This window comes from Electrona antarctica (genome assembly GCF_951216825.1).
Source record: "Electrona antarctica genome assembly, chromosome: 11".
NCBI classification, from domain to species: Eukaryota; Metazoa; Chordata; class Actinopteri; order Myctophiformes; family Myctophidae; genus Electrona; species Electrona antarctica.
The window spans coordinates 5,488,123-5,560,211 of record NC_136792.1 but is presented as its reverse complement, the minus strand read 5'-3'; the positions used below and the strand labels follow the sequence as shown (position 1 = coordinate 5,560,211).

General features: G+C 40.9%; 3 protein-coding genes across 3 annotated transcripts; all 3 read right to left on the bottom strand.

The window, feature by feature from the left end:
• Window positions 1-47,457: 47,457 nt before the first annotated feature.
• Window positions 47,458-48,732, bottom strand: LOC306933005 (intestinal mucin-like protein; the record flags this gene model as incomplete). Its single annotated transcript, XM_079514975.1, has 5 exons — window positions 48,657-48,732; window positions 48,430-48,461; window positions 48,010-48,181; window positions 47,657-47,761; window positions 47,458-47,522 (listed from the first exon to the last, which is right to left on the bottom strand). Exons 3-5 carry the CDS (start codon window positions 48,125-48,127, stop codon window positions 47,458-47,460), a joined length of 288 nt encoding a protein of 95 aa, XP_079371101.1. The 5' UTR covers window positions 48,128-48,181; window positions 48,430-48,461; window positions 48,657-48,732.
• A 1,521-nt stretch (window positions 48,733-50,253) lies between these two features.
• Window positions 50,254-56,027, bottom strand: LOC306933004 (uncharacterized protein; the record flags this gene model as incomplete). Its single annotated transcript, XM_079514974.1, has 6 exons — window positions 50,254-50,339; window positions 50,726-50,890; window positions 51,193-51,314; window positions 52,870-53,606; window positions 53,694-54,232; window positions 56,009-56,027. The coding sequence occupies 6 exons, from the start codon at window positions 56,025-56,027 to the stop codon at window positions 50,254-50,256; spliced, it is 1,668 nt and encodes a 555-aa protein (XP_079371100.1).
• A 569-nt stretch (window positions 56,028-56,596) lies between these two features.
• On the bottom strand, window positions 56,597-69,052 carry LOC306933003 (mucin-5AC-like; the record flags this gene model as incomplete). Its single annotated transcript, XM_079514973.1, has 22 exons — window positions 56,597-56,609; window positions 56,846-57,005; window positions 57,307-57,435; window positions 57,561-57,717; window positions 58,122-58,361; window positions 58,563-58,742; window positions 58,835-58,942; window positions 59,034-59,172; window positions 59,261-59,412; window positions 59,665-59,765; window positions 60,324-60,450; window positions 61,424-61,525; window positions 62,784-62,925; window positions 63,868-63,985; window positions 65,104-65,229; window positions 65,627-65,725; window positions 66,003-66,121; window positions 66,477-66,618; window positions 67,084-67,165; window positions 67,705-67,819; window positions 68,198-68,444; window positions 68,974-69,052. 22 exons carry the CDS (start codon window positions 69,050-69,052, stop codon window positions 56,597-56,599), a joined length of 2,877 nt encoding a protein of 958 aa, XP_079371099.1.
• Between the last annotated feature and the right edge of the window lie 3,037 nt (window positions 69,053-72,089).

The window sequence follows — 72,089 nt, the reverse complement described above, 5'->3', positions numbered from 1 at the left end:
TAATTTATTTGTTTGTCCCCGAAGGGTGATTTGGTGTACAGCAAAGCATAACAGGCAGACACATGAATCACATAAAACACAGTAAAAAAAGAACATGGTACACATAGAAAATAAAAACAGGATGGCAGTTCAAGGTTTCAGTGTAGCAATGGAAATTCATAACAGCGACAAAGTTACCTCCTCCTCCTATCGTCGTTTAAGGCCTGGATAGACACAGTCAGGTGGTTTGCTCTTGCGGTGGTTTGCTCTTCACTGGCGGTGGTTTGGCGGTGGTTTGCTCTTCACCGCGGCTCGTGACGTCATGTTGTAGTTCGGTGGTCACCCCACCACCGAAAATCCAGACTATGTATGAGCCTTTAAGCACCTGGTTTTTAAATAATTAGTTTGAGCCTCAATCACCATTCTGATATAACCATGACAAGGACTGGTTATAATGACTTTAAAGCAGTTTTAGCTGCAGTACCACAATGTCCTGAGGTGGTGGGGGTGCTGATATCCAGATTATTTAATATTGGAGTCATTATAATACTGATGCTAGATAAAACCAGGCTTGTTTCCAATATGCCAGCTTGGAAAATCAACAATGGCGGACATTGTAAACAAAGTGGAAATGCAAATTTGGAACTGAAGACTGAAGAAGTAATTAGGGTAATTAGGAAGTAGGGTGACATTGATGACATCACGATGAGGACAAAATCAGTTGAGCTGTTCCTGAAAGCAATTTCCATTATGATATGAAAGCCTGATTGTTCAAAATTGGTTATTTAGCTCCAAAAACACAAAATAAATCGAAAAAGTTGAATTTTATGTTATAGGTCCTTTAAACCAGAGGTTCCCAACCACTGGTACTAGTATCACTGGTGGTACTTGAGCCCCCTCTGGTGGTACACAGAGGAGTCGCCCAAAAAAGGAGAAAAGGACAAAAGTGGAATGAAATATTTGTATTACTACAGGTAACTGTACTGACCAAGCAATTGGTTGAAATAGGCTCTAAAGCCGTGCTGAAATGAGCACACCTAGCCGTTAATAGAAGATTTGAGAACGGATTAATCATATTATAAATATCATCAATTGTGCTGATTAGTGATTTGACAGAGTTATAATCAGAGCAGCAGCATTATTGACTTAGGAATGGAACAAAAAGGGCAGGTATTCCCTCCTGTATTTTAACATCAGTTATTATGGTGGTACTTCAGTATAAAAAGGTTGGGAACCAATGCTTTAAACAACATTAAACTCACTTTGAAAAAAGAAAAACTAACCAGGTGCTCATTCTTGCCCTGATGAAGACTGGTTAGGTCGAAACATGTTGGCAGTTGCCTTTTTAATTTAATAAAGGCTATCCTCCTAATTTTAACCTTGAGTTCCCGGATCGTTTCTTTTTTCGTTAAACTCACTTTGCTTCGGGTGTTACATTATTTTGATCGTCAATGTTACAGATATCTTCATTAACTGTAAAAAAGCCACATTTCTAAGGCCAGACCTAATGAACAAAATCATTGTGATTAATGATGAAGTTAAAAAATAAGGGAGGGGGGGGGGGACATGAGGCCCATGGGCCTCATGGTAAGTAGCACATGGTTTAGATGCCAGGGCAGAATTGCTTGTTTACACGGCACATGAGCAGTCTCTCAAAGTTCTTATCAGATAAGCGGTTCCGTTTGGCAGTGAAAATATCCTTGCCAACACTGAAAAGCCGCTCAGATGCAGCACTGGATCGGACACCTGCAACCACACACCTAGATTTCGGGCTAAGGTTTTTACATTGTTTGCTAGGCTTCCTAGCTGTGTCTGGATGAGGGTAGTGGAGTTTGGGGGGCCGAATAGGAGGACTTCAGATTTTGCCTCGTTCAACTGAAGGACATTTTGAGATATTTAGCTTTTAATGTCTGAGAGACATGCAACGATCCAGGGTATTGTCTGCATCATTTTGTTTGAGCGGGATGTATAGTTGGGAATCGTCTGCATAGCAGTGAAAATGTATGTTGTTGCGAATAAGCTGATCTAGTTTGAGCATGTAAATTGAAAAGAGCAGTGGACCCAGAATTGATCCCTGAGGGACACCACAGGACAGGGGTACCTTAGAGGAGGACGCCTCTCCAATGACCACCGAAAAGCTCCTGTCTGTGAGATAGGAGCGCAGCCAGTTTAATGCTGTGCCCCTAATGCCAACCCATTTATCCAGGCGGTCAATTAAAATAATGGACCACTGTGTCAAAAGCCGAGCTAAGATCTAAGAGAATTAAAATTGATCAGTCACCAGAATCAGCTGCCAACAAGAGGTCATTGGAAACTTTTAAAATGGTTGTTTCGGTGCTGTGAAATGCACGGAGACCCAATTGGAAATCCTCAAAAATACTGTTAAAATTCATAAAAGATATCAGCTGGTTCGACACTATGTTTTCTAAAATCTTTGCTAAAAATGGCAGCTTAGAAATAGGCCTAAAATTACTTAAAAGCAGGGGGTCGAGTGTAGGTTTCTTTAAAAGTGGTTGTATTAAAGCAGTTTTAAGGGAGGACGGAAACAGGCCAGTGAGCAGAGAGCAGTTAATAATATTTAAAATATTGATTCCGAGTGACAAAAGTTTCCTTAAAAAAATCTAGTTGGAATAGTATCCAGAGGGCAGGTAGATGATTTCATCTGGGAGATGGTTTTTTCCAGGGTTGGCAAGGAAACCTGAGGTGGTTAGCATAACAGGGGAGATAGGGCAAACTGTAAGTGTTCTGGATTCTGGAGTGATCTGTTGTCTGATAGCATCAATTTTGGTTGTGTGAGTAATTCTTCACACTTTTCGGGAGATGCTTCGAGTGGCTGACTAGGTGGTGGGCCGATCTGAATCTATTGTCTGAAATAGGACTTTGGGTTTATGACTTGGTGAACGGATTAAGTGAGAGAAATATCAGTTTCTTGCCTCCTTGACGGCACTCTGATAGGCGGTCATGAGTTGTTTGATTGTGTTTTAACAGTCTTGCTATATGCATAGCAAGGATAAAAATACACCTACGCATTGCAGCAACAATGCTTACACCAAAGTGAAAGCCAGACTAGAGGGCCTTTAATATTTTCCACAAAATGACAAAAGTGCCATGGTCTCATCCCTTTTTCTTTGCATCAATTCTGTCACCCAGTTGTACCAAAGAGCACCAGTTGTACCAAAGAGCACGGTTTTTGTGTTGTTGGGTGTTATGCATTTTAAATGTCAATGTATATTTATATATAGTTCTGATAATCCAAATATTGCCAGACATGAAAATAATGAATGAATTAATTCATTGTAACATTCACATTCAATTAGACACAATATTATAAAGAATCACAATAAAAAGATCAGATACTTCTTTGCTTAACACGTTTAATGAGATTAAATTGCTTCATATTGACAAATCACATGTTAAAATCGTTCAAATAATTAAAGGTTATATTAAGATTTGTATAGATGGATAATATTAAAGAAAATAAGATAACCTATATTTATGCAAAAGGCATTTTAGAGCAAACAAGTTAATCCTACCCAGTCCAAATTAGATCTTTACACTTGAGTTCACGACAACCACACTTTTCAATGACGGTGTAAGAGTGCATCCTTCTTGTGCCATCAGAGCATATCAACTCTACTTCCTTCTTACTGGTGGCCACCTCTTGACAGCAGGTGCATTTGCGCATTAAGCCATGTGTCTCTGTTGAATACCTTTAGAGAAAAGAGAAGAACAGTGTCAGTGGTAGTGGTAAGCATTACTTTTAGTGGTGTTCTGCAACAAACATGCTTTTAAGAGCATATCTTATCTGGGAGCATGCAGGTTAATACAGATACAGGTAAAAGCAAGTAAAAGCACTAGGGCCGGGACTTTAACGCGTTAATTGAGATTAATTAACTACAGAAAAATTAACGCGTTAAAAAAATTAACGCATTTTAATCGCACTATTTTTTTCACCGCGGAACGTTGTCACTGGACAGTTTTCAGATGGACCGGCGCACCACCCAGTTCACCGAGTGAAGTGTCTGACCACCAGACAGTTCACCACAGACTGGGGGAAGCCGCTGAGATCACTTTGCTTGTCCCCGTGGATTGGAAATATGATTTAAAAGGCTATCCGATGATAGCGTGGATTACAGCACAGTTGTGTGCAATTATTCAATAAAGAATTTGCATATCACCGAAGACCGCACCTCGTCAAGCCTCCAGTATCGGCTCGATGCGAAACATGTTGCACCGAGCCTAGCCTGGAAGCTAACGTCAACAACAGTAGCTCTGGTCCTTAGCGTAGTTAGGACTCAGGAGGAGTTCTATGGTACTTAATTTGATCCTTTCCCCTCACACCCGCGGAAGTGCAGGCTGTGCAGCCCCTCGTTTTTAGCACAAAAAAATATGTGAACACTATGGATCAGAGCTAACGTTATTCCAACTACCAGTAGCAATTCAAGGACCCGACCAGATGACATGGTTTCTAACTAAACGGTTATGGCCAAATAAAATGTAAAATCTGTTAATGGCTGTTACTGTATGTCCACGGAAGAAACACAGAGGTGCTTTCTTATGGTCATGTCACATATTTGCTGCACCAAGCCCCCCCCCCCAACCCTGTGGAATGCATTCCCCAAACTCTCAGAGACATGCCCCCACCATCCAAACCTTCAATATTGCTTTCCCCAGCTATTTCATCTATTTAATTCCTTAGTGTTTTTCCCCTAATAAAGTTGTTTTTGATTTATCATGTCCCCCTTGTAAAGCATTTTCGGGTACTCAGAAAAGCTCTATATAAATTATTAAATTTGAGATTATTATAATTTATTAGCCCTATTATTACTACAAAAACAATGTTTATTGCTTAAACTTATGTATTCACTATTCATTGATTCACTAGTATACCAAAATCCATTTGAAAAAATAGCTTTCTCACTGTTCTCGGGTCAAATAATGATATGCGATTAAAATGTGATTCATCGAGATTAATTAACTACAAAGCCTCTGATTAATTAGATTACAATTTGTAATCGAGTCCCAGCTCTAAAAAGCACACAAATTGTCCCACTGCTCATGTACACTCAAATGTATAACCTGCTCTGACTAGTGTATTTAAATAGTATTTAGGAAATAGTAAATGTTAGGTTAAATGAAGTGTTAATGCATATGCTCAATTTTGTCAGGGATCATCAGGAGAGATGTGCTTTACACCAGATTTAGTTACTAGGGAATATCTATCAGCAGTCTGTTTACATCAGCTTAAATGTATTCTATGAAGTTAGGACAGTCTGAGGAGAATTCTGAGTTGTTGATGGGCAGGTCAATTGGGAATTTCCTTCTCTGTCAAGACTCCAAACTACTATCGTAACAGCATGTTAAATGAAAGAGGAATTTGGTGATTTTATAAATCAATAACAAATATTGTAGACATGTATTCATTTGTTGGCATATTTTGCAACGGGAAAAATGCAGACAATGTTGTCTTGAGAAGAATTTCAAACAATGTATGCAGATTTGATGATAGCCTAAATCCATCCCATGAAAACCCAATCCCAAATCCTAGAAAAGATGGAAATCTTACATTGAGTATGTCGGACAGCCACCACCGCAGGATGTCATTTCAACTGGAACTGTTGATTTGCATTCAACAATTTGAGTTTCAGGACCAACTGGTACAGTTTTAGTTTCAGTGGAAGCGCTGAAGCGAGCTGTAGGTTCAGTGAAAGATTGCGTGTTGATGAACTCAATGAGCGGCCTTGTGACAGTGACAGCTCCAGTTTTTTCGTATCCGACTGTAGGTGTAGGTACAGGGACAGTTTTAGTTCCTCCGGGACCGATGGGCTCAGGTGTAGTTACAGCGGCAGTTTTAGTTCCTTCGGGACCTACGGACTGAGTTGTAGGTACAGGGACAGTTTTAGTTCCTCCGGGACCGATGGGCTCAGCTGTAGTTACAGCGGCAGTTGTAGTTCCTTCGGGACCTACGGACTGAGTTGTAGGTACAGGGACAGTTTTAGTTCCTCCGGGACCGATGGGCTCAGGTGTAGTTACAGCAGCAGTTTTAGTTCCTTCGGGACCTACGGACTGAGTTGTAGGTACAGGGACAGTTTTAGTTCCTCCGGGACCGATGGGCTCAGGTGTAGTTACAGCGGCAGTTTTAGTTCCTTCGGGACCTACGGACTGAGTTGTAGGTACAGGGACAGTTTTAGTTCCTCCGGGACCGATGGGCTCAGGTGTAGTTACAGCAGCAGTTTTAGTTCCTTCGGGACCTACGGACTGAGCTGTCGGTACAGAGACAGTTTTAGTTCCTTCGGGACCGATGGGCTGAGCTGTAGTTACAGCGGCAGTTTTAGTTCCTTCGGGACCTACGGACTGAGCTGTAGGTACAGGGACAGTTTTAGTTCCTCCAGGACCGATGGGCTCAGCTGTAGTTACAGCGGCAGTTTTAGTTCCTTCGGGACCTACGGACTGAGCTGTCGGTACAGGGACAGTTTTAGTTCCTCCGGGACCAATGGGCTCAGGTGTAGTTACAGCGGCAGTTTTAGTTCCACCGGGACCTACGGACTGAGTTGTAGGTACAGGGACCGTTTTAGTTCCTCCGGGACCAATGGGCTCAGGTGTAGTTACAGCGGCAGTTGTAGTTCCTTCGGGACCTACGGACTGAGTTGTAGGTACAGGGACAGTTTTAGTTCCTCCGGGACCGATGGGCTCAGCTGTAGTTACAGCGGCAGTTTTAGTTCCTTCGGGACCTACGGACTGAGCTGTAGGTACAGGGACAGTTTTAGTTCCTCCGGGACCAATGGGCTCAGGTGTAGTTACAGCGGCAGTTTTAGTTCCTTCGGGACCTACGGACTGAGCTGTAGGTACAGGGACAGTTTTAGTTCCTCCGGGACCGATGGGCTGACCTGGAGTTACTGCGGCAGTTTTAGTTCCTTCGGGACCTACGGACTGAGCAGTCGGTATAGGGACAGTTTTAGTTCCTCCGGGGCCGATGGGCTCAGGTGTAGTTACAGCGGCAGTTTTAGTTCCTTCGGGACCTACGGACTGAGTTGTAGGTACAGGGACAGTTTTAGTTCCTCCGGGACCGATGGGCTCAGGTGTAGTTACAGCGGCAGTTGTAGTTCCTTCGGGACCTACGGACTGAGTTGTAGGTACAGGGACAGTTTTAGTTCCTCCGGGGCCGATGGGCTCAGGTGTAGTTACAGCGGCAGTTGTAGTTCCTTCGGGACCTACGGACTGAGTTGTAGGTACAGGGACAGTTTTAGTTCCTCCGGGGCCGATGGGCTCAGGTGTAGTTACAGCGGCAGTTGTAGTTCCTTCGGGACCTACGGACTGAGTTGTAGGTACAGGGACAGTTTTAGTTCCTCCGGAGCCGATGGGCTCAGGTGTAGTTACAGCGGCAGTTTTAGTTCCTTCGGGACCTACGGACTGAGTTGTAGGTACAGGGACAGTTTTAGTTCCTCCGGGGCCGATGGGCTCAGGTGTAGTTACAGCGGCAGTTGTAGTTCCTTCGGGACCTACGGACTGAGTTGTAGGTACAGGGACAGTTTTAGTTCCTCCGGGACCGATGGGCTCAGGTGTAGTTACAGCGGCAGTTTTAGTTCCTTCGGGACCTACAGACTGAGTTGTAGGTACAGGGAGAGTTTTAGTTCCTCCGGGACCAATGGGCTCAGGTGTAGTTACAGCGGCAGTTTTAGTTCCTTCGGGACCTACGGACTGAGTTGTAGGTACAGAGACAGTTTTAGTTCCTCCGGGACCGATGGGCTCAGGTGTAGTTACAGCGGCAGTTGTAGTTCCTTCGGGACCTACAGCGGCAGTTGTAGTTCCTTCGGGACCTACGGACTGAGTTGTAGGTACAGGGACAGTTTTAGTCCCTCCGGGGCCGATGGGTTCAGGTGTAGTTACCGCGGCAGTTGTAGTTCCTTCGGGACCTACGGACTGAGTTGTAGGTGCAGGGACAGTTTTCGTTCCTCCGGGACCGATGGGCTCAGGTGTAGTTACAGCGGTAGTTTTAGTTCCTTCGGGACCTACGGACTGAGTTGTAGGTACAGGGACTGTTTTAGTTCCTCCTGGACCGATGGGCTCAGGTGTAGTTACAGCGGCAGTTTTAGTTCCTTCGGGACCTACGGACTGAGTTGTAGGTACAGGGAGAGTTTTAGTTCCTCCGGGGCCGATGGGCTCAGGTGTAGTTACACCGGCAGTTGTAGTTCCTTCGGGACCTACGGACTGAGTTGTAGGTGCAGGGACAGTTTTCGTTCCTCCGGGACCGATGGGCTCAGGTGTAGTTACAGCGGCAGTTTTAGTTCCTTCTGGACCTACGGACTGAGTTGTAGGTACAGGGAGAGTTTTAGTTCCTCCGGGGCCGATGGGCTCAGGTGTAGTTACAGCGGCAGTTGTAGTTCCTTCGGGACCTACGGACTGAGTTGTAGGTACAGGGACAGTTTTAGTTCCTCCGAAGCCCCGAGTTGTAGGTACAGCGACAGTTGTAGTTTCTTTGGAACCGATTAACTGACTTGTAGGAACAGTGACAGTTTGAGTTTCAGTGGAACCGCTGGGCCGACTTGTAGTCCGTGCTTCTGTAATATTCACGATGGTTGTTTCGTTCGTATGTACACAGTTGTGACGCTTGGTACCTGGTTTGCACATACAAGGTAATATTTATCAAAGAGTAAGAATACAATAACTGATAACAGTCTCTTACATTTACAAGTCTGTGCATACACATTACAAAGCCACAGTTATTAGAGACATAATACTGAACATTTTAGCACAGTTTGAAATTATGTTATTGTACTAAAAATTAAGCTTAACAAATGTTAATGAATTCTTACATGTTTTGCAACAGCCTTTCTTGTCCATTTTTTCTGTCCCCTGTAATACAAATTTGATACAAATTCAAATCAGATAAAACACCATTGCTCAAATGGTGAGTAAAGCTTCTTACTACTGCAGTTAAAGAAGAAAAACATTATGTCCCTGGAAAGCTTTCACAACTACCGTACACAATTCCTTTATTAGAAAATGTTATGAAGCTAGTATCCAGATATATGCTACTCACTGGAAGGCAGTTGCTGGGATCATATTCAGCACATTCAGTTTTCTGTTCAAGAACTGTGAGTTGGTCTGCGACGCATTCATACTTTGTACAGTTGTCGTTTGGTGGAGACCAGGTTTGTGAAGGCTGTGAGAGGAAGCAGTTACATTATAAAATACATTAAATAATTTGATGGAACATAAAACACATTATAAAACACATTTCCAACAACAACCTGTTGGAAACTAGTAAAACAAATTGAGGACCATGGTTCTCTATTGAACTCACCTCAATAACATAAGATGTGTTGTCTGGTAGAAGAACAATGCAGCTGGTCTTTTTGCACGTTCCACAACATTGTCCTGTCACATTTTCATACTTGAAGCCCTGTTTGAAAAACAGCACATGTTATATTTTAGGGATCAACAATCAATGAAATTATTAAGAAGATGAATATGATGCCTTTTAATACTTAATATATGTGTTGTATCTCCTGACAGCATTCAGTACATGTATTGCTGCTGACATCATCAACAATATTCAAATCAAATTAAATTATAATGATCCTGTCATTTTGTGGTTGTTAAGCTGTTAACAGTTGATACAGTTCCAAACAACACCATGCATTATTGTAAGAATAAATATGGTTTCACAAGCTGTCTGACATGACCAATTCTGCACATGATCACATACAGATGATAGCTAAGATACAGAGATTCAGTGCATAGTTATGTGTGAAAGAGGTGTGATTTATAGCCTTGATAAAAGCAAAAGCAATTAAAGATTGCTTTTTTGATTAAAAAAATAGTGATTTGAAAAATCCCAATCCAATACTGAGCAGAAGGTTATTAATGACATGCACATTTACCTGGGAACAGTTGGTGTCACATTTTATAGGTTCACACTCGATAACATTCAGAGATGTGATGTTATCCGTTTTTTCACTACAATTGCATTTCTTGCAAATGTCTTGGGATGGGATGGATACACCTGGCTGTGACAGAACGGAAAACTCATTACCTTTGTCCGACAGATATTTAAATGTATCAAAATACAGTTATTCCAATGAGCATTGTCTGTAGCTTGTTTGTATTGCAAATGTTTGATTAGGAATGTTCACAAATCGACATCACGGCTTACCTTGTATTCAGTGTCATTGTAGACACAAACCTTTTTGGGTTCTGGAGAAGAAGCATAATGTTGTATATTTAAAATGAATTCAAACACTCACATTCCTGACATAATCATCATCAAAGTCCATATCAATGAAAATAACAATACAGAATCAGAATACAGAATCAATAAAATAACTTACTACATGTAAATGAGTCACAACATTTGTCGGGTAAGTCTTCTACGGTCATTTCAAACCCTGTTACACACTTTTGTGTGCGATTTGAACACTTTGTTTTATCACACTCTGTGGGTGAAGGAAGATCATGTATATATGATTACCATCAAAGTAGAACATTGTAGGACATCAGGAATATTTTCATCATGTGGGCTTTTATAGAATTCAAATTTGTTATTTTGAGCAAATAAAGATTCATATTTGGATTGTCTAATTTAAATCTATTCTTTTATGTTGGCATACAAACAACTCACCACATTTTGATACTGGACAGCAGTCTTTGGTTTCGTTGACCAGCACCTCTCCATCTTTGTCACATCTAGGAGGAGATGGTTGGGTTGCACATGCCACTGGCTCACACTCAACACTCATTGAGGTTTCATCACAAGTACACTGCTTACAATCACTCCTCCATGTGTCACCCACCTTGATCAGAAACAATGTTAGTACCAACAGAAGATCTAACAAAACCTAGGCTGTCAACATACACCATTACTTACTGTCTGTCTGTCTGTCTGTCTGTCTACTACTACTAAACTATTAAACAATGGCAGCAATATTTAAACAGAGGTAAAAATCACGTAACATCTACCTCTTTAGGATTGCCGTCCGGACCGGTACAACCTAAAAGAATACAAAGGTTAGATTAATCTCATTGAGAAAACAACACTAATAATAATAATAATAATAAGGGTAACAATAAGGGTAATAATAATAATAATAATAATAATAATAATAATAATAATAATAATAACCAGTAAGGCACTTCTCACCCTTAGGCGTACATTCAATAGTTAACTGCGCAATAATAATAATAATAATAATAATAATAATAATAATAATTTCTAGAACATATCCTATTTTGTAAATATTTGGACTTACAGCTGGAAACACAGGCATTCGACTTTGAACTGAACAAGACAGTTCCTTCAGGGCAGAAACATCCTTCCCGAGACGCAGAAATTTGTGTCTTGTTCGCCACATTCTTTTCATTGTATCTAAGAAGAAGAAGAAATACATGACAGAAAGATGATACAAACATCAGGAGATCACTTAATGTTGTGTACAGCAGAAAATAAAAACTACTAATGTAATATCACCAAGTCTGCCACTATAGGGTGCTATCCCCCTTGGGTAGTAGATGCCAACGATGAACCTAATTTTCCTGAACGGCCTGTTATAGCGCCACCAGGAGGCTGACTTTTGTATAACACATGTTTTGCTACTACTCCTCCAGATTTTAAAAAATCTCGCAAATCATTACACAGTATCTCTACGTCATGTGCTCACATTCCATATGTTGATCTGACCTCATCAAACCCTGTAGACTCAAGAGACGCTCCATATATGGCTAGTACAGAATTCATTCCATATGTTGATCTGACCCCCCCCATGCCAAAGTGCCAGAGCTCGCCCAGCAGTCTGCTGTCACCCAGGCGGATATGTTGATCTGACCCCCCCATTCCAAAGCGCCAGCGCTCGCCCAGCAGTCTGCTGTCACCCAGGCGGATGTGTGCATGCAACCTCACCCTTTAATGCGAGGTCGCTTTTCGCCCTCAGACGTCTTACTGGTATAACTCAATAAATAAATTAGGCAGTCATATTGGGCTACGGCTACCTGATAAAATCGGCAGGTGGGTGTTTATTTCCCCTGGGAATTCCATTACCAAAAATAACACTGTAACGCAGGGGTGGTGGGAGTGACATCAGGACTATATAAGGGTTAAGATAACTGACAATGAAGGCGTGGCCCGTTCTGCAGGAGCTCATTAGCCTGGGCAGCATTCCTTTTGGGGTTTATGATCCGGTCGGGAGCGGATGATATCGCTACGTCATGTTGTAGTATTATTTTGTAGTCATCAGGCAGGAACAATCATCCTGAACTTCCTTTTCCCTCAAACCGATTTTTCTCAATAAAAGCTGCAGGCTACGAGAGCTTTTATTGTTATTCTTCCGGTTTGAGGGAAAGGAAGTTCCAGATGATTGAGGAACATGACGTAGCGAGATAATCCGCTCCAGACCGGTTCACACAGCAATTTTGTAACACAGACCAGGCTTTCCTCCGAGGTGGAAAGCCTGGTGACGCGAGGTTAGGAGCTCATATACCGGTAGCTATAGTGCTTCATAACACTGAACCCCGTTCAAATCCAAACCCAAGGTGCGTTACTGCATGTCATCCCTGTATATTTGCCTTTAAAATGCTAAAAACAAAAAAATCTTAAAAGAATGACTACAACAGGTACCTTCCATTACATGTTGCTTGGGAAGAGGTTGGACCACACGCCTTGTAGATCTGGCCCTTGGGGCATTTAGATTCTGAAACAAGAAGAAGCAGATTAAGAATCAAGCTGATACAGACAGTTAGTCTGATTATTATTATTAACAACTCTGAACATGTATTATGACTTTATGAGACACAAACAAACAAAACCTTCATACCACACATTCCAAATGTAAGAGGCCTCCAGTCAAGACAGACAGAGAATTCTGCACATTTTTCAGCGTACGCCTCCAAACTACTGCAGGTCTTCACGATCAATTCCTTCACACAATCATCCTGACAGGCGTCATGGAATGGGGTTGGTGAAACTACTTGTTGGCAGTCCTTAAAAACCCTGCATGTGCAAATAAAGTACACTTTTGTTAGTGTGTGACTTACATTACACAGATACGATTTAGCATGATGATTGATTCCTTCTTACGGGCCCAGGATGACTTTACAGACTTCAGTGCATTTAAGTGGTGGAGGGCGAGGGCGTTCAGTGGTGCCGAAACGTGTGGTGCCTGCAGTGGTCGATTGTGTTTGACCTGCAGTGGTCGATTGTTGCGTTTGGCCTGTGGTCGATTGTTGTGTTGGGCCTGTGCTCCCTGGGGTCGATTGTTGCGTTGTGCCTGCAGGGGTCGATTGAGGCGATAGGGTGGTGCTGGGGGTTGGGGTTGTAGGAGGTGGCTTTTCACAATAAGTATTTGTCGCATTGGCAGTGATGTTATCTCTGACATGCCATTTATAAGCCATTTCAGTACAGTCAGTAATGATCTGACCATCAGGTAATCTGCATTCATTGGTTTTGTTGTTGTCACATGTGCCTGTCAGGACAGTTCATGTGGAGAGAGGGAAACACAGAGAGAACAGATGTTTATGTGTTTACCAGTAATATAACATTTATCACATGACATGACCCCCTCACTGTTCCTCAACGCAAATGTAATTCAAGCGTTATCTCACCACACTGTCCCTCTGTGTTGTTGTGGAAACGGGAGTCTGGCAGTCTGATGCTATACCGAAGTCCTTTGAACTTCACAACGCCTTCAATATCTGGGATTTCCACCAGCATCTCAATTCCAGTACTTGTTATGATGAGGTCATCATTAGAGAAGGTTGGGATTACACGCTTGCCATTGACAATTACCTGGGGGAAAAAGTTCATTAGATTGAAATGTAGTAGTTCATTGTCTATTTAGAGTAATTCCACAAGTATTTAGAGCAGCTCACCGTGATATTATTTACCTTGTTCTCAGTCGCCTCTCCACTCTTTTGTGTGAGAATAATTTCATGCAGTTTGTAGCGTACGATCAAGGAGCGGTCACATGTAACATTTTCATAACAATTCTCATTTTGAATAAGAACAGTCAGATTGTATTTTGTAACGATTTCTTTAAATAAAACATATGTGCAATTTTCTTGGAAGTTGTAAGATTGTCCATCAAATGTAATATGATGACGATCTCCCCAGCCATCGCAGACACCTGGATGGATAATAACATAAAGCATTAAAGGTCACATTGAAGCAGAACATATCGTTTATTGGTAGATTTAGGATAAGATCTAGTATTGATATGAACTTACATTGACATTCATGGTGAAAACAACAGCCATCATCATCATCATAGACCTTGACTGGTGGAAGTCCATTTGAACATGTGGGTTTTGGTTTATCTATACATGTCTTAAATGCTGTAATTACTTTTCCAGATGAACATTCTTCTATTTTACAGCCTGATTCCCTGGTTTGTCCATTCTAATCAAGGAGAGTAAAGAAAAACATTCAAAACCACAAAATACTGTGGTACTAAATGAATGGTGTTCATTCAACTCTAATATAGTTTTTGTTCCACATTTGCATGAACGTGCTTGAATACCTTTAATGGTGGCTCTAGGTAATAACAATCCACAGATGGAGTGGTTACTACAGGAGTGGTGATCTTTGTTGTGGTTGTGGTTATAGACTGGCATGGTCTACTGTGTTTTGTAATGTTACCCGTACACGCATTGGGATCACAGACGGCAAAGTAACACCAGCCATCACCATCAGTTGCATTATAGATAATAGCTCCTATTATGGGAGAAGGAAAAAACATTAATTCTTACACTATGCTGATTTAAAAGATATGTGAAATAAATCCATGGGTGCCAATCGCTACGGGAACATTTTACGTACCCTGAACAAATTCCTGGTTCTTGTAATTGCATTTACATGTTCTCACTCTTTCTGTGGTCGCTTTAACTGTGGTACTTGGTTTTTCTGTGATTACGGGTATTTCTGTGGTTGTGGTACTTGGAGTTTTTTCTGTGATTGTCGTAGTTGTAGGTTTTCCTGTTGGAGGTTTTTCTGTTGGGGGTTTTACTGTGGTTGTGGTAGTTGTAGTTGTTTCTGTTCGAGGCTTTTCTGTGATTGTGGTAGTTGTTTCTGTTGGAGGTTTTTCTGTGATTGTGGTAGTTGTTTCTGTTGGAGGTTTTTCTGTGATTGTGGTAGTTGTAGGTTTTCCTGTGGTAGTTGTTTCTGTTGGAGGCTTTTCTGTGATTGTGGTAGTTGTTTCTGTTGGAGGCTTTTCTGTGATTGTGGTAGTTGTTTCTGTTGGAGGTTTTTCTGTGATTGTGGTAGTTGTAGGTTTTCCTGTGGTAGTTGTTTCTGTTGGAGGCTTTTCTGTGATTGTGGTAGTTGTTTCTGTTGGAGGCTTTTCTGTGATTGTGGTAGTTGTTTCTGTTGGAGGTTTTTCTGTGATTGTGGTAGTTGTAGGTTTTCCTGTGGTAGTTGTTTCTGTTGGAGGCTTTTCTGTGATTGTGGTAGTTGTTTCTGTTGGAGGTTTTTCTGTGATTGTGGTAGTTGTAGGTTTTCCTGTGGTAGTTGTTTCTGTTGGAGGCTTTTCTGTGATTGTGGTAGTTGTTTCTGTTGGAGGTTTTTCTGTGATTGTGGTAGTTGTTTCTGTTGGAGGTTTTTCTGTGATTGTGGTAGTTGTAGGTTTTCCTGTGGTAGTTGTTTCTGTTGGAGGCTTTTCTGTGATTGTGGTAGTTATTTCTGTTGGAGGTTTTTCTGTGATTGTGGTAGTTGTAGGTTTTCCTGTGGTAGTTGTTTCTGTTGGAGGCTTTTCTGTGATTGTGGTAGTTGTTTCTGTTGGAGGTTTTTCTGTGATTGTGGTAGTTGTAGGTTTTCCTGTGGTAGTTGTTTCTGTTGGAGGCTTTTCTGTGATTGTGGTAGTTGTTTCTGTTGGAGGTTTTTCTGTGATTGTGGTAGTTGTAGGTTTTCCTGTGGTAGTTGTTTCTGTTGGAGGCTTTTCTGTGATTGTGGTAGTTGTTTCTGTTGGAGGTTTTTCTGTGATTGTGGTAGTTGTTTCTGTTGGAGGTTTTTCTGTGATTGTGGTAGTTGTAGGTTTTCCTGTGGTAGTTGTTTCTGTTGGAGGCTTTTCTGTGATTGTGGTAGTTGTTTCTGTTGGAGGTTTTTCTGTGATTGTGGTAGTTGTAGGTTTTCCTGTGGTAGTTGTTGCTTTTGGAGGCTTTTCTGTGATTGTGGTAGTTGTAGGTTTTCCTGTGGTAGTTGTTTCTGTTGGAGGCTTTTCTGTGATTGTGGTAGTTGTAGGTTTTCCTGTGGTAGTTGTTTCTGTTGGAGGCTTTTTTGTGATTGTGGTAGTTGTTTCTGTTGGAGGTTTTTCTGTGATTGTGGTAGTTGTAGGTTTTCCTGTGGTAGTTGTTTCTGTTGGAGGCTTTTCTGTGATTGTGGTAGTTGTTTCTGTTGGAGGCTTTTCTGTGATTGTGGTAGTTGTTTCTGTTGGAGGTTTTTCTGTGATTGTGGTAGTTGTAGGTTTTCCTGTGGTAGTTGTTTCTGTTGGAGGCTTTTCTGTCATTGTGGTAGTTGTTTCTGTTGGAGGTTTTTCTGTGATTGTGGTAGTTGTTTCTGTTGGGGGTTTTTCTGTGATTGTGGTAGTTGTAGGTTTTCCTGTGGTAGTTGTTTCTGTTGGAGGCTTTTCTGTGATTGTGGTAGTTGTTTCTGTTGGAGGTTTTTCTGTGATTGTGGTAGTTGTAGGTTTTCCTGTGGTAGTTGTTTCTGTTGGAGGCTTTTCTGTGATTGTGGTAGTTGTTTCTGTTGGAGGTCTTTCTGTGATTGTGGTAGTTGTTTCTGTTGGAGGTTTTTCTGTGATTGTGGTAGTTGTAGGTTTTCCTGTGGTAGTTGTTTCTGTTGGAGGCTTTTCTGTGATTGTGGTAGTTGTTTCTGTTGGAGGCTTTTCTGTGATTGTGGTAGTTGTTTCTGTTGGAGGTTTTTCTGTGATTGTGGTAGTTGTAGGTTTTCCTGTGGTAGTTGTTTCTGTTGGAGGCTTTTCTGTGATTGTGGTAGTTGTTTCTGTTGGAGGTTTTTCTGTGATTGTGGTAGTTGTTTCTGTTGGAGGTTTTTCTGTGATTGTGGTAGTTGTAGGTTTTCCTGTGGTAGTTGTTTCTGTTGGAGGCTTTTCTGTGATTGTGGTAGTTGTTTCTGTTGGAGGTTTTTCTGTGATTGTGGTAGTTGTAGGTTTTCCTGTGGTAGTTGTTTCTGTTGGAGGCTTTTCTGTGATTGTGGTAGTTGTTTCTGTTGGAGGTTTTTCTGTGATTGTGGTAGTTGTAGGTTTTCCTGTGGTAGTTGTTTCTGTTGGAGGCTTTTCTGTGATTGTGGTAGTTGTTTCTGTTGGAGGTTTTTCTGTGATTGTGGTAGTTGTTTCTGTTGGAGGTTTTTCTGTGATTGTGGTAGTTGTAGGTTTTCCTGTGGTAGTTGTTTCTGTTGGAGGCTTTTCTGTGATTGTGGTAGTTGTTTCTGATGGAGGTTTTTCTGTGATTGTGGTAGTTGTAGGTTTTCCTGTGGTAGTTGTTTCTGTTGGAGGCTTTTCTGTGATTGTGGTAGTTGTTTCTGTTGGAGGTTTTTCTGTGATTGTGGTAGTTGTAGGTTTTCCTGTGGTAGTTGTTTCTGTTGGAGGCTTTTCTGTGATTGTGGTAGTTGTTTCTGTTGGAGGTTTTTCTGTGATTGTGGTAGTTGTAGGTTTTCCTGTGGTAGTTGTTTCTGTTGGAGGCTTTTCTGTGATTGTGGTAGTTGTTTCTGTTGGAGGCTTTTCTGTGATTGTGGTAGTTGTTTCTGTTGGAGGTTTTTCTGTGATTGTGGTAGTTGTTTCTGTTGGAGGCTTTTCTGTGATTGTGGTAGTTTCTGTTGGAGGCTTTTCTGTGATTGTGGTAGTTGTTTCTGTTGGGGGTTTTACTGTGCTTGTGGTAGTTGTAGGTTTTCCTGTGGTGGTTGTTTCTGTTGGAGGCTTTTCTGTGATTGTGGTAGTTGTTTCTGTTGGAGGTTTTTCTGTGATTGTGGTAGTTGTAGGTTTCTCTGTTGTAGGTTTTTCTGTTGGAGGTTTTTCTGTGGTTGTGGTTGGCTTAGTAGTAGTAGCTTGAATAGTGGTGGTACTAAAGATAAAGGGTGTACTAGTTGGGGCACGTGTAGTTGTTGGTGTAGTTGTAGTACTTGTAACACATGGCTTCATGACCCTTGTAATGTTTCCATTCTTTCCGCAGGTTGCAGTGATACAAGTATCATCTCCATCATGTGTGTCGTAGATTGTTGCTCCATATTCATATTTATTCCCCTTGTACAAACAATAGCAGGCTGGAATAGAAACAACACACACACACACACACACACACACACACACACACACACACACACACACACACACACACACACACACACACACACACACACACACACACACACACACACACACACACACACACACGTTATTGATACATGTTTATAATAAATATTTTTAAAGTCATAATATTACATTATAAATATATCAGATTAATAGTTACCCTTGACATCATAGGTGCAGATCGCTTTTGTGGATTCACAAGAACTTCAAACATAGAAATTAAGAGAAGTTTAGTTCATGAATATTTAATACATTACAATTTGACATCACATTCATACAAGTTGTATTCATAATACTCTTCTCTTTTAAAGCACATGTGGTGAATTATGAATCAATAATTCTCTTGAACATAGGCTATGTGAACAAATGTAGGCTACTCGACAACTGTTTATTCAGTAGGTATAGTTAATTGCACTAGTCAGTTTGTCTCCAAAGTATGTGACTGTCTTTCCCACACACCCGATCCCATGTGGTGAGGGCCTTGCCATTTGCCTTCCTGTGCTATTTGTATGACAAAAGGAGTTTGTTGACATGCTAAAACAGTGGATCAAAGGGCCACAGTGATCCTGATTCTACCTTCTAGAGTGGCCAAATGGTAGTCTGGTCCAATGTGTATTGTAAAACTGTACTTAAGCTAGTTGATTTCTATGTCATTTAGTCAGTCAGTCTGGGACGGCGTAAGGCCGCCGGAGGAGCCTGTATGCTTTGCTGTGTACTCCGAAATAAAACATCTCTGAGGAACAACATCACTCTGCTGTCTGCTGCGTCTCACAAATATCTTGCTCTCCCGTTTTGGTTAAGTAATTCGTGGTGTTTCGTGTCCATAAGATACGACACACACATGTCAAGTGGAGTGTTATTGCATAGAATCTGCACATATTATATGAATTTGAATCCCTCATTTATTCCCATTTGGGGAGTTTTGGCACACAATAGACATTCCACCGTTCTCTCACTGTATGTGTAGTTAATTGAGTCTTTCTACAGAATTACATCTAAATAAATACCATGTGTGGCAGTTCTGGACTGAAGGAGTGTCTGAAGGAATGTCCTCTCCTTCCTCATAATGCTTCCCATCGACATAACAGCCACACTGCTTCGTCTGCACACATTTCATAGTAGATTCTTCCAGATAAGGTCGTTCCGGAGGGCATCGTGGGTAGCACCCTATGTTAACATTATTCCGTGGAGACCATAGAACAATACAGAATGGATATGAGTTAACATTGCACATCCGGATCTCTGATGTAAACATTTCGTTATATTTATTACATTAACCCTGATCATTTACCATATAAGTAACTACTGTAACAAACTTGAGCCGTGAAACAGGACTTCTACTTATTGTCCTCATTTGTATTAACATTTGCTTTTAACTACTTTTCTGCCTGCTATACTTGAATTCTCCTCTGGCATTTAGTTTTATGTTATCGTACTTCCTCTGTTTTCCATACATGTATACATCATACCTTCCAGAGCTGGTATCGGATTGGTGCATAATCCTGAAGGATTTGTGCATGTCTTCATACATGGTTTACCACAGGGTTCGTAGTGCCATTCACATTCTCCAGATGGGTTGTAATAATCACAGAACAGAGCTGTGTAGGACAGAGACAAGACAACAGCAAACACCCTCTCTGTTAGGGTCAGTGTATCACAATACAACAGAATGACAATGACAGATGCTTTATGTGTTTCATTTGTTAGAAGGACAAAGACTCACGGCAGACTTTGGGAGTTCTCCACCTCACGCACACTCCAGCTATGTTACAGGCAGCAGCGTAAGCTGCCACCGCTGTGCAGAAACACTCACAGTCACCCCCAGAGTTACAGGCACAGGAGTCCTTCACACACGCTTCATAATAGTTTTTGGGATCCACCTTTTTCCAGAGAAGACATTTCATTATTGCAATTACGATTTGCTAGTGAATACAGCAAGAAATAAACATAGATATGTTATTCACTAGTATGAACTAGTAGTAACACGATTAAAGTTTGATCTCAGCTTGGGGTTTTAAATGCAGATCTCATCCTTTTGATGATGTATGACCACAACACTGCCCTCGATAACCTAAATTAACTTAAATATTGTGTTGCATAATTATATTAGGGGCATTATAATAATTCTGCAACATTTTGTTCAAGTTGACAAATATGGTGTTTTGGTAGAATCATTTGAATTATAAATAAAGTTCACTAATTACTACACAAAAAACACATACATACGTATGTACGTGCATGCATGCGTGCGTGCGTGCGTGCGTGCGTGCGTGCGTGCGTGCATGTGTGTGACATGCTACCTTTAAGTGACAGGCTTTGAATACATCAGTGTTGATAATGCTGCAGTGCTTCACAGCCCAGGCCTGTCTGTAGGAGTAGACAGCACAAGGACCTTTCTCACTTTCCTTGTCAGGACAACTAGGAGAAACTTTCCAGCTGTTTCCAAACTCAAGAGCTTTCGCCACCACTTCCTGGTTCCTGGCTGTGAAGTCATTCCTTGCATTTCCATCATAGTTCCCACACAGACCACAGATTTTTCCCTGGAGGAAAAAATATATGTTGTTTATAAAACATTCAGGAATCATCAAACAACCACCTTTGCTTCAGGCTGTCAGTTTAGCATTTTACTCCAATTCTGAAGACCTCAGGTGTTTGGATATACTGTAGTTGAATAATAAGTTACAGCAGCATCACATAATTGATACTATAGATACTAAGCGTTAGTTCTATTGTTAACTAACCTTGTATGTAGAGCTGAGTTTGATCATCAGACCTGTCTTCTTGTCCCAGATTAGAGTCAGTCCCTGTTTTGCCTCAAGGACCAAATAAATGCCCATGGTGTGGACCTTATAGGAGACCTCCTGGCTTTTACTTTGTTTGACAACTTTGACTCTTTCCTCACTCAGTTCAATTTCAGTGTCCTGAAATAACAAAGAACAAAGCATGTTGACTTAACTTGTAATGCACCATGGTATGTGTACAGAAAATATGTGTTTGTAACTGTGCTTTGTACCCCTAAGAAGAGCTTGATCAAGATGGAGCAGGTCTGGTAAGCAGGCCCACATGGGACACTCTCAGTCAGAACCCTGAAGGTGCCGTCGGTGTTGCCGCCGCAGTAATCCTGTAAGATGCTGGCATTAGCATTCTGACTGAATTCACATCAAAACACTGAAATAACAGAGAGAGACCAAATAGAAACCTCTCTATTGTACCTGAGCAAAGACATATCCACAGCCACCATGAAAAGAGAACCTCTTGGCATCAAAAGTGACATAATGACCCTCTCCATAGATACTGCAGGTCCCTTCACATTGCTTTGCGGTGCATTTCCATGTTTTCCCAGAGCACGTGCTATAATGACCATGACAGAAAGGTTTAAATCTAGAACAGATTCTGAATAACACAGAAAGACATACTTCAGAGCATGGAAGTCCTTTACCAGGTGTTACAGTCCACCTTGACCGTCTGTCCAGGCTCATAGGTGACCCCACCATACGAACAGGGACACTGGTTGTCTTTGATACATCCCCCTTTACCATCGGACAGCAAGCCGCCAGGACATACACAGCCTGATACGCAATCAGAGCTCACCTACAAAACACATCAAGTACAGTTCATTGTAAATACCACCTTTATCTACAACAAGCTGAAGTCAGCATTGCATTGATAACATGTAGAAGGGTATAACTATATGATTCAAGTGTTGTGTTGATGACGATTCAATCCTGTATGTTTAATTTCTGACTAGATTAGAGGATCTGGGGTTCTGTTTCAATTCTTCTCTGAACAAGGACACACATTTTATTTCCATCACATGATAAAGCGCCAAAAGTAATTTACACATTCAGTGTCGGCAGACTGACAGCTCTTCTGGCATTCTGAGCCTTTTGCGTCCACCGAAGCTTTGGAACAGTTGAAGAAGACCATCGGAGCTTTGCAGGCTGAAGAGAAAATGGTGTTAAAAAACATACTTCTTATGTTAGAAATGATGCAATGAGAAGAGTGCTGAGTACCCACATGTAATGCTTGGCTTTCCATAACAGTTGAGCTTCCCACGCTTGCAGACACTATAGGAAGTGAAAGAGACACATTGGACAGTAGATCAAAGAGAAGTAGTAAAACATCAAAGAAGAAGCATTGGAGCAGTGATATCCTCACCAGGTTTTTCCTTGAATCCTGACGGTGGTCCCAGGTTGAATCTGGTGATACCCATCATAGCAGGGACATTTTATCAATGGCACACACTCTCCCTTTTCATTAAGATAAGTTCCTTCAGCACATCCACAGCCGTCCACAGGAGTAAAGGCTATCTGACACGTAGTGTCGGGCTGGCTTAGAGAGCGACAACCATGATTACAGCTGGTCATTTTGTAGCTGTACACCATGCTAGCAGGGCAGGAGGTTGTGTATTTTTCTGTGAAAACATGAAAGGCTGTCAGTGGTTTAAATCTAACAAACACTGCTGTTCATTTGAAATGAGATGTTTGTATGCAGAGCTTACTGCACACTGTGTTTCTCCACCCAGTGATGAAGATGCCTGCTGCAGCGCAGGTCTGAACGTAGGCAGATACAGCCGCACACATGCAGTCTTCACTCTTCTCACAGCTGCAGGTAGCCTCCTTACAGCTCTATGAAGAGGGTTATTCACAGGGTCAATCTACACACACATATTTAATCTACATTTGGCTGAATTGTTTGTAAAATATCAAATCTTTACATCTTCATAGAACTCTGGATCAATTTCAGAATGACACTTAGAAAAAATCCCTTTGGCGTCACCAATCATGGAACACCAATTATCAGCATACTTCTCTGTAAAACAGAAAAAAAGGAAAAAAAGATGAAAACGTTTTATCCACTGAAATAGTTGAATAGACAGACTAAAGCAATGTGCAGATTACAGACCTTTCTGTACATTCAGACTGCATGCACTGGTAAAGACTTTGCTGGCAGGACAGGAAGCTTTACTCATCCATGTATTAGCAAACTCTGCAGCCCGAGCCTCAATCAGCCCACTACTGGTTTTTAAGTCATCAGTTTTAACATCGTTAAAGTCTCCACAAAGACCTGGGGAAACAACAGTCATATCATTGCATCACCAATTCACCATTTGAATATATTGTTTTTCAATAATACAAAACATTATGGTATGGATGCATACCACGGAGCTTCCCCTTAAGAGACGCAGCAGCTGTGATGTAGACTTGCATTCTGGGTGTTAGCTGTATCTGCACCTGGAGTCCATAGCTAGTATGAATGAGCATGTGGAACGTTGACGGCTTGAAGACTTTTACATTGTCTGTGAATTACAGAATGACTTATAGTACATTGAAGCCATTCAACATCGATGTCTGTAATAAACCAATTCATTACATGGAATAAGTAAAAAAAAATAACGACATCCTTTCAATGGATGGAAACTCACCCAGGAGGAGTGGTACTTGAGAAATCAGTTTGTTATAATATAATGTTCCACTATCTTCAACTTTAATTTTCTGTAATACAAAATAATAACCATTATGTACTTAGGCTACTGTATATAAAAACATATATAAAACATATGTTGTTGTTGTTGTTTTATTGTAGAGAGACATAATAACCTACCTGTCCAGGCAGGACCACAGTTACAGCCTCCAGACATGTCTCAGAGTCAGATTTACCACATCTGGACAGATCACCATGAACTGTGATGTTCTTACTTTTCACCTGGAAAACAAGGTGAAGATGAGAAACACAGCCTTTATTTCCTGCGATGGATAGAGGAATGATAATGCATGCTCCGATCACACGATGGTGTCTGGCCGGGAACGGCCAAGAATAGCAGACCAAGAAGTTGACAACGGGTCCTGACAGGGTCATAAGCCCCCTAAGCTTAAATATGAGTGTTAAGTATTAAGTATGCCTGGTTTTCTTTGTGGGTGGTGATGGGTGGTGAATGGTGATCAAGCCACACCCACAGCTGTTGTTGTATGATAAAGGGGGGAGGGGGGGGGGGGGGGTGGTTAGGGGAGGGGATGATATTGTGTTGTCACTATATCACTGTTTTTTTTCATTGGCACGTTTGACTGTCAAGGTTTCAGCCTCCAGGGATGACATCATTGCACATACTAACCACACCGAGGGGTCTAATGAAGTACTGTCACTGTCGTTTTTTGAGTGGTGTAAACCACTCCTACAACTGGCTTTTGTGTGCAGAAAAAAATGAGCATGGTTGCTATGTTCAAAATAATTTCTGACGTAATTAAATCACACCCGGGTGAACTGGATGACCGTAGCAACCATGCTCATTTTTTCTGCACAAAAAAGGCCAGTTGTGAAATCACATCCGGGTGTGATTTCATTACGTCAGATCAGAGCTGATCAGGCTATATAATACCTTACCTTATATAATAATAATGATTTCATTACGTCAGACATTACGTCAGACCACAGCTGATCATGCTATATAAAACCTTACACCACTCAGTTCACACGGGTGTGATTTTTTTTTTAAATAACGGCACTCCATCTTTAACACCAGGAATGACCCCCACCGCACACCTAATGTTTACTGTACACGTTCATTGCTATTATAGTGTTGATTATGTCTTGTTTACTGTTGTATATTATTGCATGTATTTAAATGTAATTAATTGAATATTGAATACACAGGAGTTATTGATTTAAAAAGGGATTCTACTGCATTTCATTGTTTCACTAACTTGGGTCAGAATGTAGGAGCAGTCTCCGCTGAACTCGTATTGGTTCTCATCGTAGGTGGTGAAGAAACTGCCAGCCATGACGTTGCAGGTTCCAGGACAGTTATCGGTGTCAACACAACTCCACCTTCCACCTGTACAGGTACTGAAACACACACACATGTGTACATTTACATACGCTCAGTATACACACTTCACATAATTAGGCTACAGTTCATGTATATTATTGTCCTGTATATGCACATGTACAGTATATTTCATGCCCTTAGCACATCTGTCATCATTCATCATATTTGCATATGCCACTATGCATAGATGAAAATGTAAATTTAAACTGTAGACATGAATTATTTACAGACACGTATATTACATCAACTGTATGTAACACTACATGTACATGTAAGTAAATTCCCTTTAATAATACATAAATATGTCTATACATTGTAATCTCTATAATTTGTCATGTCTCTCATTCATATACGTATACTACATGCATGTAGTATTCAATGGCAGACACAAGGTGTGAAAGTGCTGAGACATTGCCCCACATTGAATAGCAAAAAAACATTTAAACAATTATTATGTAATTATAATCAGATGTACATTTTTGTCATTTTTAAATATTGATTATATTATGTCTGGATCTGTATTTTCTGTTCTTATATTGGAGCACTAGAGTACTAATACAACTGACATTAAATATCACTTTAAATATGTTCTGTCTGTGAGTCTTTCTCTCTGTGACAAAAAGTGTCCAAACGATCGAAATGTTTTGTTTGGCTGTAAGTGAAGATAGTGTTTGGGATTCCCCTTTTTTCTCTACAGTCTATTACCATTTTGAACATGTCTTGGTGTAGGACTCTCCAGCCTTGTAGATTTTGCCATCGTGAGCACAGGAACACTGTTTAACAGGGACACAGCCACTCTTCTTGATGTCGTCAAACACAGTTCCTTGAGATTATGGTAATACAAATCAATATTATTACATAGTCAGAGATTCTTACACTTACGGTGCATGGGAGAAAAAACATCTAAGGCGTATTCTGACATCAGAACCCTCTGTGTCATGTGACCAACACATGGAAGCATGTTAACCTAGTTATTGTGTCATGTGACCAACACATGGAAGCATGTTAACCTAGTTATTGTGTCATGTGACCAACACATGGAAGCATGTTAACCTAGTTATTGTGTTATGTGACCAACACATGGAAGCATGTTAACCTAGTTATTGTGTCATGTAACCAACACATGGAAGCATGTTAACCTAGTTATTGTGTTATGTGACCAACACATGGAAGCATGTTAACCTAGTTATTGTGTCATGTAACCAACACATGGAAGCATGTTAACCTAGTTATTGTGTTATGTGACCAACACATGGAAGCATGTTAACCTAGTTATTGACCAACACATGGAAGCATGTTAACCTAGTTATTGACCAACACATGGAAGCATGTTAACCTAGTTATTGTGTTATGTGACCAACACATGGAAGCATGTTAACCTAGTTATTGTGTCATGTAACCAACACATGGAAGCATGTTAACCTAGTTATTGTGTTATGTGACCAACACATGGAAGCATGTTAACCTAGTTATTGACCAACACATGGAAGCATGTTAACCTAGTTATTGACCAACACATGGAAGCATGTTAACCTAGTTATTGACCAACACATGGAAGCATGTTAACCTAGTTATTGTGTCATGTGACCAACACATGGAAGCATGTTAACCTAGTTATTGTGTCATGTGACCAACACATGGAAGCATGTTAACCTAGTTATTGACCAACACATGGAAGCATGTTAACCTAGTTATTGTGTCATGTGACCAACACATGGAAGCATGTTAACCTAGTTATTGACCAACACATGGAAGCATGTTAACCTAGTTATTGACCAACACATGGAAGCATGTTAACCTAGTTATTGACCAACACATGGAAGCATGTTAACCTAGTTATTGTCTCAACCTGATTCTTATCAGTAATCAGATATGGATGTTATATTAATGTGGTCATTCTTGTTGTACCTGCTGGACAGAAGCATCCGTTGATGCAGTGGTCATCACACTGCTTACTCCTCTCTGTGTTACTGCAGGTGTCTGTGCAGGGACTTCCACATTCTTTGTACTCCATGTTGTATGGGCAGTTCTTTGCTATTCAACAAAATCAAAATGAAGTGTCATGACAGAATTTTAAACAGTGCTTTGATATATTTTAAAATATTTAATATGTCTTACTACAGAGTTGATGCTTCTGTGGCTTTCCACCGGCGTGGGCACACTGGCGAGAATACTCAGCCAGGGTTGAACACAGACATGAGCTGCTGTTGTCACAGTGACAGAGATCACTGGAACAAGCTTGGCGAAAAGAATCATAATCCAGCAGCTCTCTGCAACCTTTTAAGGCAGGTGATGTCAAGAGCTGTTCACACGTTACATTCTGTGGGTCAGAATAAAGAAACTATTAGCATGGAGCATATTCACGTGGGTGATATGTTGAAACATGTTGAATATGTTGATAATGTTTCACTGTTGTTTTCATTACATGATGTGTACAAGTCTTGTTGTTTGGTTGGACATCATCACACTCATCACTGTCTGAGGGACCATTGGCTAACCAGCGTTCTGCGTAATCATCCACTTCAATCACCTCCCCTGTAGAGAGACAATAACACATAAGCTTTAATGACAAGTAGCTTTTAGTAACACTGGTATCTAGTTTAAATATTTATTTTAACTTTTACTATTGATGCTCAGTAACAGAACAGTGAACTATAAGCTAGTACATCAACATCAAGCTAAACTCATGGTCAGTTTCTCTGCAAACAGTACAGTGAGTCAGCGAGTTGAGGGTTTGTTATTCATCCTGAGTAGAGATTTCCTAAAAGTAATCAATAAAATCATTGTCATGAACTTAAGTGGTCAAATATACCTGGAGCAACGTCACATTTGGAGATGTTGCAGAGCTCCCAGCGTTTATCTGGGTCAGTGGTGTAGCACCATGGACCTGTCCAACCATCTGGATTACGGCAGTAGTTGCTCTCCAGGCCTCTGACAGAAATATGCAGATACGGTATGTAGAGTACGTAGGTAGGTAGTAGACCGACCAACAGACAGACAGACAGACAGGTGGTATATACACATGCGTGCGTGCATGTGACGTTTGCATAGATAGATAGATAGATAGATAGATAGATAGATAGATAGATAGATAGATAGATAGATAGATAGATAGATAGATAGATAGATAGATAGATAGATAGATAGATAGATAGATAGATAGATAGATAGATAGATAATATATAGATATAGATAGATGGTTAATGGTTATAGATGCATATAGATGGAAAGATACTATAGATAGATAGATAGATAGATAGATAGATAGATAGATAGATAGATAGATAGATAGATAGATAGATAGATAGATAGATAGATAGATAGATAGATAGATAGATGTTTGGCTGGGTCGTCGTACTTGTTTGGGCGTTTTTCGGGTGTGCGGTCGTGTTTATGAGGTGTTTGGGCCGTCCAGTTCTGGCAGGTTTTCCCAGAGATCGACTTGGCAAGCTCCCCCCGATAGTTGCTGCCGTCCCCATTGTAGCAGGTCGTCTCATCACCTAATGGTTAGGATGGGTAAATGCAGACAACAAATGTCCCGTATGTGCAAAGTCTGCAAACATACAGTAACAAAAATACCCCAAAGGGTAACCAGACAACTTCTAACTGACCATCCCACTGAAAAAAATGGAACCTGCATGAGCCAATGGATATTGTAGAGGGTGTGGCTCCATACAAATGAAAATACTTGCAAATGCTTGTTTTTGCCCTGTATTGTAGCACTTTGTAGCAGATTTGTTTTAAAAGACTAAAAGAGTATCTGGCAATAACAGCTTTAATGACAGTACCTTTTATTATTAATATTAGTATTATTTAGTAGTATTAGTATTATTAGTAGTATTAGTAGAATTTAGTATTCTTTGCAAACTAAAATAGACTAAAATAGTGTCTGGCATGTACTTGGGAGTGGTTGTCAGGACACTTTGTTTCAATGCAACCAGTATGTGGTCTATTTTTACCGTTTTCCACAAAGTCTTCAATTCCGTTGAAATCTCCACACAGTCCACAGGTTTGGTTTCTGAACTGTTCATCTAATTCCACCTTAAAACAATTTTTTTTTAAAAACGTATTAATTATGTTCTGCTCAAACTATTTTAACATTAATATGTATTAACAGCATTATGTATTAAAACATTATACAACCTGATTAGTCAACTAGACATTTAGAACATGTTTAAATCAGCATGACACCATATCTCAAATGTTCAAATGAAAAATGCCTCATCATTATAATGATTGTATTACTTTTAGTCAATGTAATGTTCTACTCAGATGTGTCAGCTTTGAGGTTTGAGGTCAGATATGTAGAGTTGCTGGCCAATATTGATGACATCAGTGATCTCCATATATGGGCATTCCCATATATGAGCTTAATATTGATCGATATATCAGGGATCTCCATCCCTGATGATGTCACATGATGCCACGAGGGGGTGACCAACCAAATGACGGGAATTGAAATAATTGTAATATTGTGCAGAGCAAAATATAGCATTTTTGTATTCATTTGTAATAGTTAATAATGAAGAAGAAGTATGTTTTCCAGACCTACCCACAGAGAGTCTTCAAAGTTGGTCATGAGAACGAGGCCGAACGTAGCTTTGACCTTGATGTAGGACGAAACTTTCTCCACTGAAACGCCAGACTGACTGAACTGATCTTTCACCCTGAAGAGACACATACAGTTGGTTACAGTGTGCTGCTGTCCAACAAAACCCCAACAGCCAATGGCTGAATCTAGTTTGTGTAAAATCATAGCTAGCTAAAACAAGCAGTTACCAGACCAAATAGTAGCTTATCACATTGCGGCTGACTATCCCTCCAGGCCATGGGATCTAGAATTTTTTGACCATGGGATCCAGTGTTTTTTTTAATTATTATTATTATCTCTCCGTTTTGAACTAAATGCCTCAAATAACGAACGCAGGTCAGCGTGTGTTTTCCTTGACATTTTGCACAAACATTTCCATTTAATTTACCAGCCCTACTGGCTATAGTCAGTTCCATTAAGACATCCATGCTAGTAATGATCATAGCTTGTTCTCATAATACTGGCCAGTACTTACACTTTGTCGTTGACTGTGATGGAGTTGTTAGTCATTTCAATGATCGCTCCTTCCAGGTTCATTGTGACTTTGTATCCTTCGTCTGTCCTCTGCAGTTGGACGTTAAACTGACTATATGCTGCTTTGCATTGAGACGTCAGGATGTAGTTACAACTTGAAGACATCTGGAAGACATCTCCATCATATGTCTTGTAGTGACGGTTCCCCCATGTACTGCAGAACTTCTCATTATGAGATGGTCTAACCTCTGCAGGGAAGACAAAACAATTAGCCTGGGCTTTGTCTAATAAGAGTAACATACATTGTAAGCTGCTTAAGGAACTATATAGTATTGATTTACAATAAAACAAGCATGTGTTAGGGTGCATGTGTGCGTTCATGCATGCATGTCTATTCCTGTATGCAGCTCCAATGTTACCTGTTAGAGGGCCTTTGTTGATGGACTGAATTAAGACTGGGAGAAAAGGAATAAAACATATTTACTGTTGAATCACATCTTCTTTACAACTTCTTTGCCATCAACACATCAGTGGATTGGTACACTTTATTTGTGTACTTTGTAGTGATGGGAGACACATCGGTATTGGCCGATTTAAGTTGTTTTTAGATTTTTTTTGTTTTTAGGCATCGGTTCGGTTAATCAATCATACCGATGAATTAATCGGTCCGATAAATCTGTCTGTCTTTACAGATAAACAAGCCCAAAATAACAGCTTGAACAGATCTACAAGCTCACAATATTAAATATAAAGGTATTTAAGTTAAATCTGACTTGCCTAAGCCTGCAGTGCAGATACCCTGTTACATGTATTTTTTCAGAATGGACAGAATTATAATTTTTCAATACAGAATGAGATCGACATCGGTAATATCGGTTATCGGCCATAACAGCAATTAATTATATTGGATATTGATAGGCACATCCCTAGTATTTTGTAAAGAATCCTAAATGCATTTAATAAATAGATGATATTTTAACAAAAAATTATAAATTTAAATTGTCCATTTTGCACTTGCCTCATGATCTGAATTACAGAATCAAGTAACTATTCAGTGAACTGTTTGAACTTCTGCATTTGACAATATGAACTTTAGTTACATACCAGCATTTATGGCAGTGAGCCCCAAGAACACGGCCATCCACGGCTGCAGCCATCGCTGTGACATCCTGTTCCAAACCATTTTCCGATAGCTCGGTTTGCTTCTTCTTGTTAGACTTTGTGCATGTCTTTATATCCACCAAATTGTAACATCCCGCCCAATGACCTTCTCTCGACACGCCCAGAGCCCTACAGCTGCTATTTGCTCTCCTCATTATCCTTAATTTGTATTTGCCGTTACGTCATCATGAACCATTTTGAACCCATCCATTGTATTCAGAATCACAATTCTGCTACAAGGACGGCCATAGCTGAATGGGTATAAGGCCTGCACCTGCATGGGAAACAGAAGGTCCCAGGTTTGAGCCCCGGCAATGACACTTAATGTACACTTAATATACAGTTAAAGGGGGTACAGCATTGTGTAAACAGAGCTATGTCACATTGTATCGTTATATGCATGCTATGTACAGGGTATAAAGCTTTTTGAAACGAATAGCAGCATTTTTCCTCAAAACTATTTAAACTAGACCGACTGTAGAGTCTGTAACGATAGAAGTTGGAGATCCATGCCCCATCCGGCTATGCGTATGCAATACCCGTTGTACCCTTGTCAGAGTACCCGTTCCACCCATCTATCTGTCGTTGTCCCTTCTATGCCCATATATGGAGATTTCTGTATCTGTCTCTCTGTGTCCCTTTATTCCTATATGGAGTTCTGTGTCAGGCATGCCCAAATATGAAGTGTTGTGAGGTCAGAACAGGCATATAGAGTTCTGTGTCAGGCATGCCCAAATATTAAGTGTTGTGATGTCAGAACAGGCATATAGAGTTCTGTGTCAGGCATGCCCAAATATTAAGTGTTGTGATGTCAGAACAGGCCAGCTCCATGTATGGAGATATAGGGGTGATCAGGTCCAGAGCCCGGACAGAGTCCTTTTGTGGTGGTTCTGAACAACCGTGGGTCCGACTGACTCGACACCGCGCACTGCACTGCACTCCCTGCGGTGGTGTGGAACGCGTGTTTAGTCGGTGGGGCGAACGTTTCTCGTACAGATGTACGTACACACACAGAGACTTGGTGCATTTATAGTTAGATACTATACAAAAGAAGAAAAAAGCCTCAAAATTAAACGTGTAAAAGTAGCAGCTCTGTTTACCTGTACAGTAGGTTTAGAGGTCTACTCGATACAGGCAGTAGTCCATAGGGTGGTTGCATTCCATTGGCTAAACTTCTTTTATCGCAATAGTTCACAAATTTGCTGCTGTTTTTTGTCATTGGTCATGTTACGTGTGTATAATCTGTGGGAAGTATGTGTCTCTGATATCTTGGTATTGTGGGCAGGTGTTTAGAAAGTGTGAGGGCTATAAATGTTTTGTGTTTTTGTCATTATAATATGTCTTGGATTGGCGTAGGTTGGACCTGTGTTGAGCAGAGTGAAACAAAGATGAGAAATGGCCAAAGGAAGAGATTTGACCAATATCTCCAAAAGTAATGATGATGGTTTGCTGTTTCTTCTTGCTTCCGAGCAGTATTGATTTGAGCGATGACATGACATTTGTCTAGCTAGCACCACCGGACCAACCTTTTCAAGGAACATATTGTGGAGGATTTTAGGCAGTCACTAAAGACAACTTTGGCATTGTACATTTCTGCAAATCACATGATACTTTGAAAGTTGAACATTTTAAAGGGAATGATCTTAATCACACGACCCCCCACACAAAAGAATCTCTGATTCTAGGCGTAATGGTCTCTCTCTCTCTCTCTCTTTCTCTCTCTCTCTCTCTCTCTCTGTGCGTGCATGCATGCGTGGGTGTGCATGTGCACGTGTGTGTGTGTGTGTGTGTGTGTGTGTGTGTGTGTGTGTGTGTGTGTGTGTGTGTGTGTGTGTGTGTGTGTGTGTGTGTGTGTGTGTGTGTGTGTGTGTGTTTGAATACGTGTGTGATAGTGTCATATGTATGGTGACCAAAGGTCATGGTTGTAGGCTGTGCCAACATGCAGGATGTTCCTATTGACGAACCCTGCTGTTGAATGAATGTCATGTTTAAAGTACAGGAGGAATATTATACAGTAGGTACTTTTTACGTCAAATGAGTGAAATGACTCAGGCAGGTCAACAGCTCAGTGGCCTTGTGGTTAGAGTGTCCGCCCTGAGACAGGGAGGTCAGGGGTTCGATCCCTGGCCGGGTCATACCAAAGACTCTAAAAATGGGATCCAGTGCCTCCCTGCTTGACACTCAGCATCAAGGGTTGGATTGGGGGTCATACCAGCGTCATGTCCAGGGGGTGTACTTGTACATCAAGCTGCCTCACGCTACAGAAACAGGAGATAGGCTCCTGCCCATATGGGCCTCATGGCTCGGCAAGGGTACTTACTTACTAGACAGGTCAACAACGGGTCAAAAGCACAGGGATCATCTGGAGCTACAGAGTATTGCAGATATAGCAGCTTTCTCCATCATGATTCTTCATACATTATTTAGCTCCTTTTCACTTTCATAAGCAACTCAAATTGTTGTCTAGATCATTTATGGACTATATTACCTATGTGGAAATAGATTGTGCTTTGTTAGAAAATGAACTCAGTCGATGGGTTCACAAAGTAAGAGCAAATAAAAATGGCAAAACAAATAGCAGGAGGAGGGTTCTGGGTGTGTCGATGGAAGGTCATTGGGTGGAGACGGTTATCAGGTGGATATATAGGAGGGTTCTGGGTGTGTCGATGGAAGGTCATTGGGTGGAGACGGTTATCAGGTGGATATATAGGCATGCAAAACCTTTACCAAGATGAAAAACCAACCTGTCAGAAATGGTTCTAACATCCTAAATACACTTGTTTTTGTTGACACCAGTCACAAGGAGGTCCTGATTCTGGCTTTTAACTTCTCCTGCACAATATTAATATGCATGAATTTCCTTTTCCTGTTTTTAACCTTTTTTATGTGCGAATAAATAAAACCTAAAAAAAATAAAAATCTTCGTAGTGGTGAGCCACAGCGGATCCACCCTCTTCATCCACTCTATGATCCCCTCGCTTATGTACTGCTCTACCCTGAAGGCACGCACTGGCTTGACTTTCATTTCACATGATCCCTGGTAAACATGTTACATAGTATGCCTGATTCCTTCCTTCCTTTCTAGCATTCGGCAGGCTCTGCTATGACAATCTGTGGAAGCTGAGGCCATTGCAACTTTTTTTCGACGACTTCTCCAATTCTGCAATCTCTGCCATGATAATCTAAAGCCATTGCAACTTCTTTTCACGGACAAGTGCTTTTTTTCCCCATTCGCGCAAGGCTGTTGCATATAGTGTACAAGTGTAATTTCTCATTCATCTGCATGACGTTGCTTCAACGTCTATATAGAGACAAGTCTACGTTTAAAAAAAACTGCTGTTCAACATGTAGGCAAAGCTTAGACTGCTAAAAAACCTTTAGATTTTTAGATGGACGTCAAATAGAGTACGACTATTGCTCAGTGGGCACTTTACAACAATCTGTTTCTCATGACAATCTTTCACATGACAATCTGTGGAATCTGAGAACTCCTGCCTTCTGTTTCTCCCATTCTGCAGCCCGTTCCATGACAATCTGTGGAACCTGCAGCCTTTGCTACTTTCTTTCACGGACAAGTGCTTCTTCCCCATTAACGTAAGGCTGTTGCAGTACCTTTTCTGTGCCATTTCTCATTCATCTAAATCAATGTTGATGCCGATGATGATACTTTACCACTTCACAGAAATATCACTGCCTTTACTTTCACATGATCCCTGCTGTTCATGTCACATTGTGTGTTTACCTGCCTTCTCTGTTTCTCCCAGCATCTTTGTTATTACACACTCAGGTATTACCACCATCTTCAGTGGAGACTGGCGCCCGAATCTACCAGTCACTCCCCATGGCACAAGACCTGGGATCAGTTCCCCTCTCTGGAACCATGTTCAAACCATGCACCTCACCATCAACATGTGCATAACACGTGCAACAGCAGGGAGCATGGAAGATGACAACACCAAACACCCAAATGAACAATGTCGTATACAAAGCCATATTAACGCATACATAACAACCACATTTGACCATCAAACTCTTTACATACATACCTTAATGCAATTGCTACACTACAAACGTGACACTGGCTGTTACTTTTATTTCTATGTATGATGTACTGTTTTCCATTTCCGGTGATCCAACTATATTAAAACAATCCTTCCTCAACATAAATACATCAATAATATGATCTATTAAATCACATTACCTGCACTGTACATATTACCCCCCCCCCCCCCCCCCCCCTTCCACAGTCTCCAAAAACGAAATGCTAATTTGGAACTGAAGAGGGGGAGGGATTATACAAAGTAGGGAGATACTGTACCTATGACCATAGATTTAACAAAAATAGAGGCCTCATTTGCCGCTGCAGTTCATTGGAGCAATTAGGGAAGTTCAGAGGCTCCGACAGCACCCGAGTGGCATGTTTTCGTAACATGGTTTTTTGGGACCCTTATGGTGTCTGGTTATGATTTCTTCTTGTTGCCCGGATCAAATAATGTCCCATGGGGGTTATTTTTACCCTTTCTTACACCTACCCCCAAAATTAACCATACAATGGAGCCAACACAAAATACCATAACTCTTGAACTAAACAAATGAACACATTTTTCTATATAATTTGGACCCAAGGAATTCATTAAAGTGGTTATTATTAAGATTCAATCTCATCTTGATTCTATTTCAGGACAGAAACAGCAAAAAACGACCAGAAAACGTTTAGTAGAGGCCCCAGGAGGGGTCCATATGCATCCCCCTTATTTATTTTTCTTTCTAGTTTGGATGTTTGGCATCCATAGGACCTCTAATATACATATTTTGATGATTCTAAGAAAACAAAAAGGTCCAGTGTTTTTTTGTTTGTTTGTTTTATTACCCCTATGAGATCTACAGAATTGCTGGCTGGAACACCGGTGAGACTGTCTTTCGGAGACTGTGGCACGCTCAAATTTAGAGATAGACCGAAGATAGAGTTATCATTTGATTCTACACAACCTCAGGTTTCCAATGGGACCAACCTTGTCATGTCACCTTGTCGGGAAGGGGGGTGAATACTAAAGCATCTATAGACCCCATACACTGGCCACTGTACTGTATCTATAGACTTCATCTCAACTCAACTCAACACAAAATGTATTCATAAAGCACATTTAAAATGACCAGGTCACCAAAAATGCTGTACAGGTTAAAATACAATTAAAATGGAAACAAACACAAAAAGGAAGATCATGGACTGGCAGGCTCAGCTGTCGCTAAAGACCACACAGAAGGAAGTCTTTAATACAGTTTGACAAATATCAATTGACTGGCTAGGGGCAAGCTATTTCACAGCCTGAGGGGCCGAGGCTCTGAACAGCTTGCCCCCAGAGGGATGCAGTTGCTGCAAATGCTCAGTAGATGCAGTAAGTGGTCTACAGAAGCACTACAGTGGTGTGTAGACCACTGAACTACATCTGTAGACCAATGACATGATCTGCAGACCACTGTAGTACATCTGTAGACCACTGTACTGCATCTATAGACCACTCTAGTGCATATGTAGACCACTGTACTATATCTATATATACTGTAACTGTAGTGCACTGTTGACCACTGTACTGCATCTAACAAGCCTTTGCAGCAACTGCATCCCACTGGGGGCCAAGGTGTAGTCTATTGATACAGTACAGTGGCCAATGTATGGGGTCTATAGATGCAGTCGTATTTACCCCCCTTCCCAACAAGGTTGGTCCCATTGGAAACCTGAGGTTGTCTAGAATCAAATTGTATCTCTATCTTTGGTCTATCTCTAAATTTGAGCGTGCCACATTCTCTGAAAGACAGTCTCACCAGTGTTCCAGCCAGCAATTCTGCAGGTCTCAGAGGTAATAAAACATAAAAAACACACTTTGGACCTTTCTTTCTCTTGGGATCATCGAAATCTGTATATTAAGAGGTCCTATAGATGCCAAAAATCCAAACCAGAAAAAAATAAATAAGGGGGTGTGCTTGGACTCCTCCTGGGGCCTCTACAAAACGTTTTCTGGCCTCTACGAAACGTTTTTTTGCTGTTTCTGTCCTGTAATAGAATCAAGATGTGTTTGAATTTAATTAATTAATTCCTTGGGTCCAAAATATATAGAACTAGAAAAAGTGCCCTTCTGGGCACAGGTCTCCACCAGGAGGATAGGACTGTGTGAGATGTTTGGCAAAATGTTTAGGATTAATATAAACATGTTTTTGAAGCATTTTGTTCCAAAAATGTGTTTTGCAAAAATCAACCTGTTGGTGGCGCTATAACAGGCCAATGTGAAAAGGGTGGGATATATTCCTCAGCCTAGTAAGAAAATGTGTGAAAGATTTCACGTAAATTGCATGCTGCGTTCATGATTTGAGGCTTTTGTTCAAAACGGGGCAATCTTGCAAACTGTGAAAGCCATTTATAGCCAATTAGGATGGAATATGAAATATCGGACAGATCCGACTTGAGCACATGACCATAGAGATACTGTGTAACGATTTGTGAGATTTTTGGACAGAATCTGGAGGAGTAATATCAAAAAATGTGTTTTACAAAAGTCGGCCTCCTGGTGGCGCTATAAAAGGCAGATGCGGAAAATGCAGGTCAAAGGTTTGTCCTTGGCCTCTAGGGAGTGTGCATGCAACGTATCACGCAGATCGGTGCAGTTTTAGGTAAACAATGTGAAAAGCTGCCTCATGGTGGCGCTATAACAGGCCGTTCTGGAAAATGTGGGGCAGAGGTTCATCGTTGGCATCCAGGGAGTGTGTGTGAAAAGTTTGGCATTGATCGGGCCAACGGTGCCGGAGATTAGCTGGTAACGGACGGACGGAAGGACAGACGGAAGGACGGAAGGAAGAACACACACACACACACGGACGGAGTGCAAAACATACTCTCTCCCCATGCCTTCGGCCTGGTGGAGACAAAAATGTGGCTATTTGTCTCTATATGTTCTTCAAGAGTTATGGCATTTCTATTATCTCCATCTTATGGTTTGTTTTCAGGATAGGTGTAAGAAAGGGTTAAAATGAACCCCTTGTGACAGCATTTGACCTGGGTAACAAGAAGACATCTTAACTAGACACCATAAGGGTCCTAAAAAGCATGTGGTATAAAATAATACACCTCAAACATTTTGTTCAAAGAGAAGTATAGATGGGATTTGAATGTTTTCTGGTCATCTTTTGCTTTTTCTGTCCAGAAATAAAGTCAAGATGTGCTTGAATCTTAATAATAACCACTTTAATTAATTCCTTGGGTCCAAATTATATAGAAAAATGTGTTCATTTGTCTCTGTATGTTGTTTAGTTCAAGAGTTATGGTATTTTGTGTTAGCTCCATTGTATGGTTAATTCTGCGCCCCCCACACCCGCAAAAAAGGGATGTACAACAACACAATATGTTTAGTCAGCTTCTTTTAGAACTGAATCCAATTGTTTTGAATAATAATATTAAGAAACAAATCACCCTAAAAGGCTATAAAATAAAGCAGCAATCTCTCTCGACCTTTTAAATGAAATGTTTTCAAGCCAAAAAAAAAAAAAAGTAATATGTAATAGGCCTATGGGCTAATTTTACAAAGTAAATAGGTATAATATTACTGTTTTGTCAGAGTAATACCTTACTTTACTCGTTACTGGGAAAAGTAATAATATTACAGTAATATATTACTAGTAACTATAGTTACTGCCCAACACTGGTGGGAATAGAAGACGCGTGAGCGTCTTCTATTCTACGGAAAAGTAGAATTGCATGTTGTAGGACCTTTAGGCCTAAGTGAAATATTTCATCTGCATTTAATTTAAGCGGCACATAGACCGGAGCACAATCCATCTGATTCTCAGATGGCCCCTCTATCCATTCAGCTACAGTTTGGCCTCCCAAAGAAAGTTAAAGAAAGTTAGTTCTAGGATTCAATCATCTATAATAAATTAAATACATAATAATGACGCACACATAGGGCAACAGTAATGGACTTTCTGTGACTCTGTAGCTACATACTAATTCCTACATGGGTTGTGTTTATAACCACGCCCCCGGGTAAGTTAAGTTTACTGAGGTTAAGGTTAGGGTTAGGTATAGTTTTCTTGAGGTTAAGTTTCTGGTTTAAGGACTTCAGTGTTTTGTACCATACTATTGTATGAGTACCGAACAAAGAATGTTTGCTTTCGCCATCTTTGTTGAAGAAGAGTCTGGGCAATTAAGGGTTAGTCTTACTAGAAGTACTAAAAATGTCTCAATCTTATATTTAGATTTAGTCTGGCTTAATCTAGTTACCTCTGAGGTAGGTTTCTGGAGGTTAATTCAATTAAAGTGTGATTACCTTTGAGGGGATTAAGTCCACCCATCAAACCCATTAGTGTCAACCTCAGACCATCAGATCATGGTCTGATTTTGAATCTAAATGTCTTTGTGTTTCTGCTATTGTCCTGGCTCTGCTCTAATTAAGAGCAATTTAGAGGTTTAGCATTTAATGGTTTGTACTATCCTGTTTCCTGTAATGGATTGGTATTGTTTAAGCCTTGTGGAAATGTGGTGTTTAATTTTAAAATCCACTGCTTCTCTGCATATCTTCTTTCCCCCTCTGTCCAGGTTTGATTAGATTCTAATCCACAAACTTCCAAGGCACTAATTCCATGGGTCATAAAGTAGTAGCGGCCTTCAGTCTCGAGAGAGCATGGCACAAGCGCACTTGGATTGGATCAGGTAGTGCTGAGGGAACAGTACTTTGTGGGCTCCATTTTTGTCTCATCTTCCTAAAGCAACTATTTGGGGATTTAGGAGTGGGGAAAGGGTGTTCCCCCACTAACGTTGGTATTTTAGTTACCTGTCTAAATCCCTTAAACACCTCCGTTACCCGTTATATTATGCATAGGTGTGGTTTGGGTGTTGCAATAATTGCAAAAATGTAACCAATTACCAGTCTTGGCTTTAAGAGATCCCTTTAATAGATCCGTTAGCCGTCGCCCGTTAGTGCTATATTGCTTCATAGCCGCTGCCGCTGCCGCTCATGTGTGTAGATCGTCTCTACGGAACGGTATGAAGCGAAAAGGAAAGTTCGGCAAGTCGGATTAAACCATTTGGTGCGCTGGTGATGAACTGAAGAGCAGGCTGGCACAAATAACTTATTTGACTATCATAAACACAATGGACACAAGGAAGTGGCACTCACTTCAGCTGATTATAGGAAAATAACAAAGAGATGCAATATGAATATTGGAGAGATGAGGCTAGCCTGACTAGTCTGTGCCTGGACATCTCCATTGAAGCGCGCGGTGGCCGCTCTTTACCAAACTAATTTGGCATGGCTAACGGCCCGGGTGCTTTTAAATGCCACGTCGCTTTCCCAAATGTGTGTGACCAAAATAGCAATTTAGGGGAAAGCGTGCCAACACGCCCAAGACCACACCTCTAGGCGCAAATACCATTAAGGGACAGAGAAAGCTCCTATATTCGTAATTTTCGGTCAGCGGCTGAATTGCGGGCCGCGCTGCGGGTAAAGGATGCGACAAAATTGGTGTGTCTGCAGCCCAACACGTGAGTGACAGTCTCTTTGAAGCTGCTGCTAGTGGGATCCTCCTGCTGCTCCTAAACCAGGAAATGTCGCATCACGACTTTGCTTATTCCTTCTAAATCTCTGGATATAAAACATAGCTAACTCGTCCAATCTCTTAGTAACATCAATATTGTTCTCCTAAAATAGTTGGTTTGTGCCTATAAGTATTAAGATTATAACGATCGCTTTTGTCTTTGCTGACAGGCACTCAAAAGGAACTCAAATGAGATGTTAACGTCCTGTAAGTACACTTAGAAATAAAAATAATGTTTACGTTATTACAAGTGGATCTTATTTTGAGGAGGGAGTTTCTGCACAGGAAGTCTGTTTCAGTAGTAAACAAGCTACGATGGATGAGCTGTCAAAGTGCTAGTGCCACGTCGCCACGGCTAGTGGGATCCTCCTGCTGCTCTTATAGAGCGTCGCAGTCCCGCCTCCTACCCTGGACCAGGAAATGAAATCCAATGCATTATTCTCATAGACATTTCTTAAAGTATGTATTTAAAGACGGTTACGCCACGGACAAAGCCAACTCGAGTCGTGACAACTCATGACAACACAAACAATATTTTGGACCAAACAAATAATTACAAAGAAGAAAAAAACGGCAGGTTACAACACTTTTTTTGTTGTTTTTCTTCTTTGTAATTATTTGTTTGGTCCAAAATATTGTTTGTGTTGTCATGAGTTGTCACGACTCGAGTTGGCTTTGTCCGCGGCGTAACCGTCTTTAAATAAATACTTTAAGAAATGTCTATGAGAATAATGCATTGGATTTAATTTCCTGGTCCAGGGTAGGAGGCGGGACTGCGACGCTCTATACTGTTGCTTTTTTAACATTTAAACCTATTTGAATTCATATGGTTTTCATTTACTTAGACTGTTGCATTTCTGTATTTCGTGCCAAAGTTCTCAGCCCTAGCATATTACTGGTGTAACATATTGTAACATCCACTCTGTAACTGTTGTTATTCTGTAATGTTGCCTGTGATTTGTGCTGATGTCATAACTATAAGTTTACCTTGCTACTACGTTTTGTTCTGCAATAGGGATCTTTGTATTTATTTGTTTAGTGTTTTGTGATGATGCATTATAATGATACTTTTCCCCTTTACTTAAAGCACAAATGGAAAAACCATTTATAGTGAGTTGTAATGCATTATAAGATAATCATTAATACATTATCAATTCAAATGTATTTCAATTATTAATGTGTTTCAATAAGACATGGAAAAATAACCATGCATTCATTTTAGGCCTATTTCCACATCTAATTAGACCCACAGTTATAAGCCAAGAACCACAAATAAAACGTCCAGACATGCTTGAGAATTTTAATTGATTGCTTCAGATTGACAAATCACTGTTCAAATCAATCAAATAATTAAAGCTATAAGATTAGTTACAATACAAATTAGGATAGAATGTAAAATTATCTCTTTTTGATATCAATGAAGATAATAATTGATAATGAATTGGGACCTGTCTACATCATGATGACATTGTTTCCGACTGTTGATGGTTGATGGTTTTGGTTGTTTCAATTGACAGGTAGACATATTGACTGGAATAACAAATCACTGTCCCATGTTGTCTGTCATGGCTTTGTGAAAAGTCCAGGCTACATTTCAGAGCAAACAAGTTTATCCTAGCCCGAAATTAAATCCTCACACTTGAGGTCACGACAACCACACTTTTCAATGACAGTGTAAGAGTACATCTCTGTCGTGCCATCAGCACATTTCAACTCTACTTCCTTCGTGCTGGTGGCCATCTCCTGACAACAGGTGCATTTGTGCATTAAGCCATTTGTCTTTGTTGAATACCTTTAGAGAGAGGAGAAGAACAGTGTTAGTGGCAATGGTTGGTAGCGTTAGTGGTAGAGTAGAGTGGTAGAGTGAAGCCGTTAATCAACAAATACAAATATTGGACTTCAATTACTAATATAATATGTATTGTAGAAAATACCTTCTTAATGAAATAAATAATATAACAAATACATAACTGTGTTCTGTAAAAGCACACAAATTGTCCCACTGCTCACTCAAATGTATAACCTGCTCTGACTAGTGTATATAATGGAAAAAATAAGTGCTGTAAATTTTAGGTTAAATGATGTGCTCATTTTTGTCATGCAGGGATCCTCAGGAGAGATGCTTTGCACCAGATTTAGTTACTAGGGGATATCTATCAGCAGTCTGTTTACATCAATTCAAATGTATTCTATGAAGGAAGGACAGACTGAGGAGTATTCTGAATTGTTGATGGGCAGTTCTATTGGGGATTTCCTTTCCTGTCAAGACTCCAAACAACTATCGCATGTTAATTGAAAGAGGAATTTTGTGATTGTATGAATCAATAACAAATATTGTAGACATGGTTTCATTTGTTGGCATATTTTGCAAAGGGGAAAATGCAGACAATGTTGTCTTGAGAAGAATTTCAAATAATGTATGTATTTGGTGATAGCCTAAATCCCTCCCATGAAACCCCAATCCCAAATTCTATAGAATAGATGGAAATCTTACATTGAGTATGTTGGACAGCTACCACCGCAGGATGTCATTTCAACTGGAACTGTTGATCTGCATTCAACAATTTGAGTTTCAGGACCAACTGGTACAGTTTTAGTTTCAGTGGAGGCGCTGAACCGACCTGTAGGTTCAGTGACAGCTTGTGTGCTGTTGAAACCAATGAGCGGCCTTGTGACAGTGACAGCTCCAGTTTTTTCGGATCCGACAGACTGAGTTGTAGGTGCAGGGACAGTTTTAGTTCCTTCGGGACCAACGGGCTCAGCTGTAGTTACAGCGGCAGTTTTAGCTCCTTTGGGACCTATGGTCTGAGCTGTCTGTACAACTACAGGGACAGTTTTAGTTCCTCCGGGACCGATGGGCTCAGATGTAGTTACAGCAGAAGTTTTAGTTCCTTCGGGACCTACGGACTGAGCTGTAGGTACAGAGACAGTTTTAGTTCCTTCGGGACCGATGGGCTGACCTGGAGTTACAGCGGCAGTTTTAGTTCCTTCGGGACCTACGGACTGAGCTGTAGGTACAGAGACAGTTTTAGTTCCTTCGGGACCGATGGGTTCAGCTGTAGTTACAGCGGCAGTTTTAGTTCCTTCGGGACCTACGGACTGAGCTGTAGGTACAGAGACAGTTTTAGTTCCTTCGGGACCGATGGGCTGACCTGGAGTTACAGCGGCAGTTTTAGTTCCTTCGGGACCTACGGACTGAGCTGTCGGTACAGAGACAGTTTTAGTTCCTTCGGGACCGATGGGCTCAGCTGTAGTTACAGCGGCAGTTTTAGTTCCTTCAGGACCGATTGGCTGAGCTGTCGGTACAGAGACAGTTTTAGTTCCTTCGGGACCGATGGGCTGACCTGTAGTTACAGCGGCAGTTTTAGTTCCTTTGGGACCTACGGACTGAGCAGTCGGTATAGGGACAGTTTTAGTTCCTTCGGGACCGATGGGTTCAGCTGTAGTTACAGCGGCAGTTTTAGTTCCTTCGGGACCTACGGACTGAGCTGTAGGTACAGAGACAGTTTTAGTTCCTTCAGGACCGATGGGCTGACCTGGAGTTACAGCGGCAGTTTTAGTTCCTTCGGCACCTACGGACTGAGTTGTAGGTACAGGGACAGTTTTAGTTCCTTCGGGACCGATGGGTTCAGCTGTAGTTACAGCGGCAGTTTTAGTTCCTTCGGGACCTACGGACTGAGCTGTCGGTACAGAGACAGTTTTAGTTCCTTCGGGACCGATGGGCTCAGCTGTAGTTATAGCGGCAGTTTTAGTTCCTTCGGGACCGATGGGCTGAGCTGTCGGTACAGAGACAGTTTTAGTTCCTTCGGGACCGATGGGCTCAGCTGTAGTTATAGCGGCAGTTTTAGTTCCTTCGGGACCTACGGACTGAGCAGTCGGTATAGGGACAGTTTTAGTTCCTCCGGGACCGATGGGCTGACCTGGAGTTACAGCGGCAGTTTTAGTTCCTTCGGGACCTACGGACTGAGCTGTCGGTACAGAGACAGTTTTAGTTCCTCCGGGACCGATGGGCTCAGCTGTAGTTACAGCGACAGTTTTGGTTCCTTCGGGACCTACGGACTGAGCTGTAGGTACAGAGACAGTTTTAGTTCCTCCGGGACCGATGGGCTCAGCTGTAGTTACAGCGACAGTTTTGGCTCCTTCGGGACCTACGGACTGAGCTGTCGGTACAGAGACAGTTTTAGTTCCTTCGGGACCGATGGGCTCAGCTGTAGTTACAGCGACAGTTTTGGTTCCTTCGGGACCTACGGACTGAGCTGTAGGTACAGAGACAGTTTTAGTTCCTTCGGGACCGATGGGCTGACCTGGAGTTACAGCGGCAGTTTTAGTTCCTTCGGGACCTACGGACTGAGCAGTCGGTATAGGGACAGTTTTAGTTCCTCCGGGTCCGATGGGCTCAGCTGTAGTTACAGCGGCAGTTTTAGTTCCTTCGGGACCTACGGACTGAGCTGTAGGTACAGAGACAGTTTTAGTTCCTTCAGGACCGATGGGCTGAGCTGTAGTTACAGCGGCAGTTTTAGTTCCTTCAGGACCTACGGACTGAGCTGTCGGTACAGGGACAGTTTTAGTTCCTTCGGGACCGATGACCCGAGTTGTAGGTACAGCGACAGTTGTAGTTTCTTTGGAACCGATGAACTGACTTGTAGGAACAGTGACAGTTTGAGTTTCACTGGAACTGCTGGGTCGACTTGTAGGTCGTTCCTTTTTAACCTCCACGATGGTTGTTTCGTTCTTATGTACACAGTTGTGACGCTTGGTACCTGGTTTGCACATACAAGGTAATATTTATCAAAGAGAAAGAATACAATAACTGATAACAGTCTCTTACATTTACAAGTCTATGCATACACATTACAAAGCCACAGTTATTAGAAACATAAGACATTTTAGCCTACTATAAATGAATGGAAACACCAGTTAAAAAAACAGCATAACAAATATTAATGCATTCTTACATGTTTTGCAACAGCCTTTCTTGTCCATTTTTTCTGTTCCCTGTAATACAAATTGTATACAAATTGAAATCATCAGATAAAACGCCATGTTACTATTGGTTACTGACTACAGCTTCTTACTACTGCAAGCAATGAAGACTAACGTCACGTTTCACTTCAATCTTGCAGATGAAAGATCAATGTTCCTGAAAAGCCTGAGCGTTCACAAATACAAAATTCCTTTCTTATAAAACGTTATGAAGCTAGTATCCAGATATAGGCTACTCACTGGAAGGCAGTTGTTATGAAGCTAGTATCCAGATATAGGCTACTCACTGGAAGGCAGTTGTTATGAAGCTAGTATCCAGATATAGGCTACTCACTGGAAGGCAGTTGTTATGAAGCTAGTATCCAGATATAGGCTACTCACTGGAAGGCAGTTGTTATGAAGCTAGTATCCAGATATAGGCTACTCACTGGAAGGCAGTTGTTATGAAGCTAGTATCCAGATATAGGCTACTCACTGGAAGGCAGTTGCTGGGATCATATTCAGCACATTCAGTTTTCTGTTCAAGGACTGTGAGTTGGTCTGCGACGCATTCATACTTTGTACAGTTGTCGTTTGGTGGAGACCAGGTTTGTGAAGGCTGTGAGAGGATGCAATTAATTACATTTTAAAAGACATGATATGTTTGATGGAACATAAAACACATTTCCAACAACAACCTGTTGGAAACTAGTAAAACTAAGTGTTTTCAAATGGTTTTCTATTGAACTCACCTCAATAACATAAGATGTGTTGTCTGGTAGAAGAACAATGCAGCTGGTCTTTTTGCACGTTCCACAACATTGTCCTGTCACATTTTCATACTTGAAGCCCTGTTTGAAAAACAGCACATATATATATATATATATTTTAGGGATCAACAATCAATGAAATTATTAAGAAGATGAATATGATGCCTTTTAATATACTTAATATATCTGTTGTATCTCCTGACAGCATGTATTGCTGATGACATCATCAACAATATTCAAATTAAATTATTTTGATCCTGTCATTTTATGGTTGTTAAGCTGTTAACAGTTGATACAGTTCCAAACAACACCATGCATTATTGTAAGAATAAATATGGTTTCACAAGCAGTCTGACATGACCAATTCTGCACATGATCACATACAGATGATAGCTAAGATACAGAGATTCATTGCATAGTTATGTGTGAAAGAGGTGTGATTTATAGCCTTGATAAAAGCAAAAGCAATTAAAGATTGATTTTTTGATTAAACAAATAGTGATTTGAAAAATCCCAATCCAATTCTGAGCAGAAGGTTATTAATGTCATGCACATTTACCTGGGAACAGTTGGTGTCACATGTTATAGGTTCACACTCGATAACATTCAGAGATGTGATGTTATCCGTTTTTTCACTACAATTGCATTTCTTGCAAATGTCTTGGGATGGGATGGATACACCTGACTGTGACAGAATGGAAAGCTCATTACCTTTGTCTGACAGATATTTAAATGTATCAAAATACAGTTATTCCAATGAGCATTGTCTGTAGCTTGTTTGTATTGCAAATGTTTGATTAGGAATGTTCACAAATCGACATCACGGCTTACCTTGTATTCAGTGTCATTGTAGACACAAACCTTTTTGGGTTCTGGAGAAGAAGCATAATGTTGTATATTTAAAATGAATTCAAACACTCACATTCCTGACATAATCATCATCAAAGTCCATATCAATGAAAATAACAATAAAGAATCAGAATACAGAATCAATAAAATAACTTACTACATGTAAATGAGTCACAACATTTGTCGGGTAAGTCTTCTACGGTCATTTCAAACCCTGTTGCACACTTTTGTGTGCGATTTGAACACTTTGTTTTATCACACTCTGTGGGTGAAGGAAGATCATGTATATATGATTACCATCAAAGTAGAACATTGTAGCACATCAGGAACATTTTCATCATGTGGGCTTTTTTAGAATTCAAATTTGTTATTTTGGGCAAATAAAGATTTATATTTGGAAATACTGTGACTTTAGTATTGTATACTCTGTGGGTTACATTAACACCACGACTCTGGAAAGGATTGTCTAATTTAATTATATTCTTTTATGTTGCCATACAAACAACTCACCACATTTTGATACTGGACAGCAGTCTTTGGTTTCGTTGACCAGCACCTCTCCATCTTTGTCACATCTAGGAGGAGATGGTTGGGTTGCACAAGCCACTGGCTCACACTCAACACTCATTGAGGTTTCATCACAAGTACACTGCTTACAATCACTCCTCCATGTGTCACCCACCTTGATCAGAAACAATGTTAGTACCAACAGAAGATCTAACAAAACCTAGGCTGTCAACATACACCATTACTGTCTGTCTGTCTGTCTGTCTGTCTGTCTGTCTGTCTGTCTGTCTGTCTGTCTGTCTGTCTGTCTGTCTGTCTGTCTGTCTGTCTGTCTGTCTGTTTGTCTGTCTACTACTATTACTACTAAACTATTAAACAATGGCAGCAATATTTAAACAGAGGTAAAAATCACATAACATCTACCTCTTTAGGATTGCCGTCCGGACCGGTACAACCTGATAGAATACAAAGGTTAGATTCATCTCATTGAGAAAACAACACTAATAATAATAAGGGTAATAATAAGGGTAATAATAATAATAACCAGTAAGGCGCTTCTCGCCCTTAGGCGTACATTAAATAGTTAACTGCGCAATAATAATAATAATAATTTCTAGAACATATCCTATTTTGTAAATATTTTGACTTACAGCTGGAAACACAGGCATTCGACTTTGAACTGAACAAGACAGTTCCTTCAGGGCAGAAACATCCTTCCCGAGACGCAGAAATTTGTGTCTTGTTCGCCACATTCTTTTCATTGTATCTAAGAAGAAGAAGAAATACATGACAGAAAGATGATACAAACATCAGGAGATCACTTAATGTTGTGTACAGAGAATAAAAACTACTACTGTAATATGACCAAGTCTGACATCTGCCACTAGAGGGTGCTATCCCCCTTGGGTCTCTGCATTATTGTTCCACCAGGCCGAAGGTATGGTGAGAGTAGGTTTTGCACTCCGTCCGTCCGTTACCAGCTGATCTCTGGCACCGTTGGCCCGATCCATGCCAAACTTTGCACACACTCCCATGCCAACGATGAACCTAATTTTCCTGAACGGCCTGTTATAGCGCCACCAGGAGGCCGACCTTTGTATAACACATGTTTTGCTACTACTCCTCCAGATTTCGAAAAATCCCGCAAATCATTACACAGTATCTCTACGTCATGTGCTCACATTCCATATGTTGATCTGACCTCATCAAACCCTGTAGATTCAAGAGACGCTCAATATATGGCCAGTACAGAATTCATTCCATATGTTGATCTGACCCCCCCATGCCAAAGTGCCAGTGCTCTCCCAGCAGTCTGCTGTCACCCAGGCGGATATGTTGATCTGACCCCCCCATTCCAAAGCGCCAGCGTTCGCCCAGCAGTCTGCTGTCACCCAGGCGGATATGTTGATCTGACCCCCCCATGCCAAAGTGCCAGCGTTCGCCCAGCAGTCTGCTGTCACCCAGGCGGATATGTTGATCTGACCCTCCATTCCAACGCGCCAGCGTTCGCCCAGCAGTCTGCTGTCACCCAGGCGGTTGTGTGCATGCGACCTCACCCTTTAAGGCGAGGTCGCTTTTCGCCCTCAGGTGTCTTACTGGTATAACTCAATAAATAAATTAGTCATATTGGGCTACGGCTACCTGATAAAATGGGCAGGTGGTTTGTTTATTATCCCTGGGAATTCCAATACCATAAATAACACTGTAACCCAGGGGTGGTGGGAGTGACATCAGGACTAAGGGTTAAGATAACTGACAATGAAGGCGTGGCCCGTTCTGCAGGAGCTCATTAGCCTGGGCAGCATTCCTTTTGGGGTTTATGATCCGGTCGGGAGCAGATGATATCGCTACGTCATGTTGTAGTATTATTTTGTAGTCATCAGGCAGGAACAATCATCCTGAACTTCCTTTTCCCTCAAACCGATTTTTCTCAATAAAAGCTGCAGGCTACGAGAGCTTTTATTGTTATTCTTCCGGTTTGAGGGAAAGGAAGTTCCAGATGATTGAGGAACATGACGTAGCGAGATAATCCGCTCCAGACCGGTTCACACAGCAATTTTGTAACACAGACCAGGCTTTCCTCCGAGGTGGAAAGCCTGGTGACGCGAGGTTAGGAGCTCATATACCGGTAGCTATAGTGCTTCATAACACTGAACCCCGTTCAAATCCAAACCCAAGGTGCGTTACTGCATGTCATCCCTGTATATTTGCCTTTAAAATGCTAAAAAATAAATCTTAAAAGAATGACTACAACAGGTACCTTCCATTACATGTTGCTTGGGAAGAGGTTGGACCACACGCCTTGTAGATCTGGCCCTTGGGGCATTTAGATTCTGAAACAAGAAGAAGCAGATTAAGAATCAAGCTGATACAGACAGTTAGTCTGATTATTATTATTAACAACTCTGAACATGTATTATGACTTTATGAGACACAAACAAACAAAACCTTCATACCACACATTCCAAATGTAAGAGGCCTCCAGTCAAGACAGACAGAGAATTCTGCACATTTTTCAGCGTACGCCTCCAAACTACTGCAGGTCTTCACGATCAATTCCTTCACACAATCATCCTGACAGGCGTCATGGAATGGGGTTGGTGAAACTACTTGTTGGCAGTCCTTAAAAACCCTGCATGTGCAAATAAAGTACACTTTTGTTAGTGTGTGACTTACATTACACAGATACGATTTAGCATGATGATTGATTCCTTCTTACGGGCCCAGGATGACTTTACAGACTTCAGTGCATTTAAGTGGTGGAGGGCGAGGGCGTTCAGTGGTGCCGAAACGTGTGGTGCCTGCAGTGGTCGATTGTGTTTGACCTGCAGTGGTCGATTGTTGCGTTTGGCCTGCAGGGGTCGATTGAGGCGATAGGGTGGTGCTGGGGGTTGGGGTTGTAGGAGGTGGCTTTTCACAATAAGTATTTGTCGCATTGGCAGTGATGTTATCTCTGACATGCCATTTATAAGCCATTTCAGTACAGTCAGTAATGATCTGACCATCGGGTAATCTGCATTCATTGGTTTTGTTGTTGTCACATGTGCCTGTCAGGACAGTTCATGTGGAGAGAGGGAAACACAGAGAGAACAGATGTTTATGTGTTTACCAGTAATATAACATTTATCACATGACATGACCCCCTCACTGTTCCTCAACGCAAATGTAATTCAAGCGGTATCTCACCACACTGTCCCTCTGTGTTGTTGTGGAAACGGGAGTCTGGCAGTCTGATGCTATACCGAAGTCCTTTGAACTTCACAACGCCTTCAATATCTGGGATTTCCACCAGCATCTCAATTCCAGTACTTGTTATGATGAGGTCATCATTAGAGAAGGTTGGGATTACACGCTTGCCATTGACAATTACCTGGGGGAAAAAGTTCATTAGATTGAAATGTAGTAGTTCATTGTCTATTTAGAGTAATTCCACAAGTATTTAGAGCAGCTCACCGTGATATTATTTACCTTGTTCTCAGTCGCCTCTCCACTCTTTTGTGTGAGAATAATTTCATGCAGTTTGTAGCGTACGATCAAGGTGCGGTCACATGTAACATTTTCATAACAATTCTCATTTTGAATAAGAACAGTCAGATTGTATTTTGTAACGATTTCTTTAAATAAAACATATGTGCAATTTTCTTGGAAGTTGTAAGATTGTCCATCAAATGTAATATGATGACGATCTCCCCAGCCATCGCAGACACCTGGATGGATAATAACATAAAGCATTAAAGGTCACATTGAAGCAGAACATATCGTTTATTGGTAGATTTAGGATAAAATCTAGTATTGATATGAACTTACATTGACATTCATGGTGAAAACAACAGCCATCATCATCATCATAGACCTTGACTGGTGGAAGTCCATTTGAACATGTGGGTTTTGGTGTATCTATACATGTCTTAAATGCTGTAATTACTTTTCCAGATGAACATTCTTCTATTGTACAGCCTGATTCCCTGGTTTGTCCATTCTAATCAAGGAGAGTAAAGAAAAACATTCAGAACCACAAAATCAGTACTAAATTAATGGTGTTCATTCAACTCTAATATAGTTTTTGTTCCACATTTGCATGAACGTGCTTGAATACCTTTAATGGTGGCTCTAGGTAATAACAATCCACAGATGGAGTGGTTACTACAGGAGTGGTGATCTTTGTTGTGGTTGTGGTTGTAGACTGGCATGGTCTACTGTGTTTTGTAATGTTACCCGTACACGCATAGGGATCACAGACGGCAAAGTAACACCAGCCATCACCATCAGTTGCATTATAGATAATAGCTCCTATTATGGGAGAAGGAAAAAACATTAATTCTTACACTATGCTGATTTAAAAGATATGTGAAATAAATCCATGGGTGCCAATCGCTACGGGAACATTTTTACGTACCCTGAACAAATTCCTGGTTCTTGTAATTGCATTTACATGTTCTCACTCTTTCTGTGGTCGCTTTAACTGTGGTACTTGGTTTTTCTGTGATTACGGGTATTTCTGTGGTTGTGGTACTTGGAGTTTTTTCTGTGATTGTCGTAGTTGTAGGTTTTCCTGTTGGAGGTTTTTCTGTTGGGGGTTTTACTGTGGTTGTGGTAGTTGTAGTTGTTTCTGTTGGAGGCTTTTCTGTGATTGTGGTAGTTGTTTCTGTTGGAGGTTTTTCTGTGATTGTGGTAGTTGTAGGTTTTCCTGTGGTAGTTGTTTCTGTTGGAGGCTTTTCTGTGATTGTGGTAGTTGTTTCTGTTGGAGGTTTTTCTGTGATTGTGGTAGTTGTAGGTTTTCCTGTGGTAGTTGTTTCTGTTGGAGGCTTTTCTGTGATTGTGGTAGTTGTAGGTTTTCCTGTGGTAGTTGTTTCTGTTGGAGGCTTTTCTGTGATTGTGGTAGTTGTTTCTGTTGGAGGTTTTTCTGTGATTGTGGTAGTTGTAGGTTTTCCTGTGGTAGTTGTTTCTGTTGGAGGCTTTTCTGTGATTGTGGTAGTTGTTTCTGTTGGAGGCTTTTCTGTGATTGTGGTAGTTGTTTCTGTTGGAGGTTTTTCTGTGATTGTGGTAGTTGTAGGTTTTCCTGTGGTAGTTGTTTCTGTTGGAGGCTTTTCTGTGATTGTGGTAGTTGTTTCTGTTGGAGGTTTTTCTGTGATTGTGGTAGTTGTAGGTTTTCCTGTGGTAGTTGTTTCTGTTGGAGGCTTTTCTGTGATTGTGGTAGTTGTTTCTGTTGGAGGTTTTTCTGTGATTGTGGTAGTTGTAGGTTTTCCTGTGGTAGTTGTTTCTGTTGGAGGCTTTTCTGTGATTGTGGTAGTTGTTTCTGTTGGAGGTTTTTCTGTGATTGTGGTAGTTGTAGGTTTTCCTGTGGTAGTTGTTTCTGTTGGAGGTTTTTCTGTGATTGTGGTAGTTGTAGGTTTTCCTGTGGTAGTTGTTTCTGTTGGAGGCTTTTCTGTGATTGTGGTAGTTGTTTCTGTTGGAGGTTTTTCTGTGATTGTGGTAGTTGTTTCTGTTGGAGGTTTTTCTGTGATTGTGGTAGTTGTAGGTTTTCCTGTGGTAGTTGTTTCTGTTGGAGGCTTTTCTGTGATTGTGGTAGTTGTTTCTGTTGGAGGTTTTTCTGTGATTGTGGTAGTTGTAGGTTTTCCTGTGGTAGTTGTTTCTGTTGGAGGCTTTTCTGTGATTGTGGTAGTTGTAGGTTTTCCTGTGGTAGTTGTTTCTGTTGGAGGCTTTTCTGTGATTGTGGTAGTTGTTTCTGTTGGAGGTTTTTCTGTGATTGTGGTAGTTGTAGGTTTTCCTGTGGTAGTTGTTTCTGTTGGAGGCTTTTCTGTGATTGTGGTAGTTGTTTCTGTTGGAGGCTTTTCTGTGATTGTGGTAGTTGTTTCTGTTGGAGGTTTTTCTGTGATTGTGGTAGTTGTAGGTTTTCCTGTGGTAGTTGTTTCTGTTGGAGGTTTTTCTGTGATTGTGGTAGTTGTTTCTGTTGGACGTTTTTCTGTGATTGTGGTAGTTGTAGGTTTTCCTGTGGTAGTTGTTTCTGTTGGAGGCTTTTCTGTGATTGTGGTAGTTGTTTCTGTTGGAGGTTTTTCTGTGATTGTGGTAGTTGTAGGTTTTCCTGTGGTAGTTGTTTCTGTTGGAGGCTTTTCTGTGATTGTGGTAGTTGTTTCTGTTGGAGGTTTTTCTGTGATTGTGGTAGTTGTAGGTTTTCCTGTGGTAGTTGTTTCTGTTGGAGGCTTTTCTGTGATTGTGGTAGTTGTTTCTGTTGGAGGTTTTTCTGTGATTGTGGTAGTTGTAGGTTTTCCTGTGGTAGTTGTTTCTGTTGGAGGCTTTTCTGTGATTGTGGTAGTTGTTTCTGTTGGAGGTTTTTCTGTGATTGTGGTAGTTGTTTCTGTTGGAGGTTTTTCTGTGATTGTGGTAGTTGTAGGTTTTCCTGTGGTAGTTGTTTCTGTTGGAGGCTTTTCTGTGATTGTGGTAGTTGTTTCTGTTGGAGGTTTTTCTGTGATTGTGGTAGTTGTAGGTTTTCCTGTGGTAGTTGTTTCTGTTGGAGGCTTTTCTGTGATTGTGGTAGTTGTTTCTGTTGGAGGTTTTTCTGTGATTGTGGTAGTTGTTTCTGTTGGAGGTTTTTCTGTGATTGTGGTAGTTGTAGGTTTTCCTGTGGTAGTTGTTTCTGTTGGAGGCTTTTCTGTGATTGTGGTAGTTGTTTCTGTTGGAGGTTTTTCTGTGATTGTGGTAGTTGTAGGTTTTCCTGTGGTAGTTGTTTCTGTTGGAGGCTTTTCTGTGATTGTGGTAGTTGTTTCTGTTGGAGGTTTTTCTGTGATTGTGGTAGTTGTTTCTGTTGGAGGTTTTTCTGTGATTGTGGTAGTTGTAGGTTTTCCTGTGGTAGTTGTTTCTGTTGGAGGCTTTTCTGTGATTGTGGTAGTTGTTTCTGTTGGAGGTTTTTCTGTGATTGTGGTAGTTGTAGGTTTTCCTGTGGTAGTTGTTTCTGTTGGAGGCTTTTCTGTGATTGTGGTAGTTGTTTCTGTTGGAGGTTTTTCTGTGATTGTGGTAGTTGGAGGTTTTCCTGTGGTAGTTGTTTCTGTTGGAGGCTTTTCTGTGATTGTGGTAGTTGTTTCTGTTGGAGGCTTTTCTGTGATTGTGGTAGTTGTAGGTTTTCCTGTGGTAGTTGTTTCTGTTGGAGGCTTTTCTGTGATTGTGGTAGTTGTTTCTGTTGGAGGCTTTTCTGTGATTGTGGTAGTTGTTTCTGTTGGAGGTTTTTCTGTGATTGTGGTAGTTGTTTCTGTTGGAGGCTTTTCTGTGATTGTGGTAGTTTCTGTTGGAGGCTTTTCTGTGATTGTGGTAGTTGTTTCTGTTGGGGGTTTTACTGTGGTTGTGGTAGTTGTAGGTTTTCCTGTGGTGGTTGTTTCTGTTGGAGGCTTTTCTGTGATTGTGGTAGTTGTTTCTGTTGGAGGTTTTTCTGTGATTGTGGTAGTTGTAGGTTTTCCTGTGGTAGTTGTTTCTGTTGGAGGCTTTTCTGTGATTGTGGTAGTTGTTTCTGTTGGAGGCTTTTCTGTGATTGTGGTAGTTGTAGGTTTTCCTGTGGTAGTTGTTTCTGTTGGAGGCTGTTCTGTGATTGTGGTAGTTGTTTCTGTTGGAGGCTTTTCTGTGATTGTGGTAGTTGTTTCTGTTGGAGGTTTTTCTGTGATTGTGGTAGTTGTTTCTGTTGGAGGCTTTTCTGTGATTGTGGTAGTTTCTGTTGGAGGCTTTTCTGTGATTGTGGTAGTTGTTTCTGTTGGGGGTTTTACTGTGGTTGTGGTAGTTGTAGGTTTTCCTGTGGTGGTTGTTTCTGTTGGAGGCTTTTCTGTGATTGTGGTAGTTGTTTCTGTTGGAGGTTTTTCTGTGATTGTGGTAGTTGTAGGTTTCTCTGTTGTAGGTTTTTCTGTTGGAGGTTTTTCTGTGGTGGTGGTTGGCTTAGTAGTAGTAGCTTGAATAGTGGTGGTACTAAAGATAAAGGGTGTAGTAGTTGGGGCACGTGTAGTTGTTGGTGTAGTTGTAGTACTTGTAACACATGGCTTCATGACCCTTGTAATGTTTCCATTCTTTCCGCAGGTTGCAGTGATACAAGTATCATCTCCATCATGTGTGTCGTAGATTGTTGCTCCATATTCATATTTATTCCCCTTGTACAAACAATAGCAGGCTGGAATAGAAACAACACACACACACACACACACACACACACACACACACACACACACACACACACACACACACACACACACACACGTTATTGATACATGTTTATAATAAATATTTTTAAAGTCATAATATTACATTATAAATATATCAGATTAATAGTTACCCTTGACATCATAGGTGCAGATCGCTTTTGTGGATTCACAAGAACTTCAAACATAGAAATTAAGAGAAGTTTAGTTCATGAATATTTAATACATTACAATTTGACATCACATTCATACAAGTTGTATTCATAATACTCTTCTCTTTTAAAGCACACATGTCAAGTGGAGTGTTATTGTTTTAGAACATTTACCGTAGCAGTGGACAGTTTCAATTATATTTAATTTGTTCTTTTGTATTAATTTGGAGATTTGAATAATTAAACACATTTCGGGTTTTCATGTTCTCAGCGCTTTTGCCTAATGTATGGGTGTATGGAGCACAGAGTCGCCTGAGGAATGAAAATACATGTATCCCAATTTCATACATTGGATTTTATGCATAGAATCTGCACATATTATATGAATTTGAATCCCTCACTTTGGTTGATTTATTCCCATTTGGGGAGTTTTGGCACACAATAGACATTCCACCGTTCTCTCACTGTATGTGTAGTTAATTGAGTCTTTCTACAGAATTACATCTACATAAATACCATGTGTGGCAGTTCTGGACTGAAGGAGTGTCTGAAGGAATGTCCTCTCCTTCCTCATAATGCTTCCCATCGACATAACAGCCACACTGCTTCGTCTGCACACATTTCATAGTAGATTCTTCCAGATAAGGTCGTTCCGGAGGGCATCGTGGGTAGCACCCTATGTTAACATTATTCCGTGGAGACCATAGAACAATACAGAATGGATATGAGTTAACATTGCACATCCGGATCTCTGACATTTCGTTATATTTATTACATTAACCCTGATCATTTACCATATCAGTAACTATACTGTAACAAACTTGAGCCGTGAAACAGGACTTCTACTTATTGTCCTCATTTGTATTGCCATTTGCTTTAAACTACGACTTTTCTGCCTGCTATGCTTGAATTCTCCTCTGGCATTTAGTTTTATGTTATCGTACTTCCTCTGTTTTCCATAAATGTATACATCATACCTTCCAGAGCTGGTATCGGATTGGTGCATAATCCTGAAGGATTTGTGCATGTCTTCATACATGGTTTACCACAGGGTTCGTAGTGCCATTCACATTCTCCAGATGGGTTGTAATAATCACAGAACAGAGCTGTGTAGGACAGAGACAAGACAACAGCAAACACCCTCTCTGTTAGGGTCAGTGTATCAGAATACAACAGAATGACAATGACAGATGCTTTATGTGTTTCATTTGTTAGAAGGACAAAGACTCACGGCAGACTTTGGGAGTTCTCCACCTCACGCACACTCCAGCTATGTTACAGGCAGCAGCGTAAGCTGCCACCGCTGTGCAGAAACACTCACAGTCACCCCCAGAGTTACAGGCACAGGAGTCCTTCACACACGCTTCATAATAGTTTTTGGGATCCACCTTTTTCCAGAGAAGACATTTCATTATTGCAATTACGATTTGCTAGTGAATACAGCAAGAAATAAACATAGATATGTTATGAACTAGTATGAACTAGTAGTAACACGATTAAAGTTAGACCTCAGCTTGGGGTTTTAAATGCAGATCTCATCCTTTTGATGATGTATGACCACAACACTGCCCTCGATAACCTAAATTAACTTAAATATTTTGTTGCATAATTATATTAGGGGCATTATAATAATTCTGCAACATTTTGTTCAAGTTGACAAATATAGTGTTTTGGTAGAATCATTTGAATTATAAATAAAGTTCACTAATTACTACACAAAAAACACATACATACGTATGTACGTGCATGCATGCGTGCGTGCGTGCGTGTGTGCATGTGTGTGACATGCTACCTTCAAGTGACAGGCTTTGAATACATCAGTGTTGATAATGCTGCAGTGCTTCACAGCCCAGGCCTGTCTGTAGGAGTAGACAGCACAAGGACCTTTCTCACTTTCCTTGTCAGGACAACTAGGAGAAACTTTCCAGCTGTTTCCAAACTCAAGAGCTTTCGCCACCACTTCCTGGTTCCTGGCTGTGAAGTCATTCCTTGCATTTCCATCATAGTTCCCACACAGACCACAGATTTTTCCCTGGAGGAAAAAATATATGTTGTTTATAAAACATTCAGGAATCATCAAACAACCACCTTTGCTTCAGGCTGTCAGTTTAGCATTTTACTCCAATTCTGAATACCTCAGGTGTTTGGATATACTGTAGTTGAATAATAAGTTACAGCAGCATCACATAATTGATACTATAGATACTAAGCGTTAGTTCTATTGTTAACTAACCTTGTATGTAGAGCTGAGTTTGATCATCAGACCTGTCTTCTTGTCCCAGATTAGAGTCAGTCCCTGTTTTGCCTCAAGGACCAAATAAATGCCCATGGTGTGGACCTTATAGGAGACCTCCTGGCTTTTACTTTGTTTGACAACTTTGACTCTTTCCTCACTCAGTTCAATTTCAGTGTCCTGAAATAACAAAGAACAAAGCATGTTGACTTAACTTGTAATGCACCATGGTATGTGTACAGAAAATATGTGTTTGTAACTGTGCTTTGTACCCCTAAGAAGAGCTTGATCAAGATGGAGCAGGTCTGGTAAGCAGGCCCACATGGGACACTCTCAGTCAGAACCCTGAAGGTGCCGTCGGTGTTGCCGCCGCAGTAATCCTGTAAGATGCTGGCATTAGCATTCTGACTGAATTCACATCAAAACACTGAAATAACAGAGAGAGACCAAATAGAAACCTCTCTATTGTACCTGAGCAAAGACATATCCACAGCCACCATGAAAAGAGAACCTCTTGGCATCAAAAGTGACATAATGACCCTCTCCATAGATACTGCAGGTCCCTTCACATTGCTTTGCGGTGCATTTCCATGTTTTCCCAGAGCACGTGCTATAATGACCATAACAGAAAGGTTTAAATCTAGAACAGATTCTGAATAACACACAAAGACATACTTCAGAGCATGAAAGTCCTTTACCAGGTGTTACAGTCCACCTTGACCGTCTGTCCAGGCTCATAGGTGACCCCACCATACGAACAGGGACACTGGTTGTCTTTGATACATCCCCCTTTACCATCGGACAGCAAGCCGCCAGGACATACACAGCCTGACACGCAATCAGAGCTCACCTACAAAACACATCAAGTACAGTTCATTGTAAACACCACCTTTATCTACAACAAGCTGAAGTCAGCATTGCATTGATAACATGTAGAAGAAGGGTATAACTATATGATTCAAGTGTTGTGTTGATGACAATTCAATCCTGTATGTTTAATTTCTGACTAGATTAGAGGTTCTGGGGTTCTGTTTCAATTCTTCTCTGAACAAGGACACACATTTTATTTCCATCACATGATAAAGCGCCAAAAGTAATTTACACATTCAGTGTCGGCAGACTGACAGCTCTTCTGGCATTCTGAGCCTTTTGCGTCCACCGAAGCTTTGGAACAGTTGAAGAAGACCATCGGAGCTTTGCAGGCTGAAGAGAAAATGGTGTTAAAAAACATACTTCTTATGTTAGAAATGTTGCAACGAGAAGAGTGCTGAGTACCCACATGTAATGCTTGGCTTTCCATAACAGTTGAGCTTCCCACGCTTGCAGACACTAGGAAGTGAAAGAGACACATTGGACAGTAGATCAAAGAGAAGTAGTAAAACATCAAAGAAGAAGCATTGGAGCAGTGAAATCCTCACCAGGTTTTTCCTTGAATCCTGACGGTGGTCCCAGGTTGAATCTGGTGATACCCATCATAGCAGGGACATTTTATCAATGGCACACACTCTCCCTTTTCATTAAGATAAGTTCCTTCAGCACATCCACAGCCGTCCACAGGAGTAAAGGCTATCTGACACGTAGTGTCGGGCTGGCTTAGAGAGCGACAACCATGATTACAGCTGGTCATTTTGTAGCTGTACACCATGCTAGCAGGGCAGGAGGTTGTGTATTTTTCTGTGAAAACATGAAAGGCTGTCAGTGGTTTAAATCTAACAAACACTGCTGTTCATTTGAAATGAGATGTTTGTATGCAGAGCTTACTGCACACTGTGTTTCTCCACCCAGTGATGAAGATGCCTGCTGCAGCGCAGGTCTGAACGTAGGCAGATACAGCCGCACACATGCAGTCTTCACTCTTCTCACAGCTGCAGGTAGCCTCCTTACAGCTCTATGAAGAGGGTTATTCACAGGGTCAATCTACACACACATATTTAATCTACATTTGGCTGAATTGTTTGTAAAATATCAAATCTTTACATCTTCATAGAACTCTGGATCAATTTCAGAATGACACTTAGAAAAAATCCCTTTGGCATCACCAATCATAGAACACCAATTCTCAGCATACTTCTCTGTAAAACAAAAAAAAAGGAAAAAAAGATTAAAACGTTTTATCCACTGAAATAGTTGAATAGACAGACTAAAGCAATGTGCAGATTACAGACCTTTCTGTACATTCAGACTGCATGCACTGGTAAAGACTTTGCTGGCAGGACAGGAAGCTTTACTCATCCATGTATTAGCAAACTCTGCAGCCCGAGCCTCAATCAGCCCACTACTGGTTTTTAAGTCATCAGTTTTAACATCGTTAAAGTCTCCACAAAGACCTGGGGAAACAACAGTCATATCATTGCATCACCAATTCACCATTTGAATATATTGTTTTTCAATAATACAAAACATTATGGTATGGATGCATACCACGGAGCTTCCCCTTAAGAGACGCAGCAGCTGTGATGTAGACTTGCATTCTGGGTGTTAGCTGTATCTGAACCTGGAGTCCATAGCTAGTATGAATGAGCATGTGGAACGTTGACGGCTTGAAGACTTTTACATTGTCTGTGAAATACAGAATGACTTATAGTACATTGAAGCCATTCAACATCGATGTCTGTAATAAACCAATTCATTACATGGAATAAGGAAAAAAATATAACGACATCCTTTCAATGGATGGAAACTCACCCAGGAGGAGGGGTACTTGAGAAATCAGTTTGTTATAATATAATGTTCCACTATCTTCAACTTTAATTTTCTGTAATACAAAATAATAACCATTATGTACTTAGGCTACTGTATATAAAAACATATATAAAACATATGTTGTTGTTGTTTTATTGTAGAGAGACATAATAACCTACCTGTCCAGGCAGGACCACAGTTACAGCCTCCAGACATGTCTCAGAGTCAGATTTACCACATCTGGACAGATCACCATGAACTGTGATGTTCTTACTTTTCACCTGGAAAACAAGGTAAAGATGAGAAACACAGCCTTTATTTCCTGCGATAAATAGAGGAATGATAATGCATGCTCCGATCAAACAATGGTGTCTGGCCGGGAAGAATAGCAGACCAGCAAGATGACAACGGGTCCTGACAGGGTCATAAGCTTACATTTTTTTAAAGTATTAAGTATGCCTGGTTTGCTTTATGGGTGGTGATGGGTGGTGAATGGTGATCCACCTGAACTGAAGCCGCACCCACAGCTGTTGTTGTATGATAAAGGGGGAGAGGTTATGGGAGGGGATGATATTGTGTTGTCACAATATCACTGTTTCTTTCATTGGCACGTTTGACTGTCAAGGTTTCAGCCTCCAAGAAGAAACTCTAAATACAAAGGGATGACATCATTGCACATAACAACCACACCAAGGGGTCTAATGAAGTACTGTCATTGTCACATGAAAAACTGAAGAGGTCTTTTTTTAAATCACAGCACTCCAACCACCGCACACCTAATGTTTACTGTACACGTTCATTGTACACGTTCATTGCCACCAACGTAATCAAAAAAGTCAATCAAAGAACAAGATTCCTTTACAGGATCTCCTCACTGGTCAACAAAAACACCTTGAAGACCTTAACAGGAGCCCTCGTACAAGGTTTCTTCGACTATGCATGCACCTCTTGGTACCACAGCACCTCAAAGGCCCTTAAAACAAGGCTCCAGACCTCCCAAAACAAACTGGTCAGTCTCCTACTTGGCCTCACCCCCCGAACCCACCTCACCCCTGCCCACTTTGACAGGCTGGAATGGCTTAGGGTCGACGACAGAGTACAGCATCTTGCAATGGGTCTGGTCCACAAGATTCAATACATCACCAAGATACCCATGTACCTGTCTAAATACTTCCTTAATGTTAACAAAGTCCACACCCACCAACCCACCAACACCAACACCAGAGGGAGTGCAACAAACCATGTACAACCCAGATTCGGCACAAACAAGGGACTAGATCGCTCCTATGCCACCAAAATGTGTAACGCCCTACGAACAGTCATTAAGACATGCGAATCCCTTGACTCCTTCAAAACCGCTCTCAAAGGGCACCTACGGACGGCTGCAATTCGAAACTGGCCCCCGTAAAATCGGAATGTTTATGTCTTGTTTACTGTTGTATATTATTGAATGTATTTAAATGTAATTAATTGAATATTGAATACACAGGAGTTATTGATTTAAAAAGGGATTATACTGCATTTCATTGTTTCACTAACTTGGGTCAGAATGTAGGAGCAGTCTCCGCTGAACTCGTATTGGTTCTCATCGTAGGTGGTGAAGAAACTGCCAGCCATGACGTTGCAGGTTCCAGGACAGTTATCGGTGTCAACACAACTCCACCTTCCACCTGTACAGGTACTGAAACACACACATGTGTACATTTACAAACTCTCAGTATACACACTTCACATAATTCCATGTAGTAGGCTACAGTTCATGTATATTATTGTCCTGTATATGCACATGTACAGTGTATGTCATGCCCTTAGCACATCTGTCATCATTCATCATTTGCATATGCCACTATGCATAGATGAAAATGTAAATTTAAACTGTAGATATATACATGAATTATTTACAGACACGTATATAAATTACATCAACTGTATGTAACACTACATGTACATGTAAGTAAATTCCTTTTAATAATACATAAATATGTCTATACATTGTATCGGTAATCTCTATAATTTGTCATGTCTCTCATTCATATACGTATACTACATGCATGTAGTATTCAATGGCAGACACTAGGGGCAGTATTATGCGTGTCTTAAGTACCAGGTCTTATGACTTAACTTAAGACCTGGAGGCGTGGTCAATGCTGTTTGGCCACTCAGAATAGCCAAATGGCATTGATCACGCCTCCAGGTCTTAAGTTAAGTAATAAGACCTGGTACTTAAGACACGCATAATACTGCCCTAGGTGTGAAAGTGCTGAGACATTGCCCCACATTGAATAGCAAAAACACATTATAATTATTATGTAATTATAATCAGATGTAAATCTTTTTCATTTTTAAATATTGACTGACATTATTATTATGTACAAAAGCTTTGCAGAGGGCCCTGAGGTTGCCTTTACACCACTGGATTATATTATGTCTGGATCTGTATTTTCTGTTCTTATATTGGAGCACTAGAGTACTAATACAACTGACATTAAATATCACTTTAAATATGTTCTGTCTGTGAGTTTTTCTCTCTGTGACAAAAAGTGTCCCAACGATCAAAATGTTTTGTTTGGCTGTAAGTGAAGATAGTGTTTGGGATTCCCTTTTTTTCTCTACAGTCTATTACCATTTTGAACATGTCTTGGTGTAGGACTCTCCAGCCTTGTAGGTTTTGCCATCGTGAGCACAGGAACACTGTTTAACAGGGACACAGCCACTCTTCTTGATGTCGTCAAACACAGTTCCTTGAGATTATGGTAATAAAAATCAATATTATTACATAGTCAGAGATTCTTACACTTACGGTGCATGGGAGAAAAAACATCTAAGGCGTATTCTGACATCAGAACCTTATGTGTCATGTGACCAACACATGGAAGCATGTTAACCTAGTTATTGACCAACACATGGAAGCATGTTAACCTAGTTATTGTGTCATGTGACCAACACATGGAAGCATGTTAACCTAGTTATTGTGTTATGTGACCAACACATGGAAGCATGTTAACCTAGTTATTGTGTCATGTGACCAACACATGGAAGCATGTTAACTAGTTATTGTGTCATGTGACCAACACATGGAAGCATGTTAACCTAGTTATTGTGTCATGTGACCAACACATGGAAGCATGTTAACCTAGTTATTGTGTCATGTGACCAACACATGGAAGCATGTTAACCTAGTTATTGTGTTATGTGACCAACACATGGAAGCATGTTAACCTAGTTATTGACCAACACATGGAAGCATGTTAACCTAGTTATTGACCAACACATGGAAGCATGTTAACCTAGTTATTGACCAACACATGGAAGCATGTTAACCTAGTTATTGACCAACACATGGAAGCATGTTAACCTAGTTATTGACCAACACATGGAAGCATGTTAACCTAGTTATTGACCAACACATGGAAGCATGTTAACCTAGTTATTGACCAACACATGGAAGCATGTTAACCTAGTTATTGACCAACACATGGAAGCATGTTAACCTAGTTATTGTGTCATGTGACCAACACATGGAAGCATGTTAACCTAGTTATTGTGTCATGTGACCAACACATGGAAGCATGTTAACCTAGTTATTGTGTCATGTGACCAACACATGGAAGCATGTTAACCTAGTTATTGTGTCATCTGACCAACACATGGAAGCATGTTAACCTAGTTATTGTGTCATGTGACCAACACATGGAAGCATGTTAACCTAGTTATTGACCAACACATGGAAGCATGTTAACCTAGTTATTGTGTCATGTGACCAACACATGGAAGCATGTTAACCTAGTTATTGTCGCAACCTGATTCTTATCAGTAATCAGATATGGATGTTATATTAATGTGGTCATTCTTGTTGTACCTGCTGGACAGAAGCATCCGTTGATGCAGTGGTCATCACACTGCTTACTCCTCTCTGTGTTACTGCAGGTGTCTGTGCAGGGACTTCCACATTCTTTGTACTCCATGTTGTATGGGCAGTTCTTTGCTATTCAACAAAATCAAGTGTCATGACAGAATTTTAAACAGTGCTTTGATATATTTTTAAAATATTTAATATGTCTTACTACAGAGTTGATGCTTCTGTGGCTTTCCACCGGCGTGGGCACACTGGCGAGAATACTCAGCCAGGGTTGAACACAGACATGAGCTGCTGTTGTCACAGTGACAGAGATCACTGGAACAAGCTTGGCGAAAAGAATCATAATCCAGCAGCTCTCTGCAACCTTTTAAGGCAGGTGATGTCAAGAGCTGTTCACACGTTACATTCTGTGGGTCAGAATAAAGAAACTATTAGCATGGAGCATATTCACGTGGGTGATATGTTGAAACATGTTGAATATGTTGATAATGTTTCACTGTTGTTTTCATTACATGATGTGTACAAGTCTTGTTGTTTGGTTGGACATCATCACAGTCATCACTGTCTGAGGGACCATTGGCTAACCAGCGTTCTGCGTAATCATCCACTTCAATCACCTCCCCTGTAGAGAGACAATAACACATAAGCTTTAATGACAAGTAGCTTTTAGTAACACTGGTATCTAGTTTAAATATTTATTTTAACTTTTACTATTGATGCTCAGTAACAGAACAGTGAACTATAAGCTAGTACATCAACATCAAGCTAAACTCATGGTCAGTTTCTCTGCAAACAGTACAGTGAGTCAGCGAGTTGAGGGTTTGTTATTCATCCTGAGTAGAGATTTCCTAAAAGTAATCAATAAAATCATTGTCATGAACTTAAGTGGTCAAATATACCTGGAGCAACGTCACATTTGGAGATGTTGCAGAGCTCCCAGCGTTTATCTGGGTCAGTGGTGTAGCACCATGGACCTGTCCAACCATCTGGATTACGGCAGTAGTTGCTCTCCAGGCCTCTGACAGAAATATGCAGATACGGTATGTAGAGTACGTAGGTAGGTAGTAGACCGACCAACAGACAGACAGACAGACAGGTGGTATATACACATGCGTGCGTGCATGTGACGTTTGCATAGATAGATAGATAGATAGATAGATAGATAGATAGATAGATAGATAGATAGATAGATAGATAGATAGATAGATAGATAGATAATATATAGATATAGATAGATGGTTAATGGTTATAGATGCATATAGATGGAAAGATACTATAGATAGATAGATAGATAGATAGATAGATAGATAGATAGATAGATAGATAGATAGATAGATAGATAGATAGATAGATGTTTGGCTGGGTCGTCGTACTTGTTTGGGCGTTTTTCGGGTGTGCGGTCGTGTTTATGAGGTGTTTGGGCCGTCCAGTTCTGGCAGGTTTTCCCAGAGACCGACTTGGCAAGCTCCCCCCGATAGTTGCTGCCGTCCCCATTGTAGCAGGTCGTCTCATCACCTAATGGTTAGGATGGGTAAATGCAGACAACAAATGTCCCGTATGTGCAAAGTCTGCAAACATACAGTAACAAAAATACCCCAAAGGGTAACCAGACAACTTCTAACTGACCATCCCACTGAAAAAAATGGAACCTGCATGAGCCAATGGATATTGTAGAGGGTGTGGCTCCATACAAATGAAAATACTTGCAAATGCTTGTTTTTGCCCTGTATTGTAGCACTTTGTAGCAGATTTGTTTTAAAAGACTAAAAGAGTATCTGGCAATAACACATGAGCTTTAATGACAAGTACCTTTTATTATTAATATTAGTATTATTTAGTAGTATTAGTATTATTAGTAGTATTAGTAGAATTTAGTATTCTTTGCAAACTAAAATAGACTAAAATAGTGTCTGGCATGTACTTGGGAGTGGTTGTCAGGACACTTTGTTTCAATGCAACCAGTATGTGGTCTATTTTTACCGTTTTCCACAAAGTCTTCAATTCCGTTGAAATCTCCACACAGTCCACAGGTTTGGTTTCTGAACTGTTCATCTAATTCCACCTTAAAACAAATTAAAAAAAAAAAACGTATTAATTATGTTCTGCTCAAACTATTTTAACATTAATATGTATTAACAGCATTATGTATTAAAACATTATACAACCTGATTAGTCAACTAGACATTTAGAACATGTTTAAATCAGCATGACACCTATCTCAAATGTTCAAATGAAAAATGCCTCATCATTATGATGATTGTATTACTTTTAGTCATTGTAATGTTCTACTCAGATGTGTCAGCTTTGAGGTTTGAGGTCAGATATGTAGAGTTGCTGGCCAATATTGATGACATCAGTGATCTCCATATATGGGCATTCCCATATATGAGCTTAATATTGATCGATATATATATGATATATATATATGATATATATATCAGGGATCTCCATCCCTGATGATGTCACATGATGCCACGAGGGGGTGACCAACCAAATGATGGAAATTGAAATAATTGTAATATTGTGCAGAGCAAAATATAGCATTTTTGTATTCATTTGTAATAGTTAATAATGAAGAAGAAGTATGTTTTCCAGACCTACCCACAGAGAGTCTTCAAAGTTGGTCATGAGAACGAGGCCGAACGTAGCTTTGACCTTGATGTAGGACGAAACTTTCTCCACTGAAACGCCAGACTGACTGAACTGATCTTTCACCCTGAAGAGACACATACAGTTGGTTACAGTGTGCTGCTGTCCAACAAAACCCCAACAGCCAATGGCTGAATCTAGTTTGTGTAAAATCATAGCTAGCTAAAACAAGCAGTTACCAGACCAAATAGTAGCTTATCACATTGCGGCTGACTATCCCTCTAGGCCATGGGATCTAGAATTTTTTGACAATGGGATCCGGTGTTTTTTTTATTTTTGAACTAAATGCCTCAAACAACGAACGCAGCGTCAGCGTGTGTTTTCCTTGACATTCTGCACGAACATTTCCATTTAATTTACCAGCCCTACTGGCTAGTCAGTTCCATTAAGACATCCATGCTAGTAATGATCATAGCTTGTTCTCATAATACTGGCCAGTACTTACACTTTGTCATTGACTGTGATGGAGTTGTTAGACATTTCAATGATCGCTCCTTCCAGGTTCATTGTGACTTTGTATCCTTCGTCTGTCCTCTGCAGTTGGACGTTAAACTGACTATATGCTGCTTTGCATTGAGACGTCAGGATGTAGTTACAACTTGAAGACATCTGGAAGACATCTCCATCATATGTCTTGTAGTGACGGTTCCCCCATGTACTGCAGAACTTCTCATTATGAGATGGTCTAACCTCTGCAGGGAAGACAAAACAATTAGCCTGGGCTTTGTCTAATAAGAGTAACATACATTGTAAGCTGCTTAAGGAACTATATAGTATTGATTTACAATAAAACAAGCATGTGTTAGGGTGCATGTGTGCGTTCATGCATGCATGTCTATTCCTGTATGCAGCTCCAATGTTACCTGTTAGAGGGCCTTTGTTGATCGACTGAATTAAGACTGGGAGAAAAGGAATAAAACATATTTACTGTTGAATCACATCTTCTTTACAACTTCTTTGCCATCAACACATCAGTGGATTGGTACACTTATTTTGTGTACTTTGTAAAGAATCCTAAATGCATTTAATAAATGACATCATGAGGATATTTTAACAAATATTCCTTTAACTTCCAATGGTCACTGTATCAGATCCAACATAAAACACAAATCTAATTTGTCCATTTTGCACTTGCCTCATGATCTGTAATACAGCCCAAGTAACTATTCAGTGAACTGTTAGAACTTCTGCATTTGACAAACTTTAACTTTAGTTACATACCAGCATTTATGGCAGTGAGCCCCAAGAACACGGCCATCCACGGCTGCAGCCATCGCTGTGCCATCCTGTTCCAAACCATTTTCCGATAGCTCGGTTTGCTTCTTCTTGTTAGACTTTGTGCATGTCTTTATATCCACCAAATTTTAACACCCCGCCCAATGACCTTCTCTCGACACGCCCAGAGCCCTACAGCTGCTATTTGCTCTCCTCATCCTTTTGAACACATCCATTGTATTCAGAATCACAATTCTGCTACAAGGACGGCCATAGTTGAATGGGTATAAGGCCTGCACCTGCATGGGAAACAGAAGGTCCCAGGTTTGAGCCCCGGCAATGACACTTCATGTACACTTAATATACAGTTAAAGGGGGTACAGCATTGTGTAAACAGAGCTATGTCACATTGCATCGTTATATACATGCTATATGTACAGGGTATAAAGCTTTTTTAAACGAATAGCAGCATTTTTCCTCAAAACTATTTAAACTAGACCGACTGTAGAGCACCGAGTCTGTAACGATAGAAGTTGGAGATCCATGCCCCATCCGGCTATGCGTATGCAATACCCGTTGTACCCTTGTCAGAGTACCCGTTCCACCCATCTATCTGTCGTTGTCCCTTCTATGCCCATATATGGAGATTTCTGTATCTGTCTCTCTGTGTCCCTTTATTCCTATATGGAGTTCTGTGTCAGGCATGCCCAAATATGAAGTGTTGTGATGTCAGAACAGGCCAGCTCCATATATGGAGATATAGGGGTGATCAGGTCCAGAGCCCGGGCAGAGTCCTTTTGTGGTGGTTCTAGACAACCGTGGGTCCGACCGACTCGACACCGCACACTGCACTCCCTGCGGTGGTGTGGAACGCGTGTTTAGTCGGTGGGGCGAACGTTTCTCGAGTTACGTGGATTACAGACGTACAGATGTATGTACACACATAGAGAGACTTGGTGCATTTATAGTTAGACACTATACAAAAGAAGAAAAAAGCCTCAAATTTAAACGTGTAAAAGTAGCAGCTCTGTTTACCTGTACAGTAGGTTTAGAGGTCTACTCGATACAGGCAGTAGTCCATAGGGTGGTTGCATTCCATTGGCTAACCTTCTTTTATCGCAACAGTTCACACATTTGCTGCTGTTTTTTGTCATTGGTCATGTTCTCAAACTCACTTCGAGTGTGTATAATCTGTGGGAAGTATGTGTCTCTGATATCTTGGTATTGTGGGCAGGTGTTTAGAAAGTGTGAGGGCTATAAATGTTTTGTGTTTTTGTCATTAGAATATGTCTTGGATTGGGGTAGGTTGGACCTGTGTTGAGCACAGTGAAACAAAGAGAAATGGCCAAAGGAAGAGATTTGACCAATATCTCCAAAAGTAATGATGATGGTTTGCTGTTTCTTCTTGCTTCCGAGCAGTATTGATTTGAGCGATGACATGACATTTGTCTAGCTAGCACCACCGGACCAACCTTTTCAAGGAACATATTGTGGAGGATTTTAGGCAGTCACTAAAGACAACTTTGGCATTGTACATTTCTGCAAATCACATGATACTTTGAAAGTTGAACATTTTAAAGGGGAATGATCTTAATCACACAACCCCCCACACGAAAAAATCTCTGGTTCTAGGCGTAATGGTCTCTCTCTCTCTCTCTTTCTCTCTCTCTCTCTCTCTCTCTGTGCGTGCATGCATGCGTGGGTGTGCATGTGCATGTGCATGTGCATGTGCATGTGCGCGTGCGTGTGCGTGTGTGTGTGTGTGTGTGTGTGAATACGTGTGTGTGAATACGTGTGTGATAGTGTCATATGTATAGTGACCAAAGGTCATGGTTGTAGGCTGTGCCAACATGCAGGATGTTCCTATTGACGAACCCTGCTGTTTAATGAATGTCATGTTTAAAGTACAGGAGGAATATTATACAGTAGGTACTTTTTACGTCAAATGAGTGAAATGACTCAGGCAGGGCAACAGCTCAGTGGCCTTGTGGTTAGAGTGTCCGCCCTGAGACAGGGAGGTCAGGGGTTCGATCCCTGGCCGGGTCATACCAAATACTCTAAAAATGGGATCCAGTGCCTCCCTGCTTGACACTCAGCATCAAGGGTTGGATTGGGGGTCATACCAGCGTCATGTCCAGGGGGTGTACTTGTACAACAAGCTGCCTCACGCTACAGAAACAGGAGATAGGCTCCTGCCCCTATGGGCCTCATGGCTCGGCAAGGCTACTTACTTACAAGACAGGTCAACAACGGGTCAAAAGCACAGGGATCATCTGGAGCTACAGAGTATTGCAGATATAGCAGCTTTCTCCATGCATTATTTAGCTCCTTTTCACTTTCATAAGCAACTCAAATTGTTGTCTAGATCATTTATGGACTATATTACCTATGTGGAAATAGATTGTGCTTTGTTAGAAAATGAACTCAGTCGATGGGTTCACAAAGTAAGAGCAAATAAAAATGGCAAAACAAATAGCAGGAGGGTTCTGGGTGTGTCGATGGAAGGTCATTGGGTGGAGACGGTTATCAGGTGGATAACCTTTACCAAGATGAAAAACCAACCTGTCAGAAATGGTTCTGAACAGGATGCTACAGGCTGGCTTTTACAGGCTGGCTGTTACAGCCTGGCTGCTCTGATCATTTACTCATGACCAGAGCTTCCGCGCTCCAGACTGTATGACGGAAGCATTCGAAAATTGCGAGAGGCAACAGTCTGGCAACGTAAGACTAGCCTTGGATGGACATGGATGGGGCTTCCTGCCATAATCATCTGTAGGTATCTGTAGGTAACACAAACTGTGTGTGTGTGTGTGTGTGTGTGTGTGTGTGTGTGTGTGTGTGTGTGTGTGTGTGTGTGTGTGTGTGTGTGTGTGTGTGTGTGTGTGTGTGTCCATCCCACCTTTGTGCATTCCCTGGACAATTTCTTATCGCTGCTTCTCCACTGTCTCCTAACATCCTAAATACACTGTTGTTTTTGTTGACACCAGTCACAAGGAGGTCCTGATTCTGGCTTTTAACTTCTCCTGCACAATATTAATATGCATGAATTTCCTTTTCCTGTTTTTAACCTTTTTTATGTGCGAATAAATAAAACCTAAAAAAAAAAAAAAATCTTCGTAGTG